Source organism: Thalassophryne amazonica, chromosome 15, assembly GCF_902500255.1.
Source record: "Thalassophryne amazonica chromosome 15, fThaAma1.1, whole genome shotgun sequence".
NCBI classification, from domain to species: domain Eukaryota; kingdom Metazoa; phylum Chordata; class Actinopteri; order Batrachoidiformes; family Batrachoididae; genus Thalassophryne; species Thalassophryne amazonica.
This window is the reverse complement of record NC_047117.1, coordinates 10,136,416-10,208,504: the sequence shown is the minus strand read 5'-3', so window position 1 is coordinate 10,208,504 and position 72,089 is coordinate 10,136,416. Positions and strand designations below refer to the sequence as shown.

The following is a 72,089-nucleotide window of genomic DNA, read 5'->3' as shown; positions in this document are numbered from 1 at the left end:
AAAGAAGACAAATTCAGCAAAGATACAGTCCGTTACTGAAGTCAGGGATGATTCAGGGATTGACATTTTGATGCATTTATTATGTAGAGCGATGAAAAAAAGAGGAGGAACAGATGGAAAGGATGAGCACTGAGGTGATTTTTCTTTATTTGTCCAGGAATGACAACAGTAAACATCATTGGGTGAGAGTTTCCTGAAGGAATCCTGATCTCTGTGGAAGGCAAGCTGTCACCTGACGGCTGGACAAAGAAGAGGTCAAAGAGGTTGTGAGTCAAAGGTCAGAAGAGGAGTCAAATGTTGAAGCAGTAGAAAGACGGGCGATTCACCTCAGATCATTTTTTTTTTTGTCTCCGTCACATTTGAGGGAGCAGATCAGCTGCTTTTGTCTTTTGTGGAAAACATTGTGGTGATTGATGCAGTAGCAACTTTCACTTGAGGTTCCTTCTGTTGTATTACATATATTTTTTTGATTTCAATAATAAAACAAAGTAACAAGTAACACTGCATCCAGTTTTAGCTTTTCATTGTCGTAACACAAGATCAGTAATGTAAACGTGCCTAAATGGTCGACTCAGGTCAACAAGTCATTGTACAGTGACAAGTTTAGAAATTTTTCCTCCATACACAACCACAACAGATTTGGAAATGTTCATTTATCTGTATGTGTCTAAAGAATATTGTCTGTAAAATATGACATAATTATAATTATCTTATAAATTATTATAAATAATATGATTTGTGTTACAAAAATACTGATTGGATGTCCAATTACCTCTGGACTCTGACAATGGAAAGCCTGTACATAATTGCTATAATGTCAAAATGGCTCAAGTAATATTGTTGCTAAACTGCTGAAATAAAGTTCCAATAGTATAAGCACATCTTGATTATTTTAGAGGCAGAATCTGTGTAATTGTCCAAATACTTATGGTCCTTACTATCTATCTCTGATCAGAATGTTTTAATTGTGTTCAAATAAACTCAAGCTTGTTCTTAAACAAGCAAACTAGTCTAGGTGCTAGCTAGCCAAGAGAGGTGGAATGACCAGTTAGCCTAGCTAGCTAGCTTGGATGTGACTGCATTCTTCATTGGTTGTTTGGATCAACAATTTCAGTTAAATATATCATAGAGCAGATGAACACACTGATATTTGAGAAGTGAAATGAAGTTCATAGGATTTACAGAAAGTGTGCAATAATTATTTAAACAAAATTAGGCAGGTGCATAAATTTGGGCACCCTTGTCATTTTATTGATTTGAATACATTTAACACTAATTATTGGAACAAAAAATTTGTTTGGTAAGCTCAATGACCCTTGACCTCCTTACACAGGTGAATCCAACCATGAGAAAGGGCATTTAAGGTGACCATTTGCAAATGTTTCTCCTTTTTGCATCTCTTCTAATGAGTGGCAACATGGGAGCCTCTAAACAACTCTCAAATGACCTGAAAACAAAGATTGTTCAACATCATGGTTTAGGGGAAGGATACAAAAAGCTATCTCAGAGATTTCAGATGTCAGTTTCCACTGTGAGGAACATAGTGAGGAAATGGAAGACCTCAGGTGCAGTAGTTAAGGCCCGAAGTGGCAGGTCAAGAAAAATCTCAGATAAGGTGAAGCGAAGGATGGTGAGACCAGTCATAGTCAACCCATAGACCTGCTACAAAGACCTACAACATGATCTTGCTGCAGATGGTGTCTCTGTGCATCATTCAACTGTACAGCGCACTTTTCACAAGGAGATGCTGTAATGCAGAGGAAGCCTTTTCTGCATACATGCCACAAACAGAGTCACTTGAGGTATGCTAAAAGCACATTTGGACATGCCAGCTTCATTTTGGAATAAGGTGCTGTGGACTGATGAAACTAAAATTGAGTTATTTGGACATAACAAGGGGCGGGAAAAGAACACAGCATTCCAAGAAAAACACTTGCTACCTACAGTACAAATTGGAGGTGGTTCCATCATGCTGTGGGGCTGTGTGGCCAGTGCAGGTACTGGGAGTCTTGTTAAAGTTGAGGGTCTCATGGATTCCAGTCAATATCAGCAGATTCTTGAGAACAATGTTCAAGAATCAGAGGCAAAGTTGAAGTTGCGCCAGGACTGGATCTTTCAACAAGACCACGACCCTAAACACTCCTCAAAATCTACTAAGGCATTCATGCAGATGAACAAGTACAACGTTCTGGAATGGCCATCTCAGTCCCCAGACCTGAATATTACTGAAAATCTGTGGTGTGATTTTAAGCGGGCTGTCCATGCTCGGAAACCAACAAACCTGACTGAACTGAAGATGTTTTGTAAAGAAGAATGGTCCAAAATACCTTCAACCATAATCCAGACTCTCATGGGAAGCTATAGGAAGCATTTAGAGGCTGTTATTTCTGAAAAAGGAGGATCTACTAAATATTTGTATTTTTTCTGTTCAGGTGCCCACATTTATGCACTTGCCTAATTTTGTTTAAATAATTATTGCACACTTTCTGTAAATCCTATAAACTTAATTTCACTTCTCAAATATCAGTGTGTTCATCTGCTATATGATATATTTAATTGAAATTGCTGATCCAAACAACCAATGATTTATAAAGGAAAATCATGGAAATCATCACGGTGCCCAAACTTTTACATACTACTGTATATTAATGATGCAACATTGCTGATTTGAACAGTAACGCAAGTAATTTACGTTGTTCATTAATGGACACAGGCTCTGAAAAGGATCCAAACCTTTAGTGAAGTCTTTTGTGGTTCACACTCAGTGGAGGGATAATGATGGTTTATGGGTTATAAAGTGGCATTCATTCTGTCTGTTTGACGGGTCACTGCATGATTTTACACTAAAGTTAAACTTCTCTATTCAGACTTGAATTATCACATTGATTTAATGTCTTAGATGATGATGTCTTTAAAATGCTTCCAAAATGAACAAAACTGCTGCTTGAGCTGAAGGACAGTGATCATTTCCTTGTGTAGTACTTTTGAGTGTTTCCTTTTACTTTTAAATATTATTTATTAATTACTTTCTTTAGTTAACACATAAATGAATTAATAGTCAGCCATCATTTGAAAGCTATGCGTGTGTAGCAAGACGAAGTCCAGATTGAAAAGATATTCCTGTTGGCTTGGCAAGCGGAGGATTCTGCTTTGGCTAACCTGGTAGAGTCTTGGTCTCAAGTGCGAGTAATCTAGTGTTTGAATCCCACCACTGCAATAAAGGTAGGTCATCTGGTCAAACATACTAACAGTTTAAGGTTTATTGAAGTTTTTTTAAAGTATAGTCCCAAATTTGAAGTGTGCTTAACAAGATGTACCTCAAGGAATGTCATAGACCATTTTTTTTTTTTGCAATTTTTCTAATGATTCAATAGTCACTAAAGCAAACATTTGCTTGTACACAGATAACTCCTCAATTTATCTAGCTAAATCAAATTTTACTTTACAAGTGACTGTAGTTCAGTCAGCAAAGTGAATTGTTTGTTCAGGAAAGGATCAGAGGTTTAATGTCAGATTATGGTGGTATATTGAAGTGTTCTTGATTTAGAAGCTATAATCTTTGGTCTCATTTACGCCACACTTTCAATGCATACAAATGTAGAGAAAATGTCAAAAAAAGAATTTTCATCAAGCTGGTTTACCTGTAATTATTTTTGCATGAGAACATGGGCTTTTTTGATAGCCACCTCACTGAGTTTGATCTGCTTGAGGTTTCTTCCTGTTATAAGCTAATTTTGCCTTGTCGGTGTTCTTGATCATGAGCTGGGTAAGGTCTGGAACTTTTTCTTTATGTATAACACTTTGATATGACTTCTGTTGTGACTCCACAGAATTGGACTGTTTTATGTATTTCATAGAAAAAGTGCACAATAAGAAAATTGCACCAAGATGTCCTTGTAGTGTAGCTTAGACTGTAATTACACAAACCACACAGCCAGTTTTCATTACACGAGTTAGGGGATGGATACATGAACATTTCTATCAATCATAAAACAAATCCAGACAGCACGGTTCTGTGTGGTATATTTGCCTGGAGTAACTAAAACTGTGTCCGGTTCAATCATTTCTGGACCTGACTATATGAAAGAGATGGTGAGCTTAGAGCTCTATTACTCTTCTTGATCTCAGAAAGAGGTTGGCTGTTTGTGAGACTTTCTGCGGATAAATGTCATCTTTCATGTTCACAGGTCACGCTTGCTTTCGACTTTATCATCACGATGGCGCGTAATGGCTTTGTGGTAAACGAGAGCGCAATCACTGAGGGATTAACGAGGTAGAACATGCCAGACTGACATAAAAATAACTTTCCCCAAACAGCTACATGTGACATCACAATTAATCTCCTCCTGCAGAATAGGTTAGTGGAAAGACACAGCTATGTTCTGTGGCTTAATGCTGTGTAATATTATCACGTGGCATCAGCCAGGCTCATACTCTCCAACAATGCAACTCCCTCCACCAGCAGGCTCATCAAAGAGAAGCAAAGCCCCTTTTGCACCCTGTTTATTTCCCCGCTGCTTTTCTTTTTGTATCTCTACAAATTCTCAGCAGCAGACTTTTCTATTGAGCCTGGTCAAAGACAAAAGGCAGAACTACAGGGGATGGAGACGAAGACGACAATGAAAGAAGGGGGTTTGTTGGGTAGACAAATAGAGTTGGATCCAGCGAAGCATTGCTATATCCAACTCTATGGGTAGCCAGCAGCATGATGAGTCTTTTTGTTGCACCATTTGTGTGTGACTTTAAGAAGCTGTGCTGAAGTCAGACAGAGAAACAGAGTAGGATTTTTAGAGGTGAGTGAGTTTTAGTGACATGGGTTTGCGATTGTCCTGGATCAAGAAGATCCAGGCCTTCAGTGACTTCCTGGACAACGGCATCAGAGGTGTATCTGTTTGTGGTGAAAGTGTTGAACTTGCAGAAAGAGTCACTTGTCTTGGCAGTGGTGTTCACATCTACAGCTGGTTCTTAGCCTTGAGACTGAGAGGCTGTGGGGAAGAACGTATGGAGTCATGAGGTCTCTGGACAGAGAGGTGTTTGGCAACAGGGACATATTTGCAGGACAACAAAGGTCCAAGTCTTTAACTGTATGGTAATGAGACTTTGATGCTAACCAGTACCTAAGGCAATGACTAGATGTCTGTGGTACTAGGTCTGTTCAGTGGATCCTTGGGTACCACTGGAATGACAGTCAAACATTCAGTTACTTGGGAAGACTCGGATAAGGAGTATCATTTGCATGGTGAGGAGGTGTCAGCTATGATATTCTGGCCATGTGGCGCATTTCTCTGGGCAGCATCCATCACATACGTAGGTGCCTCAGCATTGAGGACCCCAAGGACTGGAGAAGGCCAAGGGGATGTCCATGTTTCTCTTGGCTGCAGCAGGTACATCACTGACAGGTGGGAATAGACCTGCTGTGTGCCTGGGTTGTTGCCACACAGCACATGCTCCCAGACCTAAAGTGGAGTTTTGAGCCAAGTTTGATCACAATCAAGCAGTTGTTTCCCCTCACCTATAGCACTGTAGGAAGTAATGTCTAGTTTGTGCTTTGAGTGGAAACAAACTCAATGTCAAAATCTTGTGTGTATTTGAACATGAGCATGAAGAAGAAAAACTACTAAAAATGGGAAGCAACACATCATGAAGTTTGCGTGGATGGTTCCCAAGCAAGACTCAGGGCAGTACTGCAGGATGGTGGATTGAGAATCAGGACCTGCTCCCAGACATAACAGCATACAATAGATTGGTGAAACGTGGTATAGTGTTTATTTTAACTTCAGCTGATCCTAATCTATGCAGAAAATTTAGAGTCGCTCCATCCAGTAGGGGGAAAGTGCCACTATTTGTACTTAAATAACTTAAGATTTTCTTTGGACCACCAGGCTGCCAGGTAGTCAACTGAAGAATTACACAGCAGTCAAAATGTCATATTAATCATATTGAAAACTATACCACATGAATTTGTCTGATAATAAAGATTCCAAAAAGGGATAGTTTGGACTATCTACAACTGAATGTTTTGGTGGCAGCCATATTGAAAATGTCACCTGGAGCCATTGGTCAGCAGTCTTTAAAGATACTAAGCTGAAATTTGATACAAGGGTTGCTAGTAGGTAGCTCCAAAACACATTCATTCATTCATCTTCTACCGCGTAGTCCAATTAAGGGTCGCGGGGGTGCTGGAGCCCATCCCAGCAGTCATAGGGCATGAGGTGGGGGACACCCAGGACAGGACACCAGTCTGTCGCAGTCCAAAACACATATGACATGTTTTTATATATATTATTTTGACCTTGATACAATCTTTGGAGTTGGCCCATGCCCACTTTTCTAGCTGAAACTGTGACGTCTTGTCATCCAGGGGAGCTACAGTCCATGTGGCATCATTTTCCAGTTTGAGCCTAACTTGAAAAAATTATTAGTTGGCCAAGTATCTTTATATATATATATATATATATATATATATATATATATATATATACTTTGAGAAATGTCTTTGAAGTTACAAGCAAAGGTCAAAATTTGGGCCCAATATTTACAGGGATACTTATAATGGGTGTGTAGGCACTGGTTGATAATGCTATGACTACTATGAACAGTCATCTTTTTTTCTATTTTGAAACAGTTTGTGAATAAATGCAGCATTTCTTTTAAAAGAAGTCTGCTCTGGGTGCATTTCTCACCCTGAACTGAATACTACTGCTTTGTCCCATGACTGCGAAGAAGAAAATAACTCATTTTAAAAGCTGAAAGGCCTTTCTGCAATTTTATTAGCAACACAGCACTACATTTATTAACAATCAGTGTTCACCAAAGCAGTCCTTTGTCTCTTCAGCACTCTGCACGTGACGATGCCCCATTGTTTCAGAAACGTTCTGTATTGCTTGTCCACATGAAGGTGGAGTTTTCAGATTTATCCACTCCAGGAGCTGTTTTTCCAAAGAATAGTCTTCCGGTTCTGTGTGAACAAAACACCAATATGATACAAACTCTTGCAGATACACCTAAACCCATCTCCATGTGGATGGGGCATTAGTTTCTGTTCTGACTTGGTTCAGTTCCATTTTACTTCCACCTATTTGGAAGTAAGATGGAACACTTACTTTGTGGTTCATGTGATGCATGCCCTTTTTTAAGTGTTTCTACATCTTTGTGCAGTTCCGACAGATTCCAGCAAGAAAATGTTACGTATTTTATTGTGTGCCCTTTCTTGTGCATTTTGCACAGACCCACACAATTCTGCATCGATACCAAGCAGACAGTTGTTCAAACAGTCTGACTCAAAGTGACTTCACCTGACTGGATTCTGAGCACAGCAAAAATATTTTTACCTGCTGTTGTAAATCCAGTCAGCTTTTTAACATTTTAAGCTTTCTGGAACTGCAGCGCTTAACTGTGGGAACTGTAAGTGTTCCAGCTGTGTTTGGAACGGCCTTGTGGGTACGAGGCTTCAGGGTTGGCATAGAAATACAAAACCATCACAAGGTCTCTGAATGTGGAACAGTTTCCTAAACCAGCAGAGATGCTGTCTGCTGAGGGATAAAACAAGCACTCATTGTTCCAAAACTGTGTGTGTGTGTGTGTGTGTGTGTGTGTGTGTGTGTGTGTGTGTGTGTGTGTGTGTGTGTGTGTGTGTGTGTGTGTGTGTGTGTGTGTGTGTGTGTGTGTGTGTGTGTGTGTGTGTGTGCGCGTGCACACGCGGGCATAAGAGCAGCAGCTTTATAACTTCTCAACAAAATCTTTTTCGCCCCATGTACTTATTTTTTTTAACATTGATTCACTACTTTCATCATTCCCTGCTTTTGTTGTGCAAGTCTTGTTTAGAGCACTTAAAAACTGAGGGTGTACGGCTGTTCTTAATACAGTTTTGTCTGGTTTTAATGCTCAGTTAAATTTGTGTTTGTTTATTGTGGTATTTTGCCTAATTTATTCCAGTGTAATTTAATTAGAAAGTCCTTGAAACAAGCAGATTATCTTTGAAACATGTTCCCTAAAAAGATGTCAGTCTGATCTCTTTATGCTTTTGAATTACTTTTTTTTTAATTTTGCTGATCAAACTTATTCTTAACATGAAGGATGTACCACAGTAATAGAATTGTCATGTTCTTAAAAGCCTGTGCTCTGTGCCATTGTTCAAGAGTGGAGCAGTGACATCAGTTACTTGTGTTCTGCAGCACTGTTTGGTTTTAATATTAACATGGAGAAGCTCTGATCCAACATCACCACTACTGGTATCTTGTACCACTACTGGTGGTATCTGTTCTGGAAACCATCTTGTTCACCGGCAATATTTCCTGTATGTTCGTTTTGTGAATTGTTTTGTAATTTGCGTTGGTAGCATGGCCCAAGCAGAGGGTCACCCCTTTTGAGTCTGGTCTGCTTGAGGTTTCTTCCTCAGAGTGAGTTTTTTCTTACCACTGCCGCCTGTGTGCTTGCTCTGGTGATTGGTAAGGTTAGATCTTACTTGTGTGAAGCACCTTGAGGCAACCTTGTGATCTGGCACTATATAAATGAAAATAAATTGAAATCAATTGAAATTACTGGATGTGCACGCTCTTGCATTGGCCTCTGTGTTGATGAAGCTCTGTTTGTATTTTAGAAAAATATACTGAGTGTCTGATCAGATTGTCCTCAACTTGGCAGGTACAGTGGTGGTTCTATGGATGGGAAGAGATTATTTATTTTGAGGATCAGTGAAAAATCAAAGTCAAATTTCTGTGTGTTTTAAATGTTGGAACTTGACCATGTAAAATCCTCATGTATCATTTTCAAATGTGGGAGTTGCATTAGCGTTAGGTCTTGGCACTTTATTATTTATTTTTTTTAAAGAAGGACCATTTATTATGTCCACCAAGGATGTCATAAAATCATTGATGTTAATTTGTCTGTTAGCAGGATTAAGTCAAAACATACTGCAAAGAATTTTGACAAAATTTTCACCACAGATAGATATTAGGCCTGTTGTGAAAATGTAGTGACACGGACCCACAACAGGGGGCGCAAATGAACGGTCAATAGATGAGCCAAAAATGAACAATTTAATGTTGTGAAGGTGCACAACGAACATACAGACAATCTCAGAATATGATTACAGTCAATCCACAAAGGTGACGTGTGGGCAGGCTCGAGGATAGAAGACGTCTGTCCTGAGAAGAGCCGGAACCTCACGATTTCCGCCGCCACCGAACCTGGTGAATACTGGAGCCGCCAAGTCCCGAATTCCCAGGTGATCACCGTCCCCGACTGTCGGATCTGGTACTGCTGGCGAGAGCAAAGACAGTCAAGTGTGGGTGTGTGTACACCCCGTAACAACAACGGTGGGAATGCCACCTCCACCTCTCACTCAATATGTTGCAGAGTACCGCAGTGATTCCTCAGGGGAAAAGAGTGCCGTCCTGCACTCACTCAGCCTCCACAGAAAGAGGGACCGGTACTCCTGCAAACACTCACAATATACAGATAATAGATAAACACAAATGGCTGAGGATATTACCTCCAACGAAGTACGATATCTCGGCAACAAGGTGGAGATGACGTCTGGTCTTTATGGAGTGAGATGATGTTGAGTAGATGGGTGACAGCTGTCAAGAGATAATGAGTGACAGCTGTCACCCCCGGCTGTGTCCGTGGCGGCAGCGCCCTCTCGTGCCTGAAGCCCGCACTTCAGGCAGGGCGCCCACTGGTGGTGGGCCAGCAGTACCTCCTCTTCTGGCGGCCCACACAACAAGGCCAAGGAAGAACCCATTATATTTTGGAGGTGATCCGGATCCAGTTTCTGGATCAAGTTTCACTTTATATAGGCTTTGAAGGATTATGTCAAAACTACTTCACGGATTCTCACAAAATTTTCACAACAGATAGATATTAGGGTGACAACAAGTGTTTTGGTTTGGGAATAACAGCTTGTGAAGACCAGATGTTTGATTTCTTCAGGAGGCTGGACTGAGCTAACTGGAGTTTGTTTGTTTGAAGGAGTCTATGTGCAGATCTACAACCCCTGGCAAAAATTATGGAATCACCGGCCTCGGAGGATGTTCATTCAGTTGTTTAATTTTGTAGAAAAAAAAGCAGATCACAGACATGACACAAAACTAAAGTCATTTCTAATGGCAACTTTCTGGCTTTAAGAAACACTATAAGAAATCAGGAAAAAAAAATTGTGGCAGTCAGTAACAGTTACTTTTTTAGACCAAGCAGAGGGAAAAAAATATGGACTCACTCAATTCTGAGGAATAAATTATGGAATCACCCTGTAAATTTTCATCCACAAAACTAACACCTGCATCAAATCAGATCTGCTCATTAGTCTGCATCTAAAAAGGAGTGATCACACCTTGGAGAGCTGTTGCACCAAGTGGACTGACATGAATCATGGATCCAACACGAGAGATGTCAATTGAAACAAAGGAGAGGATTATCAAACTCTTAAAAGAGGGTAACTCATCACGCAATGTTGCAAAAGATGTTGGTTGTTCACAGTCAGCTGTGTCTAAACTCTGGACCAAATACAAACAACATGGGAAGGTTGTTAAAGGCAAACATACTGGTAGACCAAGGAAGACATCAAAGCGTCAAGACAGAAAACTTAAAGCAATATGTCTCAAAATCGAAAATGCACAACAAAACAAATGAGGAATGAATGGGAGGAAACTGGAGTCAACATCTGTGACTGAACTGTAAGAAACCGCCTAAAGGAAATGGGATTTACATACAGAAAAGCTAAACAAAAGCCATCATTAACACCTAAACAGAAAAAAACAAGGTTACAATGGGCTAAGGAAAAGCAATCGTGGACTGTGGATGACTGGATGAAAGTCATATTCAGTAATGAATCTCGAATCTGCATTGGGCAAGGTGATGATGCTGGAACTTTTGTTTGGTGCCGTTCCAATGAGATTTATAAAGATGACTGCCTGAAGAGAACATGTAAATTTCCACAGTCATTGATGATATGGGCTGCATGTCAGGTAAAGGCACTGGGGAGATGGCTGTCATTACATCATCAATAAATGCACAAGTTTACGTTGATATTTTGGACACTTTTCTTATCCCATCAATTGAAAGGATGTTTGGGGATGATGAAATCATTTTTCAAGATGATAGTGCATCTTACCATAGAGCAAAAACTGTGAAAACATTCCTTGCAAAAAGACACATAGGGTCAATGTCATGGCCTGCAAATAGTCCGGATCTTAATCCAATTGAAAATCTTTGGTGGAAGTTGAAGAAAATGGTCCATGACAAGGCTCCAACCTGCAAAGCTGATCTGGCAACAGCAATCAGAGAAAGTTGGAGCCAGATTGATGAAGAGTACTGATTGTCACTCATTAAGTCCATGCCTCAGAGACTGCAAGCTGTTATAAAAGCCAGAGGTGGTGCAACAAAATACTAGTGATGTGTTGGAGCATTCTTTTGTTTTTCATGATTCCATAATTTTTTCCTCAGAATTGAGTGATTCCATATTTTTTCCCTCTGCTTGGTCTAAAAAAGTAACCGTTACTGACTGCCACAATTTTTTCTCCTGATTTCTTATAGTGTTTCTTAAAGCCAGAAAGTTGCAGTTTGAAATGACTTTAGTTTTGTGTCATGTCTGTGATCTGCTTTTTTTCTACAAAATTAAACAACTGAATGAACATCCTCCGAGGCTGGTGATTCCATATTTTTTGCCAGGGGTTGTAACAGTCTCCAGCAGAACGTCGGGATTCGTTACTAAACATGGCGTTGCGTTTTGTGAAAGGGTGAAACATGGACTTTGTTACCACGCTCACGACACTGAGCTGCTGACGAGCGATTCTTGTTTTCTTATGAGGTCACCATCACCATCTCCTCAATACCCCCCCCCCCCCCCACACACACACACACACACAGACACACCATGAGCTGAGGTCACCTTTGAAAACATTTATCTTCCTCTTCACTGAGACGATCTTCATTTCCCTGAGTTTGGAATAACAGCAGCTCACTGAAATCACCCGTTAGTCATTAATTCAACTCTTCTTCAACTCTGCTTCAGCAGCATTTAAATGTTTCTTTCCTGCAATTATTAAATATGATCCTGGAATGTAACTGTTCCTTTGCTTGTGCTCCAACTGTTTACTAAGTCTAATGAAACTGAGCTTGAGTTTTTGTATAGTTTTGTCATAGGTCGAATTAACACCAGCATGTGAGGTCATACAGTTGGATCATTTGGACACAGCAAATGATCCAAATGATTACTTTTCTTGAAGTAATCATTTGGATCATCTTCTGGTTATCTATATTAGCCAAGTGGCCTGTGTGTGTGCATGTGTGTGTGTGTGTGCGTGTGTGGCTTCAATCACAAAGAAACTGTGGAGAGTTGACATTTGCCGTTTGGTATGTTTATGTATTTTGGGTCAAGGATGAACGTCGCCTAAACAGAACATTGTTAGCATTAATATTTTTGGAGAAACACACGGACAGAAACTGTCAGACTTTACACACACACACGGACAGAAATTGACAGAAATTTAACTCATCTGCACACGACGCATGTCTCCCTCCCTCCATCCCTATTACCCCCCCCCCCCCCCCCGTCTCTCCACTCCCCTCACCCTGGCTTCCTCCTTGCCACCTCGAAGGCAGTGCGGTTTTTACTGCTGCAGCCTTCAACCTCCAAGCTGGGCGGTGCGGGCCCCTCCTGCTGCGGCCTTCACCCACTTTGCCTCAATTCAGATGACGGACTGCTTCAAGTTCAGTGGACATAAACAATGTCAAATGTATATGTGTTGTCTTAAATTTTGATGTGTGGCATTATTATGGGAAACAAGTAACAATTGTGGATTAATTGCTGTATCTTGTCTGAGGTAATTGGAGTGTAAACATAACTGCCCTTTTTTGGGATCAATAAAGTTGTCTGAAGTGAAGTGAAACTACAGGTAACAACACTGAACAATGGACATTGATAATTATATTCTGGACTCACACGCCAATCCATCAGGGGGCGGTAAATCATCTATATATTAAAAGCATGCGTGATTTTATTTGGTAAGCTCAGCGTAAGTACATAATATAATTGTAAATACGTTAAAATAAGTGGACAAGAACCTAAACAATTTATAAATTAAGGTGGTACATTAACATTTAAAAATTATGTAATTAACAGGATATAAAAGGGTTGAGTTCTTCCAAAAGCTGAGGTCTAAGGTTCTAAAAACATTCTGGACTCAAACATCATTCCAGCTCATTATAGAAACATAATTTATTAGCACCCTTAAAAATTGTCAGCTACCTATTTTATAAACACTACCCAATCTAGAGCCTGTGGATCCCCACGGGCAAGACGCTGGTTAACACTTAAACGGCTTTGATGTAGTTATTTAAAGTGAAGTTTTCTTGAAATAAATAGTAAGTTTATCATCTCTCTGGCCTGATTTTCACTGCTTCTGTGTCGACATCAATCATCCATCATCTCTGAGGATACAGGAAAAGTCGACCCGACACGAACTCTGACCCAGTTGTGAACTGGGCCGAGGGCTGAACCAAACCCAGGCTGAGTTTTTAACCTGCCTGAGTTCTCCCCTCACCGTCTCTGATGCTCCATTCAGATGATTTTCACACACCAATAGAAATTTGAGCCATTTGCCAGTTTGCTGATCCAATAAAGAGGAAAAAAAAAATGCTCAAGTTTTTTTTTTTAAGCTGCCAGTTTTGTATGTTTAATAGTGTACGTGTCTAAAAATTGGGCAGCGCAGTGGTTTAGTGGTTAGCACTATTATCTCATAGCCAGAAGGTTGTGGACTCGCTTCCATATATATATATATATATATATATATATATATATATATATATATATATATATATATATATATATTTGCATAAGTTATGATAACCACAAAGATGCAACAAAACAACTTCCAACTTTTTACATTTCATAGAATCTGCTATTAATAATACAAAAAGTAAATCAGTCCTTAAACCTTCTAGATTATTGAAAACAAAACTCTTTTCTCAGCTCTGATGATTTCTTGTCACAAATTTAAAATAGTTTCATTTTAAAATTGCTTCTTTCAACTATATTTTTGTGATTTCATGCTGTGTAACATTTTACTTATACAGTGTATTTTAAGCATGAAGGGTCTACATTAAGCATGAAGCATCAACTAGGGTCTACACCATCGTCTCTCGAGATGGACTGATGCAGAGAGAGGAGTATTTTAAGGATTTCGCTTTTTGATCTCTTGAAGATTTTAAGGGATTATGCAATCATCACAATAGCCAATCAAGAATGTGGAGCAGGATTATGCCGCTATGTTCCATTGTATTTTGCTTTCAATCAATTTTCTATATGATTTAACGGTATATTACAGATATTTTAGTGGATTTTGGTTTTTAACATCAGGTTGTACTTTACAGTGCATTTGGAAGGTATTGCTTCACTTTTTCACATTTTATGTTACAGCCTTACTCCAAAATGGAGTAAATTATCCCCCCCCCCCCCAAAAAAAGATTCTACTCACAACACCCCATAATGACAACATGAAAGGTATTTGTTTTTTGTGGAAATGTCTGCAAGTTTATTAAAACTAAGAAATCACGTGTACGTAAGTATTCACACTCTTTGTTCAACACTTTGTTGATGCACCTTTGGCAGCAATTACAGCCTCAAGTCTTCATGAATATGATGCCACAAGCTTGGTGCACCTATCTTTGGGGCAGTTTGGTCCATTCCTCTTTGCAGCACCTCTCAAGCTCCATCAGGTTGGATGGGGAGCGTCAGTGCACAGCCATTTTCAGATCTCTCCAGATTCAGGTCTGGGCTCTGGCTGGGCCACTCAAGGACATTCACAGAGTTGTTCTGAAGCCACTCCTTTGATATGTTGGCTGTGTGCTTCGGGTCATTGTCCTGCTGAAAGATGAACCGTCACCCCAGTCTGAGGTCAAGAGCGCTCTGGAGCAGGTTTTCATCCAGGATGTCTCTGTACATTGCTGCATTCATCTTTCCCTCAATCCTGACTAGTCTCCCAGTTCCTGTCACTGAAAAACATCCCCACAGCATGATGCTGCCACCACCATGCTTCACTGTAGGGATGGTGCCTGGTTTCCTCCAAACATGACGTCTGGCATTCACGCCAAAGAATTCAATCTTTGTCTCATCAGACCACAGAATTTTGTTTCTCTGATCTGAGAGTCCTTCAGGTGCTTTTTGGCAAACTCCAGGTGGACTGCCATGTGCCTTTTACTAAGGAGGGGCTTTGGTCAGCATGACCATGGGGTTCTTGGTCACCTCCTAAGTAAGGCCCTTTGCCACCGATTACTCAGTTTAGACAGGCGGCCAGCTCTAGGAAGAGTCCTGGTGGATCAGAACTTTTTCCATTTATGGATGATGGAGGCCACTGTGCTCATTGAGATCTTCAAAGCAGCAGAAATGTTTCTATACCCTTCCCCAGATTTGTGCCTCCAGCCAATCCTCTCGGAGGTCTACAGACAATTCCTTTGACTTCATGCTTGGTTTGTGCTCTGACTGTCAACTGTGTGACCTTATATGTAGACAGGTGTGTGTCTTTCCAAATCATGTCCAATCAACTGAATTTACCCTAGGTAGACTCTAATTAAGCTGTAGAAACATCTCAAGGATGATCAGTGGAAACAGGATGCACCTGAGCTCAATTTTGAGCTTCATGGCAAAGGCTGTGAATACTTATGTACATGTGATTTCTTAGATTTGCTTTAAAAAGCTCAGCTTTTTTCACGTTATGGTGTATTGTGAATTTTGATGGGGTGAAATTAATTTCATCCATTCTGGAATAAGGCTGTATCAATAAATATGGAAAATGTGAAGTGCTGTGAATACTTTCTGGATACATCGTACATCTTCCTTTTTTATAAAAATGCTAAAGCATGTCAGACTCATTGGTTGCCATGACTGTTTAAAAGAAATGTATATCTGTGGCTCATGGGCCAACAGTTGCAGATCACTGCATTAAAGAAATGAACTTAACGTATCGTTAAATTTATGATGATGTAATGCAGAAGTGACACTGATTTTAATAACTTCAGATCAAAATTAAGAATTTTACACGTTTAACCCCAACCCTAACACATCCAAATGGAGCCTTTTATTAAAGGCCTTAAACATGGTTTTAGGGGTGTGGCTTATGTTAGAGGGTGTACCGCACCAGGAGTAATGGTCCCACTTTAATTTGTATAATCTTGTTAAATGAAGTTTTAAATCTTTCATTCAAGCTGAAAGCACTTTATGATGCTTTTTTTTACTGATCACCACCAACACTTTAATATTGTTTATTGGTGTCAGTAAGATGGCAAACCTTTACAAACTTCATGGAGATAAAACGACATAAATGGAAACAGATGTTGATATAAAATGAAAGTTTTATATATTAAAAAAACAAACAAACAAGAAAGGCGACGTGTGCATTTCTGGTACAGTCTAATCCCTGTCAGTGTGGGTAGAAAAGATTCCACGCAGTTCATAATCCAAGTTGCTGAGCGGTTTCTCTGATGGCAATGAAACCAGTTTTTTTAGGATCTCAGCCATCAAACGCTTTAACAGTTTGTCACTTTGTTCAACCTGTAGCTTCTGTTCTTGTGAACATTAACGGTCCACTTGGGTGACGTATCCTCTGGTCACTCTGTGCAAGACTCAAACCAAAGTGATGTTTTCTACTTTGAAGCTGCATCCTTCAACACTCCCAAAGCACCATGGTGGAGGTCATCCAGAGGGAAGGAACCAGTCTTTTCTTCCACTCTTCTGCTCAACTGACCCCCATTCCTCACCTGATGCCTGTTGGGAGAAAACACAAGTTGAGGTCAGGACAGAAACCTGATGTTCAGTTTAAAATCAACCATCAAAGTTTAAAGAGGGTGTGTGGGTCAGAAGGTCCTGTACATCTGGTGGTGGGACAAGCAGGTCAATGCTGTTGGACTTCAGTTTGTCCAGATCCTTGAGTCTATCTGTCAAAGGAAGGTTGGAGGTCATGTGATCACCTGGTTTACCTAGACATTACCTCTAAAAGGTGTACAGCCAAGTGTTTGGTATCTGAGGTAGAGGTGCGGTGGAGATGAGGGCAGAACTAAGACCTACTTGGCATCTGTTGGCACGCTGATTGATTTTGCAATCTTGTTTCTCACCTTGCATGTAGGACTCCACTGCCTTCAGCACCATCGTGCCGAGTTTGATGGACTTCCAACATCCAGTGCAACGTGCCACACACACATTCCCTGGTATTGGTTTGAGCTTTTGAATCTTTCTTGGAAAAACCAGTTAAATTTTCACGTCGTTGCATTATGTCGAGCTGGTTGAAAGTACCTGCTCTATTTTTTATTTTTTTTTACATTTGGGGAGCAAATAAAAAACCTGTCTCTTTGGTGGAGTTGATGATTAAATTGAACAGGTCTAATTAGGCTCATTTTCACTGTTCTCAACATCTGACAACACAGTTTTTCTGTCTCACGCATCAGTATAGATGGATGATATTATACATGGCCCATCATGCATTGCGTGCTCTTTGCACATGCGTAGTATCCTATCATGTTTGTGACTTGGCATAATATGACTCCAACATGCCTGACAATGTCCTGGGCTCCTTTTTGGCCATTGAGTAACATTTTTGTCATTTTCAAAGATATTCTATTGTTACACACACTTATATAATAAATCTTGGGTATGTTCTCCACACGATGCAGGAGAGCACCAAAACTAATGTGAAGTGCACTGATGAACGCTGGCAGACTGTGGCGCCACAATACGTAATTATTTTAAACAGCAGCATGGTCTCTGCATCCGTCCGCTCACCGTTGTTGGCCTTCGGCCTAATTTGGTGTTTTTTGGTGCAAACACAGTCCATGTGATCCTCCAGTTTCACCTCCACCTCCGTCAGTTTGGCCCGCCGCCGTATGTACTCCACCTTCGCCACCTAGAGAGAGATGTGGATGATGACTGAGCAAAGGTTTGGAAGAATTAACTGAAGTAAACTTGATCACTGACGTGAACAACCATTTATGTCACTGTGCCGCCCATAAAGGGGTGGAGCATGAAAATCACCAGGATGATGTGGTTGGAATGAAGCCCAAAGACGCCCATATTATGAAGTTACCAAAGTTAACTTTGGGTAACGGATCACCCGAACATGGACGACTAACTCTTGGGTGCGAGTAATATACTACAACTGACACATTGCCTCAGTAACCTTAGCGGATATTGAGAGCTTGATGTTAGCTATATATTGACTGAGCTAATTAGTGCGAACTGTGCTCAGTGGAAATACTGGAGCACAGACTTCTTAAACAGTCTTCTTGTACAGTCGATCTCACATGAAGCCATATTATGTCCGATTTAATAAAATGCGCAGAAAGGGCAAACGCTCGAGTCCACAGCAGCTGGCGGCTGCACTTGGCACATTAACTGTCACTCAAACCAACCACGAATTAACACCTTAACCCCTTAAGCCCTAGAGCCTATTTCACCAAAATCACATACCCACACATTATGATTTATTTCTCAGCTTGTACAAGGTCAAAAATGCAAAAGTTTGGATCAGCTAAAAAAACAGGTCCTAGGGGATGTTGTGATACAAAAAATTTGAAAGTAAATAATACTTGGTAGGAGTAAATGAGGGTTTTTTTCCCCAAAAAATTAATTCTGATTTATGTCTTTATTTGCTTGGCGTTTCAGCTGTGGTTAGTTGATATGTGATTAAAGTGGATACCTTTGTAGAGACTTTGCTTGATATTTTGATATATAATAATTGTATGCTGGTGTCAGCATTGGTTAGTTATGAGTGTTCAAATGTTCCAAAACAGGGCAAGTCCCCAAATTAGGGGACTCTAGGTTGCTGCATTATAATAAATTTTAAAGTCACCCCCTTATCCACTTAATTGTCATGAACATCAAAACTAGCCTAGAGATAGTGATTTGTTGTTGTTTTCCTTTTGTAACAGCTGTAAACATGTTTGTTTATGTTGTAAAATTTTTTAACATGGGTTTTCATGGCAGTCGGCATCAAGTAACAATTCATGGAATTGCAAGTGTGGGGACCATCAGAGATTACTATTTGGTCTCAATCCTAAAAATTAACAACTGCCTGATTGGCACACAACCGCTGACCTCACAGGAAGTGAGCGCTAACAAATCAGTGCAAAGATGTACAGGGTTTTTCTTTCTTTCTTTCTCTGTGGCTGGTAGACGAGAACTAGATCTCAGCTTCAAGGACCAGATTGTGTGTAAAGGTGCTGACAACACCTGGACCCGTTCCAGCCCACCTGGAACGGGTCCAGGTGGGCTTTTAATTTTTAATTCACGTGTAATGTATGACATGATCGCGGAGATGTTACTTAAGAAATACCGGATTAGTCAGCTACCTGTGAGCTTCCAGTTAAAATGTTTAATCCAGCAGGGTGTGTTTCTTTATAAAGCCCCCCTGTCCACACACACACACATACACCTTTGCTGCATGTCTTGCACTGAAACTGTTGTGGGTTCGAGTCCACCCTTGAGCCAGTCTGCGTTAAGCGTTATGAATATGGGAGTTTGGGGTTGACGGGGTTTAAACTCATGTGTAGCGCCTTGGATTGATTTTATGTTAGTGTACTTAAAGATTGTTGTGAACTGGTGCTGTATGAATTGATTTTCTATCCACTAGCATACGTCAGAAGGTCACTGATGGCTTCCAAATTTGACAGGAAGTACTGAAACCATAAAGCTTGGATCTTTGATTATGCTAATATCTAATATCTCTGCAACAGAACAAATGTATCCTGTCCACTGAACTCACTCTTCCCAGGTGTCTCCTGAGCTCAAAGACCAAGGACACAGAGACATGAATGTTTCTGCAAGTTTGCCATCAAAAGTGTATCATGTGGTGAAAGTGTGAGTCCAGGAGGTCGTTGATCTTGGTCTTGATCCAGGACTATCACAAGCTCACATTCCTCACTCAGCTTCTCTGCAGTCGAGGTATCAGTTGATTCCTCAAAGATCAAAGCATCGTCCTTGAGCTAGTAAAGCTCAGAAAAACTTTCCTCATTAATAAAGGCACATAAGCCGCTGGTTTCCGTGAACCTCCAACACTGTCGTTTGAGCCAGAACACACCCCTGAGGGCCCCTTCACACATAGTCCAAATAAACTTCAACTCAGGGTGACTCACAGCGAAACAACTCGTACGATTGAACCACGCAAACATCACGCCGATGAGCAGGCATGCACAATGCCACTCTGATGGTTCGTGCATGTGGGAACACACTGCAAGGAGCTGCATGATGTGGCAGCTGCTGTGAAGAAAAAATTTTAAAAATACATCCAGCGACGGTTTTATGCATGCGGGAACACAGCAGTTTTTCACAGCAGCTGCGCGATGTGGCTGCTGAAAATAACAAAAAAAATAAAAAGTACATGCCACCCACAGGACTCAAACCCACGCCTTCCAAAAGCTCTGATTGCCAGTCAGAAACTTTACCACTGAGCTACCATCCTGTGAAAGCAGCAGCAAACTGCCTGATATGAGAAAGGAGATGGACATATTTAAAATAAAATAAACCCACACACCATAAAAAACACCACATTTATCAAGTGGGCAATACAAATATGATCCATCTGTTCCTCTGTAGATGACCCATGGTCACGGATGTACAGTCATGAAATGATATGAATGATGAAGCAGTTTGCTCTGTCCACATCTACTGGTCCAGTGTGTCCAGCTGGTTGTGCGCGTGTATTCTGCCCGACACGCTTGTCTGGTGGATGACGCGCTACAGCACTGACACCGCGTCATGTTGAACAGAGCTAACGTGGGTGACGTGATGGTCAGATCACCCGCTGTGTGTTCTGATCTGACGGTCCGTTTCAACCTGGATGCAGCCTGTCAATGTCCACTCCGTCCATGCACTTGCTCTTTGCAGCCCGTCGCAATATATGTTTTTATTTATGTCCATATAAGGACAGCAAGCAGACCTACGTGTGTCACAGTGGACAGTTGTTAATCCATGTCTGTCCAACTGTTCAGCTGGGATGTCCAGATCGACAGCTCCCCACAGCTGCTTCTTTCGGTGGCCCCACCTCCTGTCAGTTCAGCGCACACACCAGGGTGTCAGTATGTTGCTTTTGCAAAGCCACACTCGTGGGGAACTTAGACAAATTTCACATCCAGCGGGACAATGATTGTCTGCCGACTGTTTTCATGATGATAGTACAACTGGTCACACATGCTGCGAGAGGGTTCGATGGTCTCGCACAGCGCACACTCTGTCTTTCAGCCGCTGGTGTGCACAAATAGTTGTAGCAACAGGTGTACAATGCATTAGAGGCAGCTACAAAATTACATACGATTTGCATACGATTCCTGCTTCATGTGCACTTTATGCGCAATTCAACCAAATTCACACTATGTGTAACGGGGACCTGAGGAACACCAATTTTCAAAAAGAAAAAAAATTGTCCCATTTTTTAAACCATTAGTCTTACTTTTGTGTACCTGTGTGAATTAACATGCATGTTAGACACTTCCAACTTCCAATTTAAATCTATGTTTGCACATTTCGGAATCAGAAAGATATTTAGTGTCATATGAATATACATTGAAATTAATTAAGGCTTCTCTCAATATATGGAAAACTTTGAAAAAGAAATGTAATAAAGACTTCTGCACAGCGCAGACTGTGTGCATATGTGGGCTGGCTCCAACTTTGCAGAAATTAAACAGAAGCTCCTGAACAAACCCGCTGTTGTTATGTTCTAGTTTTTGTTGCTGTATCCCGGATTGGTGGCGCCAAAAGACAAACAGAAGTTTTGTTGTGATATAGTGTTTACAATGGCTGTGCCAACAAGGTCAGATCTGGGAACTCGCGCTCACTATCGCAGCGTCTGCAGCCTCGCAGAAGGAATCCTTTTATAAACAAGTCACATGGGTGGCTCCTTAGTCTGGTCCAGTTTCTGGAGTTGAGCTGTTATGGACCTAAAGTTGCTCATCATCTATTTCCTAACAGTCCACGCAGTCTTCCACCTGGCTCAAAAAATTGCACAGTGCAAACGTCTGCTGCTGTACATTTTCATTTCCTGTAAATTGCAACAGAATTGGTGCACTGCCATCATTGGGCAGCAGAATGCATTTGCACTATAGGCAACCGGAACCCTGGTCTGAAGTACAGTGCATGGCATTTATATGGTGCATTATTCTGATTCATTGGGTTTAACCATCAGATTCCCTTCCTGATGTAACAGACATAAAGAAATGCAACTTGGGGATTAAGGACCTTGTCCAAGAGACCTTAGTGGGTTTTTATTTATCTGATCTGACAGGGGTTCTAACAAAGGATCCTCTGGTCACAAGCCCACCTTTCTAGCCATATGTTGCCCATGACTGAAGTGGTTTGGACTCGAACCATTGTTCCATTTCACTTTGTCAGAGATGACCTCCTTTCGTTAAACCAAAAATGGTTTATTTTGTCAGAGCATCTTTATGAAATATTTCAGTTTCTTTCAACAGTGTGAAAACTGAAATTAAACTGGGAGGTCTGAAAGTGGTCTAAATCCTCTCACCGTCAGCACCGACTCAATTACCAAAGTACCGAACATGTAAAGGCTTCGTTGTGATGTGACAATCGGTTGTAAAAGTGTGTGAGTTCTTCTCCCCATCGTGGCTACATTTCTGGCTCCACAATTTGCTCATTAAAATGTTTTTAATCACACGTTTGGACCTCTACAAGCACATTTTGGTGTTGTGCGTTCCGTGTGACCCTTGTTTTAGGGGGGTTATTACCTTGACCGTGCGGTGGTGTTTGCGGGTTGCCTGGCACCTCATGTTGCTGGTGTTGCAGCAGCCCGTGCACCGTTTCACTTCCACGCACGCCGGCCAGATGATGAAGTTGGCTGAGGTGGGATCCACCTGGCTCCTCAGGATCTCATGAATCACCGTCCGCACTTTACATACTGCTGGCACGGCTTCTTCCACCACTAGAGGCGAACAAAATAGAGGGGATCGTTCAGAAATGTGGCAGTTTGCAGCTTGCAATAACTAGTAATCTAACTTGGTTACTCTTCAGATTGCATAATCAGCAAAGAAACTAATAATTACTTTTCTGAGTACTCAGTCATAAATATAACCAAGTTAGATTACTAGTTACTTTATTAGTTGCGTTCAGCAGCTGCCAACAAGTTGTCCACAGCTGCTAATGCAGTAACTATATAAAGTAAGTGTAAAATGTAACTGTATAAAGTAACTATTCAAAGTTACTTTGGCAAAACTGACCTCAACCTCCACTTTAGTTCATGAAAGTGTGTCCAGGTTTTACTAAAGTAAAAACGATGAGGTTGTTTGTACTATATACGGAGGACAGCTGAATTTTGGGGAAAATCTGTTTACAGTTATGCTACATTTTTTAAGTATTCACATAGAAAAACATCTTGACTTTTATGAAAGTCTTTATTGAAGGTTTAATCTGTTTACAGTTATGCTACATTTTTTAAGTATTCACATAGAAAAACATCTTGACTTTTATGAAGGTCTTTATTGAAGGTTTAACCTGTTTACAGTTATGCTACATTTTTTAAGTATTCACATAGAAAAACATCTTGACTTTTATGAAGGTCTTTATTGAAGGTTTAACCTGTTTACAGTTATGCTACATTTTTTAAGTATTCACATAGAAAATGTCTTGACTTTTATAAAAGTCTTTATTGAAGGTTTAATCTGTTTACAGTTATGCTACATTTTTTAAGTATTCACATAGAAAAACATCTTGACTTTTATGAAGGTCTTTATTGAAGGTTTAACCTGTTTAAAGTTATGCTACATTTTTTAAGTATTCACATTGAAAATGTCTTGGCTTTTATGAAAGTCTTTATTGAAAGTTTAACCTGTTTACAGTTATGCTACATTTTTTAAGTATTCACATAGAAAATGTCTTGGCTTTTATGAAAGTCTTTATTGAAAATTTAATCTGTTTAAAGTTATGCTACATTTTTTAAGTATTCACATAGAAAAACATCTTGGCTTTTATGAAAGTCTTTATTGTAGGTTTAATCTGTTTACAGTTATGCTACATTTTTTAAGTATTCACATAGAAAAACATCTTGACTTTTATGAAAGTCTTTATTGAAGGTTTAATCTGTTTACAGTAATGCTACATTTTTTAAGTATTCACATAGAAAAACATCTTGACTTTTATGAAGGTCTTTATTGAAGGTTTAACCTGTTTAAAGTTATGCTACATTTTTTAAGTATTCACATTGAAAATGTCTTGGCTTTTATGAAAGTCTTTATTGAAAGTTTAACCTGTTTACAGTTATGCTACATTTTTTAAGTATTCACATAGAAAATGTCTTGGCTTTTATGAAAGTCTTTATTGAAAATTTAATCTGTTTAAAGTTATGCTACATTTTTTAAGTATTCACATAGAAAAACATCTTGGCTTTTATGAAAGTCTTTATTGAAGGTTTAATCTGTTTACAGTTATGCTACATTTTTTAAGTATTCACATAGAAAATGTCTTGGCTTTTATGAAAGTCTTTATTGAAAATTTAATCTGTTTAAAGTTATGCTACATTTTTTAAGTATTCACATAGAAAAACATCTTGGCTTTTATGAAAGTCTTTATTGTAGGTTTAATCTGTTTACAGTTATGCTACATTTTTTAAGTATTCACATAGAAAAACATCTTGACTTTTATGAAAGTCTTTATTGAAGGTTTAATCTGTTTACAGTAATGCTACATTTTTTAAGTATTCACATAGAAAAACATCTTGACTTTTATGAAGGTCTTTATTGAAGGTTTAACCTGTTTAAAGTTATGCTACATTTTTTAAGTATTCACATTGAAAATGTCTTGGCTTTTATGAAAGTCTTTATTGAAAGTTTAACCTGTTTACAGTTATGCTACATTTTTTAAGTATTCACATAGAAAATGTCTTGGCTTTTATGAAAGTCTTTATTGAAAATTTAATCTGTTTAAAGTTATGCTACATTTTTTAAGTATTCACATAGAAAAACATCTTGGCTTTTATGAAAGTCTTTATTGAAGGTTTAATCTGTTTACAGTTATGCTACATTTTTTAAGTATTCACATAGAAAATGTCTTGGCTTTTATGAAAGTCTTTATTGAAAGTTTAATCTGTTTAAAGTTATGCTACATTTTTTAAGTATTCACATAGAAAAACATCTTGGCTTTTATGAAAGTCTTTATTGTAGGTTTAATCTGTTTACAGTTATGCTACATTTTTTAAGTATTCACATAGAAACACATCTTGACTTTTATGAAAGTCTTTATTGAAGGTTTAATCTGTTTACAGTTATGCTACATTTTTTAAGTATTCACATAGAAAAACATCTTGACTTTTATGAAAGTCTTTATTGAAGGTTTAATCTGTTTACAGTTATGCTACATTTTTTAAGTATTCACATAGAAAAACATCTTGACTTTTATGAAGGTCTTTATTGAAGGTTTAACCTGTTTACAGTTATGCTACATTTTTTAAGTATTCACATAGAAAAACATCTTGACTTTTATGAAGGTCTTTATTGAAGGTTTAACCTGTTTACAGTTATGCTACATTTTTTAAGTATTCACATAGAAAATGTCTTGACTTTTATAAAAGTCTTTATTGAAGGTTTAATCTGTTTACAGTTATGCTACATTTTTTAAGTATTCACATAGAAAAACATCTTGACTTTTATGAAGGTCTTTATTGAAGGTTTAACCTGTTTAAAGTTATGCTACATTTTTTAAGTATTCACATTGAAAATGTCTTGGCTTTTATGAAAGTCTTTATTGAAAGTTTAACCTGTTTACAGTTATGCTACATTTTTTAAGTATTCACATAGAAAATGTCTTGGCTTTTATGAAAGTCTTTATTGAAAATTTAATCTGTTTAAAGTTATGCTACATTTTTTAAGTATTCACATAGAAAAACATCTTGGCTTTTATGAAAGTCTTTATTGTAGGTTTAATCTGTTTACAGTTATGCTACATTTTTAAAGTATTCACATAGAAAAACATCTTGACTTTTATGAAAGTCTTTATTGAAGGTTTAATCTGTTTACAGTAATGCTACATTTTTTAAGTATTCACATAGAAAAACATCTTGACTTTTATGAAGGTCTTTATTGAAGGTTTAACCTGTTTAAAGTTATGCTACATTTTTTAAGTATTCACATTGAAAATGTCTTGGCTTTTATGAAAGTCTTTATTGAAAGTTTAACCTGTTTACAGTTATGCTACATTTTTTAAGTATTCACATAGAAAATGTCTTGGCTTTTATGAAAGTCTTTATTGAAAATTTAATCTGTTTAAAGTTATGCTACATTTTTTAAGTATTCACATAGAAAAACATCTTGGCTTTTATGAAAGTCTTTATTGAAGGTTTAATCTGTTTACAGTTATGCTACATTTTTTAAGTATTCACATAGAAAATGTCTTGGCTTTTATGAAAGTCTTTATTGAAAATTTAATCTGTTTAAAGTTATGCTACATTTTTTAAGTATTCACATAGAAAAACATCTTGGCTTTTATGAAAGTCTTTATTGTAGGTTTAATCTGTTTACAGTTATGCTACATTTTTTAAGTATTCACATAGAAAAACATCTTGACTTTTATGAAAGTCTTTATTGAAGGTTTAATCTGTTTACAGTAATGCTACATTTTTTAAGTATTCACATAGAAAAACATCTTGACTTTTATGAAGGTCTTTATTGAAGGTTTAACCTGTTTAAAGTTATGCTACATTTTTTAAGTATTCACATTGAAAATGTCTTGGCTTTTATGAAAGTCTTTATTGAAAGTTTAACCTGTTTACAGTTATGCTACATTTTTTAAGTATTCACATAGAAAATGTCTTGGCTTTTATGAAAGTCTTTATTGAAAATTTAATCTGTTTAAAGTTATGCTACATTTTTTAAGTATTCACATAGAAAAACATCTTGGCTTTTATGAAAGTCTTTATTGAAGGTTTAATCTGTTTACAGTTATGCTACATTTTTTAAGTATTCACATAGAAAATGTCTTGGCTTTTATGAAAGTCTTTATTGAAAGTTTAATCTGTTTAAAGTTATGCTACATTTTTTAAGTATTCACATAGAAAAACATCTTGGCTTTTATGAAAGTCTTTATTGTAGGTTTAATCTGTTTACAGTTATGCTACATTTTTTAAGTATTCACATAGAAACACATCTTGACTTTTATGAAAGTCTTTATTGAAGGTTTAATCTGTTTACAGTTATGCTACATTTTTTAAGTATTCACATAGAAAAACATCTTGACTTTTATGAAAGTCTTTATTGAAGGTTTAATCTGTTTACAGTTATGCTACATTTTTTAAGTATTCACATAGAAAAACATCTTGGCTTTTATGAAAGTCTTTATTGAAGGTTTAATCTGTTTTCAGTTGTTCAATTTTTTCTTTTTCTTTTTTTTGTCATCAATACGTTTTTCTGAAGCTGCTTAACCAGGACAACATTCCATGTAAAGAAATTATGAGTAACTGAAATTTTATATTTGCACCTTTTTTTGGCCTGTGTGAGACACTGAGACACAATTCTACTGTTTTTGTTTGGAGTGTGAACATGTTAATTCTGGGTTTGGGGTCACATGCAAACAGAAAATGTCCAGATTTGAATCTGCTGTCTGGGATGTTGGAGGATGGACAGACTTATGAATTCTGTCAGGTCTTCAGCAACCTCACAGGCTTTTATTTTGAAATACAGGCTCTTATTGTGGAAATGTGGCATAAACAGGTTTGTAGTTTTCAAAAATGACTGATTTCTCAAAAAAAAAAAAAATATTGGTCCAATCACCTTGCTCATTTCACAGCTTGAATCCTCATGAAAAAAATACGTTTGTCGAAGAACGAAAGTCAGCTCTTTCTGGATTTCAATTGATGCTCCGGACACAGAGGCCACTCCCCTTTTATTATATGAGGACAGACATTGTAAAATCATGAATAATCTAGACAGGCACTCAGAGTACACACTTCTACCAGGACTTTATTTCCCCCTTTTTCTTTAACTAAATTCCAATCCTTAATCCACAGTACCCCCCCACAACTCCCAATCAGGATCAGTATTGGATGTGGACTGAAGTATCCCCATGGATATACAGTGATTTGGATTCTGAACATTCACTTTTGATCCCGACCGCTCATCTCTGACCCTGACCTTTTGACCCTGTACCCAGGATGCTTGTGATATTAACTTTTTTATATACTTTTACACCTTTTTTTAATGTGAAATTTTCATCCTTGTCTCATCTTTATGCTTTGTAACGTGCAACATTTGCAGTTAGCGCAGCAGCACTGTCACTGTGCTTTAATCAAAGTCAAGATCCAGCCCTCGATCTTGATTCTCACCCACATTTAATGGGTTCTTCTTTACAACGTGCTCTGCTCATCCACCGCGTTTTTATTAGTTTTTATGTAATCCCGCCATCAGACTGTGGAGATCTCACCCTCGGAGACGACTGTAAAGGTTGTGTGTTCTTACCCGTGCTCCTCCTGTGTCTGCTGGGCGTCTGTGCTGTCTTGAGGTCGCGGTCGCTGTGAGAGACGTCCTTGTGGTAGCCATGTTTGGTCTTTTCGATCGCCTCATTCTCTGCGTGGAGACAAAACAAACACATGTTGTGCTGTTAATTACATGATGTTCAGATTGTCAGAGAACACCAGATTTCAGAGTAAAAATCAACGCAACGGTCCTCTTAAATCTGATTTTACTGCAGCAGATAACTGCAAAATTACTTTAAAAAAAAACAGAGTGTCCACTTGGCTGTTCAATAGGCAGTCAGGTAGAGAATTACACAGGGGTCAAAATTTAAAAATGCTCCAGTCATACTGAAAACAATAACACATTATTTGTCTGATCACAAAGATTCCAAAAAGGTATAGTTTGGACTATTTGTGACTGATTTCTGTGGAGTTGCTGTGGCGACCCCAAGTGCAAACAAGGGAGCAGCCGAAGGGACTTACTATGGCGTAAAAATAGCAAAAATGGTGACAAAGGTCAGTTTCACTCCAGTTTTGATAAAAAGTGATGCAAATTATTGGTTGAGCTAAAAGGATTAATAAATTGAATAATTTTGACTGTGTTGAATGTTTGAGGCCACAGTAAAGGTCAAACAAGGTCAAGGTCTATTGGATTCAAAGGCATTTAACATGTGTTACCCTGTAATATGATAACTAAGCATGACAGATGGTGCAAACTATTCCATTTAATACTCTATTTGCTCAACCAACAATTTGCATCACTTTTTACCAAGATTGAAGCAACTTTAACTTTTCACCCTTGTACAAACTGAAATCGACGTTCTCGCCATTTTTGTTATGTTTTGCCCCATAACTCCATAGAATAAAGTCATAGATAGTCCAAACTATACCTTTTTGAAACCTGTATGATCAGACAAATGATGTGGAATACCTTTTCAATATGATTGGAGCATTTTAAAATTGTGACCCCTACCTACACCTACTGAAAATTCAAGTGGACACTTTGCTTTTTCAAGAGTAACTGAGTAGTATTTGTGCCGAACTTGGTGCTTGCATCACCATGTGAAGGATTTCTTTGTAAATATTATTGTCTGCTGCACTATTAACAGAGTTGGCACGCAACGACAACTCAACACGGATCTGGTTCTTCTACACAAGACGACGCAACTTGCCTCATGAGCCCTGTGAAATATGTACTGGCTTTATATTTATATATATATGAAACCACCAGGACCACAAACAGGTGCAAAATTCAAATCGGTACTGTTCAAAGAGGTCAAAAAAGTGTGCATGACAGCTGAGAAGGCCGATTACAGGGCTTTAAACTGACATGTTGTCTGCACGTGATTTGCTTTAATTTTGAATAATGCCAGTGAATCCCAAACCAGTTACCGTTCCATACAGGATGATCTCGCATCGCGTGTGCAGTAAAGCATTCAGCTGGTTTTCCACAAAGTCCTCAGGGTGAAAGCTTCAGCAGATTTTCTTCTGACATGCAGGAATTTGAGCATGAATTATGCAGCGCGGCAGCTTGGCAGCGCGCCCTGCCCTCAACCTGATAAAGAGCCGCATGACAACGGCATAATAAAGTGAGACACTTGACCCCCGCCAGGCCGGGGAGCCGTCACACTTAACATTTACATTTGAATGATGCCAGGATTAATGGTGGCTCAGTGCAGGCAGAGAAATGTTTTGGTGTGTGTGTGTGTGTGTGTGTGTGTGTGTGTGTGTGTGTGTGTGTGTGTGTGTGTGTGTGTGTGTGTGTGTGTGTGTGTGTGTGTGTGTGTGTGTGTGTGTGTGTGTGTGTGTGTGTGTGTGTTTCAGAGGGAAATGTTAAGTGGAAATTTTAAGTGACTGTACAAAAAGCCTGTTTTAGAACCACAATTATTTCCTCCTTTCTGACTTGTTAATTTGATCCATTACTGCTACAATCACTCAAATCAGCATCGATATGGGCGCCGCTTCAAGGTGAAGTATTACTTTTACTTATTTTGACTTATTTCTGCCTTTGTTTCATGGCAGCTACCGGGGAGTGACGAGAGACGGGCCGACGTGTAAAACAAACCCACATTGTGACGACGTGCTGCCTTTGATCTCCGGAACACCGCGACAGCATTCTTTGTCTTTTGTTGTCTCCTCGCTGTTCTTTGTCAAATAATCAAATAATGACGGTTGAGGGTGAAAATGTAACCTCAAACCATTTTTCAGAAAGAATGAGTTGGAGCAGAAAGCATTAAATGGCGTATTCAGAGGAGTATAAATTGGTTTGACAGAGGTATGCGCTCTGACGGCCTTTCCACTCTTCTAGATTTTTTTTTTTTTTTTTAAATCCCAGCCGTTTTGGGCAGTAGGCAGCCTCAGTGAGAGTACAATGTTAACACGCGACTGTGCCACCCGGGACACCAAGCCATCATCACAAAGCACGGCCGACTTTTAGCAAATCGAACCCACAGTAGTCGAGAAAATGGGAAACCCCCCCCAGCACATTCTGGAGCAGCAAATCACAACACATACATTAGATTTATTAAAAGAGCATGACGACCTGTTTGAAACAATACAAACAATGACTGAATTATTGGTCATTCTGTAAGTTTGACTGTGTGGTCGTGTAAATTAACTGGAAATGTCTAAGATACATAAACTGGCTGTATGGATGGATCAGGACCACAAAGTGGTTTGAGGCACTCAACAAAAATATAAACGCAACACTTTTGGTTTTGCTCCCATTTTGTATGAGATGAACTCAAAGATCTAAAACTTTTTCCACATACACAATATCACCATTTCCCTCAAATATTGTTCACAAACCAGTCTAAATCTGTGACAGTGAGCACTTCTCCTTTGCTGAGATAATCCATCCCACCTCACAGGTGTGCCATACCAAGATGCTGATTAGACACCATGATTAGTGCACAGGTGTGCCTTAGACTGCCCACAATAAAAGGCCACTCTGAAAGGTGCAGTTTTGTTTTATTGGTGGGGGATACCAGTCAGTATCTGGTGTGACCACCATTTGCCTCATGCAGTGCAACACATCTCCTTCGCATAGAGCTGATCAGGTTGTCAATTGTAGCCTGTGGAATGTTGGTCCACTCCTCTTCAATGGCTGTGCGAAGTTGCTGGATATTGGCAGGAACTGGTACACGCTGTCGTATACGCCGGTCCAGAGCATCCCAAACATGCTCAATGGGTGACATGTCCGGTGAGTATGCCGGCCATGCAAGAACTGGGACATTTTCAGCTTCCAAGAATTGTGTACAGATCCTTGCAACATGGGGCCGTGCATTATCCTGCTGCAACATGAGGTGATGTTCTTGGATGTATGGCACAACAATGGGCCTCAGGATCTCATCACGGTATCTCTGTGCATTCAAAATGCCATCAATAAAATGCACCTGTGTTCTTCATCCATAACAGACGTCTGCCCATACCATAACCCCACCGCCACCATGGGCCACTCGATCCACAACATTGACATCAGAAAACCGCTCACCCACACAACGCCACACACGCTGTCTGCCATCTGTCCTGACCAGTGTGAACCAGGATTCATCCGTGAAGAGAACACCTTTCCAACGTGCCAAACGCCAGCGAATGTGAGCACTTGTCCACTCAAGTCGGTTACAACGACGAACTGGAGTCAAGTCGAGACCCCGATGAGGACGACGAGCATGCAGATGAGCTTCCCTGAGACGTTTCTGACAGTTTGTGCAGAAATTCTTTGGTTATGCAAACCGATTGTTTCAGCAGCTGTCCGAGTGGCTGGTCTCAGACGATCTTGGAGGTGAACATGCTGGATGTGGAGGTCCTGGGCTGGTGTGGTTACACGTGGTCTGCGGTTGTGAGGCTGGTTGGATGTACTGCCAGATTCTCTGAAACACCTTTGGAGACGGCTTATGGTAGAGAAATGAACATTCAATACACGAGCAACAGCTCTGGTTGACATTCCTGCTGTCAGCATGCCAATTGCACGCTCCCTCAAATCTTGCGACATCTGTGGCATTGGGCTGTGTGATAAAACTGCACCTTTCAGGGTGGCCTTTTATTGTGGGCAGTCTAAGGCACACCTGTGCACTAATCATGGTGTCTAAACAGCATCTTGATATGGCACACCTGTGAGGTGGGATGGATCATCTCAGCAAAGGAGAAGTGCTCACTATCACAGATTTAGGCTGGATTGTGAACAATATTTGAGGGAATTGGTGATATTGTGTATGTGGAAAAAGTTTTAGATCTTTGAGTTCATCTCATACAAAATGGGAGCAAAACCAAAAGTGTTGCGTTTATATTTTTGTTGAGTATATATATATATATATATATGTGTGTGTGTGTGTGTGTGTGTGTGTGTGTGTGTGTGTGTGTGTGTGTGTGTGTGTGTGTGTGTGTGTGTGTGTGTGTGTGTGTGTGTGTGTGTGTGTGTGTGTGTGAGAGTAGAGTAGAGTAAAAAATTGCGGAATTGGAAACTAGTGTTGGTGGAGGTTTGCACTCTACGAGTGTGGTGCTTATTTATGGAATGTGTGTATCCCAGTCGAGACTCCGATCAGAAACCCTACTAGTAGAATCTCCAATCGCAGATTCTACTGGCAGAATCCCAGTAGAGACTCCGATCGAAACCCTACTAGTAGAATCTCCAATTGTAGATTCTACTGGCAGAATCCCAGTAGAGACTCCGATCGGAAACCCTACTAGTAGAGTCTCCAATCGCAGATTCTACTTGCAGAATCTCAGTAGAGACTCCAGTCGAAAACCTTGCTAGTGGAGTCTCCGATCACAGAGTCTACTGGCAGAATCCCAGTGGAGACACCGATCAGAAACCCTAGAGACTCCGATCGGAAACCCTACTAGTAGAGTCTCCAATTGCAGATTCTACTGGCAGAATCCCAGTAGAGACTCCGATTGAAACCCTACTAGTAGAATCTCCAATCGCAGATTCTACTGGCAGAATCCCAGTAGAGACTCCGATCGAAACCCTACTAGTAGAATCTCCAGTCGCAGATTCTACTGGCAGAATCCCAGTAGAGACACCGATCGGAAACCCTAGAGACTCAAATGGAAAACCCTACCCTAGGTTTTGAATAATCAGGTCCCATCTTATCTTAGGGACCTCATAGTACCATATCACTCCAATAGAGTGCTTCGCTCTCAGACTGCAGGCTTACTTGTAGTTCCTAGGGTTTGTAAGAGTAGAATGGGAGGCAGAGCCTTCAGCTTTCAGGCTCCTCTCCTCTGGAACCAGCTCCCAATTCAGATTAGGGAGACAGACACCCTCTCTACTTTCAAGATTAGGCTTAAAACTTTCCTTTTTGCTAAAGCTTATAGTTAGGGCTGGATCAGGTGACCCTGAACCATCCCTTAGTTATGTTGCTATAGACTTAGACTGCTGGGGGGTTCCCATGATGCACTGAGTGTTTCTTTCTCTTTTTGCTCTGTATGCACCGCTCTGCATTTAATCAGTAGTGATTGATCTCTGCTCCCCTCCACAGCATGTCTTTTTCCTGGTTCTCTCCCTCAGCCCCAACCAGTCCCAGCAGAAGACTGCCCCTCCCTGAGCCTGGTTCTGCTGGAGGTTTCTTCCCGTTAAAAGGGAGTTTTTCCTTCCCACTGTCGCCAAGTGCTTGCTCACAGGGGGTCGTTTTGACCGTTGGGGTTTTTCCATAATTATTGTATGGCTTTGCCTTACAATATAAAGCACCTTGGGGCAACTGTTTGTTGTGATTTGGCGCTATATAAAGAAAATTGATTTGATTTGATTTGATTTGATTTGATTCGATTTACTAGTAGAGTCTCCAATCGCAGACTCTACTGACAGAGTCCAGGTAGAGACTCCGATCAGAGACTCTACTGGTAGGGTTTCCAATCGGGGTCTCTACTGGTAGAATCTCCGATTTTACCAAATCGCAGACTCTACTTTGACATATATATATATATATATATATAGACACACACACACATTCCAAAGACAAGCACAGTACTCATAGAGCGCAAATCTCCACCAAAATCCTGTTAGAAGTGGCTTTTTATAAGCTAAAATAGAATGCAAAATATAGATCAAAAGAGCTTTTCAATGTTAAAATCAAATATCCGCTAAATAATCAGTACAGATCAGATGCGGATCAAACTTTTAGTCTATTCATTGAGATTGTCAGTTTGCACCTCATTGTCACAAATGAGTGTGACTGAGCCACTTTTGACTGAGATATAATGCAAAATGTGCATCAAATGGACTTTTCGATGGTAAGTCTCTTTGTCTGATCTCTAGTTTGCACTCTGGGTCGCCATAGCAAATCTGAGGTGGATCTGCATGTTGAATTAGCACAAGCTTTAGGCCGGATCCCCTTCCTGATGCAGCTCCCCATTACATGGAGGAATGTGACAGGAGTGGGGTTTGAACTGGGAACCTTCTGTACTGAAACAAAGTGCACTAACCACTTGGCCACCACACCTGCCTTCAAATGGCCATAAAATCCATAATGTGGATCAGATGCAGATAAAATTTTGTCAGGTGATGGTGAAATATGAGAGTGTTGGGGCATGTTTGATTAAGATTGGATTTTTAAGATTGTATATGTACGTATGCTGGATTTATCATTATGCTGAAGAGCCCTTTAAATTGTGAAGACAGTATTTATGGTTATGCTGACCCTCCTCTTTGAAATGTACAAGGGTCAGTTTTAAGCTTGATCTAGAAAAAGTAGAGTGTATTCACAATCATTTGCATTCTGAAAACCAACATTTCTTATGTTAAGTTTGGACTCACTGGGTGCAATGTTGAGAAATGTTTTTGATGTTTTTGTTTTTGATTCCTCACTTGTAAGTCACTTTGGATAAAAACTTCAGCTCATCAGGAATGTAACTTTCCCATTACAGGTGTGCTCACTACCTGGCTGACAGATGTTTGGTTGCTGGTGGTGGGGGAAGCCTGTGAAACCAGTTCATACTAATCTTCAAGGGTCTCCTGATGAAGACACAAGAAGATATGACAAAGTCTATAAACTTGCCATTTAAATAAAGGACCTGTCAGGAGAACCAAAAACATCCAGTTGGCACCTTCAGTCTCTGGATTCAGTCTGGCAATCAGGTGCCTCTGTGTTAAGGACCCCAGCAGCTGGACAGGGGACGGAGACCAGTTGCCTTTCTGGATGGTTGCCATCCAGGATTTAGGGAGGTTCTGCAGTGTGGTGAATGCAGCCGTGTGCATACACCCAGACCTTTACCTCGGACAGCTGCCAGGCTGGTTTCAAGTGATGTTTTGTCTGTCACGGTTTGCAGCCTGGAAGAACATCGAAAAGTGCACGTGGTGTCAAATCTGGGCCGTCGTGGAAAACAAACATCACAGCGGCTGAGCCACACCTCCCAGCTTTTTCGTAACAGAATATTTTGCATCTGTGAAGTGTTACCTTTTGCATACTTTGTGAAATAGTGTTTGATTAATGGGTGTATTACAGTGTGAGTGGCTGAAGGTCACAGCAGTACGGCAGAGTTGGAGTGCAGAAAGCAGCTGATTGGTAAAGGGCTGGACGGGGTCAACACGTGTTGGTATTCCCACCTGGACACACGGCTTCAGTCTCAGGTCTGTCACACTGAGCAGCAACCTCAGCTCTCAGTGGAGCATCTGAGATGACCTCGTTAAAGAGGAGAGGTCCATGAACACTTGTTCAGACTGTCAGTAAAAATCCAATTTATGCATGTCTGATTCCATGCTGCAAGTCTGAACAGTCAAGTCACATGAAATCAGTTTTTTTTTTCCCTTCCTCTTCCCCAAATCACATTTGGGAAATTAATTGTGGTCCGAACACTCAGACTGGATTCCGGGTGTGGTTTGTGACATCTGTACTGCCTCACAGGCAGCACGGTGGCTTAGTGGTTAGTACAGTTGCTTCACAGCAACAAGGTCATGGGATCGCTTCCTGTCTGAAACCTTTCTGTGTGGTAGTTTGCATGTTCTCCCCTTGTTTGCGTGGGTTCCCTCCAGGTGTTCCAGCTCACTCCCATATCCAAAGACATGCAGGGTTAGGTGGATTGGAAACTTTATAATTGTCTGTAGGTGTGTGAATGTGTTTCTGTCTACAAGTGGCCCTGTGCTAGACTGACGTCCTGTCCAGGGTGTACCCTGCCTCATGCCCTATGACTGCTGGAAAAGGATCCAGCCACCCGACCTGCCCCATAGTAAGCAGGTAGAGTGGATGGATGGATGTACTGCATCATGGCTGAAACACTGATGTGCACATCACATGTGCAGGTGTATTTGGATTTGTTTTTTTTGTTTTTTTTTAACTTTTCTTTAAAATGTACATTCAGTTTGGACTTGTGTGTGCATGCGTGCGTGCATGCATGCATTTCTAATGGCTCATTTGACTGATTGGACAATCACCTGATAGCACATCTGGTGTCCTGCACTCTAAGTAAACGTAAAGATTTCAATGCACTGTCACATTTTTAAAATTCATATCCTGTGAGTCAAAGCTCTGTGTGGGTTTAGATACAGTGTTCAGACACCAGGCGGCACCCATATGACTGTTCTTGTGTGTGTGTGAGACTTTCATTACTATAGCAACCGATGTGGATAAGACTGCTAATGAGGATTGCAACATGGACACACAGACTAGATCTGGTTACTTCCTACAACCCCTGGCAATAATTATGGAATCACCGGCCTTGGAGGATGTTCATTCAGTTGTTTAATTTTGTAGAAAAAAAGCAGATCACAGACATGACACAAAACTAAAGTAATTTCTAATGGCAACTTCCTGGCTTTAAGAAACACTATAAGAAATCAGGAAAAAAAATTGTGGCAGTCAGTAATGGTTACTTTTTTAGACCAAGCAGAGGGAAAAATATGGACTCACTCAATTCTGAGGAATAAATTATGGAATCACCCTGTAAATTTTCATCCCCAAAACTAACACCTGCATCAAATCAGATCTGCTCATTAGTCTGCATCTAAAAAGGAGTGATCACACCTTGGAGAGCTGTTGCACCAAGTGGACTGACATGAATCATGGCTCCAACATGAGAGATGTCAATTGAAACAAAGGAGAGGATTATCAAACTCTTAAAAGAGGATAAATCATCACGCAATGTTGCAAAATATGTTGGTTGTTCACAGTCAGCTGTGTCTAAACTCTGGACCAAATACAAACAACATGGGAAGGTTGTTAAAGGCAAACATACTGGTAGACCAAGGAAGACATCAAAGCGTCAAGACAGAAAACTTAAAGCAATATGTCTCAAAAATCGAAAATGCACAACAAAACAAATGAGGAACGAATGGGAGGAAACTGGAGTCGTCTGTGACCGAACTGTAAGAAACCACCTAAAGGAAATGGGATTTACATACAGAAAAGCTAAACGAAAGCCATCATTAACACCTAAACAGAAAAAAAACAACGTTAGAATGGGCTAAGGAAAAGCAATCGTGGACTGTGGATGACTGGATGAAAGTCATATTCAGTGATGAATCTCGAATCTGCATTGGGCAAGGTGATGATGCTGGAACTTTTGTTTGGTGCCGTTCCAATGAGATTTATAAAGATGACTGCCTGAAGAGAACATATAAATTTCCACAGTCATTGATGATATGGGGCTGCATGTCAGGTAAAGGCACTGGGGAGATGGCTGTCATTACATCATCAATAAATGCACAAGTTTACGTTGATATTTTGGACACTTTTCTTATCCCATCAATTGAAAAGGATGTTTGGGGATGATGAAATCATTTTTCAAGATGATAATGTATCTTGCCATAGAGCAAAAACTGTGAAAACATTCCTTGCAAAAAGACACATAGGGTCAATGTCATGGCCTGCAAATAATCCGGATCTTAATCCAATTGAAAATCTTTGGTGGAAGTTGAAGAAAATGGTCCATGACAAGGCTCCAACCTGCAAAGCTGATCTGGCAACAGCAATCAGAGAAAGTTGGAGCCAGATTGATGAAGAGTACTGTTTGTCACTCATTAAGTCCATGCCTCAGAGACTGCAAGCTGTTATAAAAGCCAGAGGTGGTGCAACAAAATACTAGTGATGTGTTGGAGCGTTCTTTTGTTTTTCATGATTCCATAATTTTTTCCTCAGAATTGAGTGAGTCCATATTTTTTCCCTCTGCTTGGTCTAAAAAAGTAACCATTACTGACTGCCACAATTTTTTTTTCCTGATTTCTTATAGTGATTCTTAAAGCCAGAAAGTTGCCATTTGAAATGACTTTAGTTTTGTGTCATGTCTGTCATCTGTTTTTTTTCTACAAAATTAAACAACTGAATGAACATCCTCCGAGGCCGGTGATTCCATAATTTTTGCCAGGGGTTGTATGTGGAATGTCAATCAGTGAGATCAGATCTGAATCAGATATGCAACAAATCCTACATACAGAAGAGGGGTTGCATACAACTGCTCACTGGAAGAACATTGAACTTAAATCTGCTCAGTTCTTACCCTTTTTGAGCAAAATTATAGCAACAAAATTCACCATTGTATACTGTGCAAAACCCAAGCTTTTCACTGTTAATTTCCAGAACCTGTGCTTCATTTAGTTTGAACCCATGCTGAGTCTTTGTGTTTGACCTCGCTCTTGTCATCACAACCCTCCCAGTCTTGGCCATAGGCGTAGGTTAACTTAGGCATAGGTTGGCCACTTAGCTCATCCATGTATTCCTCAGGTATCACAATTCTATCAATTTTTGTAATCTCTTGACCAATGCATCCAAAACCACAAGCTGCTGGCAGAAAACTGTGCTGACAACAAAAGTGGTTGTCATATGCAACAAAAGGCAAATATGAATATGCTGAGTGCACATTATGATGAGCATTTTGACTAAAACTTGGATAATATTTGGATTTCTAAAGCCAAAAGCTGGGGACTCAATTTAGACAAAATGGCATATTGGGCATTTTGCACTTAAACTATATATTATAAATAAATCTGCAAGTTGGGGCACTTAAAACTTCTTTTATGGGGAGGAAATGTGAGGCGTGGCTGTGTAAATAGACCAGACATTGTCATTCTGTCTTGCACTGTCCAAGCTTTAGTGGACTGGAAGTCTCTAATCTGTGTCACTTCCTGTCTGTGTTCACTGATTAATGAATAGGATTTCAGTTCGTACTGCAGCAAGAACAGGCAGCCAGGGTGTGAAATAAATAAATATATATCATTCTTTTTGTTTGCCTCATTCCTACCAGCCACTTCTGACATTCCTAGGCATTGGACAAGCCTGAGCATTGAACCTGAAAAATACAGTGAGTGACTGAGATGAGTCCACCTGTCCCCCACCCCAATTTAACATGATAACTCAATAAATACTATTGTTTTCAAGTTAAAAAAGGCACATAAAGAGCATAAATTTGGGTAAATTTGATGCATCGAATCAATACAGACGGCAAGCTCTTTTTGTTTTCTTTTGCTTATGAAATAACATCTGTCTGCTACCTGCTGGACATATCTGGTCTTGTTGCAAGAATGATGGAAATTAGGAGCGAGTGTGGCTAACGCTGCATACAGGACATGTTCAAAGCCTGTAGTGGCCACCGAGGGTATCACCTCGTGTCTGTATACGCTCAAAAAATCAACTGGTGAAATCAACCAATATATTGGTTCAAATTAACCTGTTCTCTGCACTGATGTGTCCAATCGAGTTTTGGTTCAAAACAACCAGTCCAGGTTAACACAGGACTCCATGTGCTTATTGTTCCATTTAGTCTCAAATATCCTTAAATTTGGCCTAGTCAAAGTCAGACACTGCGAAGTCCATTGTTTCCCAAAATTAGAAAAATCACAACACTGGAGCCACTGGACCAGCAGACTGGCAGGGTAGAACATGAATGAGCTGGTAACAGGCTGACCAAATGTATCTGAAAAAGACCAATACTGGACCAACCAAATGTAAAAGTGTAGAAGGCTTAAGAACAGTGAATATTGATAGCAGAAATATTACCATGCCATCCAAACTAATATTACTATTCTTAACCAAAATTGGGGGAACTGCTACCCTGTCACCCCACAGAGCTTCTCCCTGCCAATGGGTCAAACATATGAATGGTTTGTGCCACCTGACTGATAACATGCAGGTATAACATAACCAGTATATAGTTATAAGATCAACATACAATGGAACTTACTCATTGGCATGTACTGCTGGTGATGGCAGCAGATGTCCAGGATGATGGTCGGGGAGGTGGATAATCTGGTTGTCCCCATTCAGGAATAACAGTGGATTATCGGTGAATGCCACTTATGTAAAATGGTCAGCTTTAGTGATGATCCTCAGCTCTCAACATCTCTTAATAAACTCACTTCACCTTTTCTTAATCATATCCTTCAAGATATTTAATTGACATTCCAGGAAATATAGAGTGAGAAAACAAATGACGCTAATGCATGCTAATATTTTAAGTTGCAAAACAAAGATTGTGCCAAGAACATCCTAATACCATCCACACAACCACAAAAATGATGACAAATGGTTTGAGTCTAACTCAGTTCGTAATACTCAGTTCAGACTTTTCACAATTAATTAATTATTTTGTAACATGTTATACTTTTTTTTCTTCTTAGATAATGCTACAAAATGGTTATTTTGATGGATTCTTTGAACGAGAAAATATCACTTCACTCAGTTTGATCTTGCTCGCTTAAGAACGCAGGCTATAACAGAATATGTATTTTATGACAACAATCTTCAAAATTCAATATGACCACCATGTAGGTCTTGATGCACATGATGTTGACTTTCAATTCTGGTGATTCCAAAAATACAGAGATTTCCTAGTCTACCAAAATTATGTGAGAAAACGGCATGAGGGAAAATACGACATGCAGACAAAAGCTGCAGTAGGGACTAAACGTTTGTTAGATATATCTGTGGGTTTATATACTACTTTGTTTTGGTAATAAATAATCACCTTACTTAAAGGATCATATATTTTTTACTATGAGTCTGTTATCTGCTTAAATGTGCATGTGGAACTAGATTTAATCAATCAATCAATCAATTTTTTATATAGCGCCAAATCACAACAAACAGTTGCCCCAAGGCGCTTTATATTGTAAGGCAAAGCCATACAATAATTATGTAAAACCCCAACGGTCAAAACGACCCCCTGTGAGCAAGCACTTGGCTACAGTGGGAAGGAAAAACTCCCTTTTAACAGGAAGAAACCTCCAGCAGAACCAGGCTCAGGGAGGGGCAGTCTTCTGCTGGGACTGGTTGGGGCTGAGGGAGAGAACCAGGGAAAAAGACATGCTGTGGAGGGGAGCAGAGATCAATCACTAACGATTAAATGCAGAGTGGTGCATACAGAGCAAAAAGAGAAAGAAACAGTGCATCATGGGAACCCCCCAGCAGTCTACGTCTATAGCAGCATAACTATGGGATGGTTCAGGGTCACCTGATCCAGCCCTAACTATAAGCTTTAGCAAAAAAGGAAAGTTTTAAGCCTAATCTTAAAAGTAGAGAGGGTGTCTGTCTCCCTGATCTGAATTGGGAGCTGGTTCCACAGGAGAGGAGCCTGAAAGCTGAAAGGCTCTGCCTCCATTCTACTCTTACAAACCCTAGGAACTACAAGTAAGCCTGCAGTCTGAGAGCGAAGCGCTCTATTGGGTGATATGGTACTATGAGGTCCTAAGATAGATGGGACCTGATTATTCAAAACCTTATAAGTAAGAAGAAGAATTTTAAATTCTATTTAACTGGTTTTAGCACTTAGAACAAAGAGTCACCTTAGGTTTTGCCCTTGCATGGATTTGGGCAGGGGTCCGGACATCCCTCTATGCCCATGGGAGACCAATAAGGTTAGGATTTTCAAAATAAGATCTGCCTTTTGTCATGCCCGTTTTCTAAAACTGTTTCAGTTTCTTTGTTCTGGGTTCTGAACGAATAAATCTCCTGCAAGAGAGAAGTTTTTCAGAATCCAGGATGGCTTTTCACTGTGATTGTTCCTGCATAACTCCGACAATCTATGTGACATCGTCACGCCTCAGCACTGCAGAGACTCGGAATAAAATTTTCTCTATTCAGTATTCTTAGTTTGATACATTAAATCATGCTAAATGCCTGAACTGAAAGTTCTGTCACAAAGCTCGTATATCATTATACTTTTGTAGTTTTGTGGAGTCACAGAAAGACTCTTGCAATGTCTCTCTGTCTGTAAATGACTGCTCTGCATTTTGAAGATCATTTCAATGAAACTTGGTGTATAAACATTGGGCTGTCCTCTCAGAATGCAAGTAATGTCAAGGTTAAAGGTCAAATCCGAGGTTACAGTCTGAAATGCATCAGGGACCATATATCAGAAACTACACACTGAAATGTGGTTTTCTCCATAGACGTCCGCTCTGCTATATTGTAACGAACCATGATGATGTCAAGTGAAGCTGAAAAATTAGCTGTCAGCAGCAAAACACTGCAACAGTCAATGTCTTGTTCAATAAAATATGTCTACCTGCATATGGCACACACTACACATCTGGTCATCGTTCCACCAGATATCAATGGAGTCGTATCGTGAGTATTTTGAGATACTGAACCATTTTCTAAAAAACAGTATTTCATTTGAACCCAATGGCCTTCACGAAATAACTTTTGAAACACCAGAGTTTCAAAAAGCCTTGTTTCAGTCTGTGTAGATCATCTTGAGATGAGATCTAAATCCAAAATCCACCTGCTTTTCTAAAGAATTTAGATAGGAATTAATTTGGTAGGGGGCACTGTCTGCTAAATGTCAAAATAGTTGTGCTAAAAATGTAGAAACAGAGCTATTTTTGGAAGCTGGTATTTCATTGGGTGTTTGAGTTTGGAGAAAGCCTTGTTTTCAGTCTATATCAGGATTAAAAGTGAAATCCACCCCCTGTGACTAAGACTTTGCTATGATGGATTGCCAGTGAATCTTCCAAAAATGCCCCATTACTTATCAGCACGTATTATTATTATTTTAATCATCTTTATTGATACAGGTTTCAGTCTCTCCAGAAGCTGGAAAAACTGTCAGGTTCTGCGATAATGAAGCGCTTTACCTACGGAGTCAATCTCTAGCAGCCGCTGGAGGTCGCTGATGTTGCGGATCTCGCTGCGGGAGAGTCGCTCCAAAAGCTCCTGGGGGAGATGAGACTCCTGTGGGAACAGAAGTTAACTGTCTGTAGCAAAACTTACCGAGAAAATTCAGTGCCAACTCTTAAAGTTTTTTTTAAGTCTTAGCGTGCCAAATGAAATTGTGCGTAATTACGCACCAGGTGAGGCTTGAATCGCTCGTGTGTCACATCTTTATCGGTCAAGTATTGTAATTCAGACTCCTTAAAGTTGATCGTGTGTAAGATGTGACTGTAGAAAAAGTGATCCACAGCGGATTTACCTCAGTGGCGCTGCGTAACAGGCACAGACAGCCGGCCAGGAGATGGTACACGGCTGCTCTCATCTCCTCTCGAATACGTTGCGTCGACACCAGGACGCGACTGAAGTCCAACGCAGGAGCCCGTGTGTCGCTCCCTGGTCGGGGGAGCTCAGAACCATCCCTCAGGCGGAGTGGAGCTGAAGTGAACCAGAAGCGCGTAAAAGTCAGAATACAGTCCTGATGGAAACCAAACCTGCTTTGCTCGTGCGCTCAGTGCAAAAGCAGATAATCCAGTAAAACACTGCTGAACAACTCCTCCACATCAAAAGACCCCCAAAACTGAATTATGGCAAAGAACAATATCCTTCATTCTGTCCACCAAAAAATATAAATAAATAAATAAAAAACAGGATCGTGCGTCTTAAAACATCTTGGTCAAATAAACAGTTTAAAATAAAACTTCATGAAATAACTCGTAAAAAGAAAACAAATGTGCTTTAATGCTTTTGGAAGTTCTGTGAATGAAGTTCAGCGTTCAGGCGCGGAATATAGAGGCGCGCGTCCACGAGGATTAAACAGGGAGCGCGCCTCGAGGAACGCACGTGTATTTTACTTAAAAAAACGAATCCAGGTTAATCTTAAAACTAAACAGTAGTTAGCAACAGAAAATAAATGTTTATCGTGTTTTTTGTTGTTTATTTGGATTTGTTCTTATTGTGTTTGGATTTTCATTTGTCTCGATGTTTTACTGTGACCACTTTAAAATTTTGACTGAAATTGCTATATTATTATTATTAAATAAAAATTCTGAATGGGTACTTGGAGCACATACCTCTGTCAAGATCTGTCACAAAAATACTTAAACAAAAAATTTAGTCATTGTTGACCCTTTTGCTGTATTAATTTCTATTCCACTGGATTGGTTCTAAATATTTTCTATTTCCATTTGTCAGCAATTCATTGTCAAACTGAATTATAATAAATAACTAATAAACAAAAATAAATAAAATAAAAATTTTGTGAAAGTTTCCTGGAACCACTTTACAATTAAATTACGATTACAATTATCTACTTTGGTTAAAATTACAGATTACATGAAAAAAATTAATGTTTGTAATCAAGTACGATTACAGATTGTGATTAATTACCCCATGTCCAAAGTATTGGAACACTTGGTATTTCCCACATTTTCATTTGTTTATGTCATTTCAAATGCCAAAAAAAATATGAAAATTTATAAAATTGTCTTCCTCAAATTCAAAGCAAATTGCTACTACTTGATATAAATTAATTAAAAATCTAAAAGTCAAGGTGATGGGTTGCATAAGTAAGTAATGGAACACTTTGCTATAATACTTGTAAATAATTAGTTTTATTGCCAGTTTTCTTCAGACAAATCAGGGGATGGATACATGAACATTTCCAAGTCACTGAATATGTCTTGACTTTATTTACATCAGTTATGAAGAAATGCAAACAGTAAGACACTCTCTGGTAAATCTGTGTGGAGTAGACAGTTCTCAAAAACTGAGTGACTGTGCAAGAAGAAGAAGAGTGAGGAAAGCCACCAAGACACCCAGACAACCCAGAAGAAGTTATAGGCTTCTGTGGCTCTGATTGAAGAAATTGTGCATGGTTTTGCATTTTCTATCCCCGGTTATACAGCTTCATGATGAAGTGGTACAGAGGAGGATTTTCTTTCATCTAAACATCAAATCTAGACTAGCCGGGTGCATGTCAGTCTTCGTGCCCCTCCCTGGAGGAATTTCATTAATCTAAAAACAACTTGGTGGGAAAATCCACACTTTTTGTCATATCACAGTGCACCGTAGGCGTTTACAAATTGGCCAATTTTCAATTATGACTCAGGAATTCTCGCACGTCTTCACTGAGGGTTTGGAAGTGATGGAACTGCATAAAGATGTTTTCTTTGTGGACGTGCAGTATGTGGTTGTGAGCGCAGCACTGGTCAATGTGGCAGCTTTCCTGCTCTCATAATTACTAGACAAGATGTCTTCCTTTTTTTAGCCAGTGAATGCAGTGAAATTCTGTAGGATTCACTCCAAAATGCAATGATTTCTATAAATAATTGGCCAATCTGACTGAGGTTTAACGTCAACAGTGATGCTGTTGCAGTTGGAAATTACTCCATTTAAATTTTTAACATTTAACTTTAGATTTGTTTGGACTTTCAAGCTTCACCTCTCCAGTAAAGTCGATAATCAATTCAGTTTCAAACGTTTATCCACCCTGACAATGACTGTGACCCTCCAGTAATCAGAGACCAGTGATGTAGATGCTGTGGGTGGGGTCTGACCCAAAGCTCACCCAATTTAAAGCCATTCATCTTGAGAGAGGCGAACAGCACCACAGCAGAACGCCGCCGCTGTCTCCTTCACTCTGTCAGCCTTGAATGACTGCAGCGCATCCGACACAAAGAACCGGAATGATGGAGATGATGGAGAGGAAATGGGTCAGAACAGACTCTGAGCATGAATCTTGTGCTGTGATGCTGCCAAACTGACACATTCCACTCATTCTGGACTCTTCTTTTTATTCCATTGCTGTTGTCAGTTTTCAAACCGCTCGAACTCCTTGCTGTCAGGAGCTGAAGAGCATAACGACTGTGCAGGAAAGTGACGCTTCCATCTCATTCATATCTATATACACATTTAAAAAAGATGTCAGGGTGCTGCCATACAAGGCGCCCACTACACACCAGGAGCAACTAGGGGATGAAGGACCTTGCCCAAGGGCCCTTAGTGATTTTCCGGTCAGGCTGGGATTTGAACCGAGGATCCTCTGGTCTGAATCCCAACACTTAACCACTAGACCAGAGGTGCCCAAATTCGGTCCTCAAGATCTACCTTCCTGACACTCTTAGTTGTCTCCCTGTTCCAACACACCTGAATCCAATGAAAGACTCGTTAGCAGGCATTTAAGGATCCTTTCATTGGATTCAAGTGTGTTGGAACAGGGAGACAACTAAGAGTGTCAGGAAGGTAGATCTCAAGGACTGGACTTGGGCACCTCTGCACCAGACCATCACCTCCCCTCCACTAGACCATCATCTCCCTGTGTCCTTGGAACCAGTGTGAAGTTTGCACCAGATCTGATGTTCGAATGTGGCTTCAAAACAAGAGCGCCCCCTGTCTGCACAAATCCAATTTTTCACATTATGTGGATCACAATTTATGAAACGACAATTTTTAAATTGTCTAAACTTTCCCAATAGCTCACAATGCTACTTTTAACACCAATAACCCATATTAGAAATTGAATTCTGAGGACATGCAACGACAAACATGGTGAGAAACCTTTTCCGCTTGTTTAACAGCATGTTTCCAAGCCAGAATGGAACATGTACCATGGTGAGAAAAGTTTGGGAACAACTTCCCAGTGTTATATTCGGAAGCTCTGTGAACCAAACGTGGCACTGTTGGTCCTAAATGGAACATTCTCGTGGACATATCTCCTTATCAGAGTCCTGAGCCCAAACACGCCAGCCTGGTCCCGTCTGAGTACTTCCTGCTCCAGTCACATGTGGAATCCTTTAGGACGCCTTGAAGCAGGAATTGTGTGCAAACCGTGTAATGTCGTCCCTGCCTCTAATGCCTCGTACACCTGTTGCTATAACTACAACCCCTGGCAAAAATTATGGAATCACTGGCCTCGGAGGATGTTCATTCAGTTGTTTAATTTTGTAGAAAAAAAGCAGATCACAGACATGACACAAAACTAAAGTCATTTCAAATGGCAACTTTCTGGCTTTAAGAAACACTATAAGAAATCAAGAAAAAAAAGATTGTGGTAGTCAGTAACGGTTACTTTTTTAGACCAAGCAGAGGAAAAAAAATATGGACTCACTCAATTCTGAGGAATAAATTATGGAATCACCCTGTAAATTTTCATCCCCAAAACTAACACCTGCATCAAATCACATCTGCTTGTTAGTCTGCATCTAAAAAGGAGTGATCACACCTTGGAGAGCTGTTGCACCAAGTGGACTGACATGAATCATGGCTACAACACGAGAGATGTCAGTTGAAACAAAGGAGAGGATTATCAAACTCTTAAAAGAGGGTAAATCATCACGCAATGTTGCAAAAGATGTTGGTTGTTCACAGTCAGCTGTGTCTAAACTCTGGACCAAATACAAACAACATGGGAAGGTTGTTAAAGGCAAACATACTGGTAGACCAAGGAAGACATCAAAGCGTCAAGACAGAAAACCTAAAGCAATATGTCTCAAAAATCGAAAATGCACAACAAAACAAATGAGGAACGAATGGGAGGAAACTGGAGTCAACGTCTGTGACCGAACTGTAAGAAACCGCCTAAAGGAAATGGGATTTACATACAGAAAAGCTAAACGAAAGCCATCATTAACACCTAAACAGAAAAAAACAAGGTTACAATGGGCTAAGGAAAAGCAATCGTGGACTGTGGATGACTGGATGAAAGTCATATTCAGTGATGAATCTCGAATCTGCATTGGGCAAGGTGATGATCCTGGAACTTTTGTTTGGTGCCATTCCAATGAGATTTATAAAGATGACTGCCTGAAGACAACATGTAAATTTCCACAGTCATTGATGATATGGGGCTGCATGTCATGTAAAGGCACTGGGGAGATGGCTGTCATTACATCATCAATAAATGCACAAGTTTACGTTGATATTTTGGACACTTTTCTGATGTTTAAGGATGATGAAATCATTTTTCAAGAAGATAATGCATCTTGCCATAGAGCAAAAACTGTGAAACATTCCTTGCAAAAAGACACATAGGGTCAATTTCATGACATAGGGTTAATGTCAACGAGCAGATGTGATTTGATGCAGGTGTTAGTTTTGAGGATGGAAATTTACAGGGTGATTCCATAATTTATTCCTCAGAATTGAGTGAGTCCATATTTTTTTTCCTCTGCTTGGTCTAAAAAAAGTAACCGTTACTGACTGCCACAATCTTTTTTTCTTGATTTCTTATAGTGTTTCTTAAAGCCAGAAAGTTGCCATTTGAAATGACTTTAGTTTTGTGTCATGTCTGTGATCTGCTTTTTTTTCTACAAAATTAAACAACTGAATGAACATCCTCTGAGGCCGGTGATTCCATAATTTTTGCCAGGGGTTGTATTTGCGCACACAAGCGCCTGAAAGACAGAGTGTGCGCTGTGCAAACCCATCGCACCTTCGCGGCAAGTGTCGGCCAAATTCCAGGTGACATGCATGAACACCTAACACCACTCGCATGGCACTTAGAAAAAAGTGTGGCCCATCGCACTCTTGGCACAACAACAGACTGTCACTGTCGTACTGCTGTGAAATTTGTCTAAGTTCCCCACAAGTGTGACTTTGCAAACACACTCTGACACGTGGGTGTGTGCACTCCACTCACAGGAGGCGTGGCTTCCAACAGAAGCAGCTGTGGTGATCTGTCATTCTGGACATTCCAGCAACACACCTAATGTGTTTGGACAGTTATGGACTAACAACTGTCCACTGTGAGGCGCGTGTGTCTGATTGCTGTATTTACATGGACATAAATAAAAACATACAAGGTCTGTCAATAAAGTATCGTACCTTTTTATTTTTTTCAAAAACTATATGGATTTAATTCATATGTTTTTACGTCAGACATGCTTGAACCCTCATGCGCATGCGTGAGTTTTTCCACGCCTGTCGGTGACGTCATTTGCCTGTGAGCACGTTGGGACGTGTCTATCTCAGCTTTCAGTGCTTACCAGTCGAGTGAGTATAAGAGAAATTGTGGAGAGCTGGACATGTCCAACTTGTCCTCTAACACTCCGAAACAGAGGTGTTCCTTTGTCTCGCTTCATCAGCGAATCGGTCGTGACGCACGAAGCCTCCGTACAGCTTTCCATGACAAAATCTCTTGTTAAAAGTGAAATCTGCGGGAAAATGGCTGATGTCCAGCTCTTATGATAACCAGAGAAAGAGCACACGACGGTCTCGTATCCACAGAGCCATCAGCTTAAAAATGATCCAGTGGTTTGTGCCTCGTCGTCGCAGCTCGGAGCGAGGTGCGCCGACCGTCCTTAAAGCGGTCCTGAAAGCTGTAGTAAAAGTCCTTATTCTCTGTGAAGCCCGTAAAATTTTCACCGAAAGCCAGATAAATTTTTCGAATGGTTTCCAGGTGCCAGTCTCTAACAGCTTCTGAAAAAATTCTGATGGAAAAAAAGTCCTTTTCATTCCACCATTTCCAGACAATGAAAATCCGACGAGGGGGCGGGACCACTCCTTCCCAAGGCGTGCTCACAGGCGAATGACGTCACCGACAGGCGTGGAAAAACTCACGCATGCGCACGAGGGTTCAAGCATGTCTAACGTAAAAACATATGAATGAAATCCATATAGTTTTTGAAAAAAATAAAAAGGTACGATACTTTATTGACAGACCTCGTATATCACCGTGGTGGTAACAAGTTGCAGCCAGCGAGCGCATGCACGGAGTGGACACTCACACCGGGTTCATGCATGCCTGCCCATTGGCGCGATGTTTCGTGTGTGATGATCCAAACTTTGCAGTATGTGTGAAGGGGCCCTTAGAGATGGTGAGTTTCAGCAGACAAAAAAAAAAAGATGAAACAAACTGTGAAAAAGGAACAAGGACTCAGGACAGTTTGAGGGCACCGAGTCACTCCTAATAACGTTAAAATGTTCTTTCGCTGCAACTGGCGAAACTGAAAATGGTGCAAGTTTTATATTTTGCATCACGAGTTACACAACATCATGGTGGAGAAAAGCAGAGAAGAGTTTTCTTAAAGACTTGAAAGTTCAGCTACAGTTTGCTGGAAGGTGCACAAGTGACTTGAGCTTCAATCTGATCTGTTTTCTTGGATGAAAGTCCTTATGTCTGCCACTCCATGTCGACTGGCAACAGACCAAATTCCCCATGTCTCCAATCACATCTGAGGAAAAATCAGAGGTGTCTTGGTGGCTCCCCATCATTTTGGTGTGATTTTTATTTCATTCATATGATTTGTACATTTGTTTTCAGTTTGAGTTTGAAGAACAATCGTAGAAATTTTAATATAGAGAAGCACAATTACGTCAGAGAGGTGTGACCACGTGTTGCCACATCACCACACTGCTGTACTGCTCCAATCCTGGATAGCAACCACCCAGGCAGACACCCGGCCCATCCCCACCTTTTTAAAAGCATCCATGTACCCCTGCCAGGTGAAGCGTGGGCATTTCCTTGGTCTTCTCCAACTGCTGGGGTCCTCAACACTCACACCTACCTGTTGGATCAGGTCCAGAGAACTACACGCCATGGCCAATATATTGTTCCCTCACAATTTAGGTGATTCTCCTCAACTGAGACTCCCAAAGCAACCATTCAGTTTACAGTCATTCCAGTGGCACAAGACATCTATTGTTTGCCTTTGGCCACTGATTAGTCTACACGTCTCACAATCCTATCAGACCCGAAGCACCTAAAAACCTGCACCTTCACTCTCCTGCAATGAGGTCTCCATCACCAAACACCTCTGACCTCATGACTCCAGGAGCTCCAACCAGGCGACTCTCAATCTGAAAGACTGAGGACTCAGAGACATGTCTGTCACTGAGAAGAGAATGTTTGTACAAGTTCAACACTTGATTTCCACCTACAGAATATTAAGAATTCATCAAGCAGCCTGATTAACAAACAGCAGCACCAGCCTGCTGCTTTGGATCTGCAACAGTGACAAAACCATCACAATGATGAGAACAATCCCAGACAGATCTCCAATATCCTGCAGGTTATGTGATTCCCCTCTGTGAGGAAACAGGTTTTTGCTTTTTGGGGGTTTTTTTTTTTTGAACGTGTGTGTGTGTGTGGTCCATAAACTGTACACATAGATGTGCTTTTCTGGTCCATCAGGCGTGGTGATGAAATACTCCGTGGCCTTGTCACTTCTTCCCTTCCTCCAATTCTTTTGCCGCTCCCTTTGATTCTTGCCAAATTGTTGTGTGCTGATAAAGTGTTTCTCCACAAAACTGTTACCACACAGCTGGTGCACAACACAAAACACTTAACTTGCAGAGCAGAAAGCCAGACAGCTGACAGCAGTTGGGGAAATACGAGTGAGTGTGAAAACGGGGGCTGCTGAGCAGTTTGAGCAGTGGAACATTTGATTCAACAGATCGTCCACCCCGATTGTTCGTTGTTTCAGTTGGGAGACTTTAATCGCCTCTGCAGAAACAATTTGGAGGCACTGAACAAGTTAATTGTTTTTATTCCACTGATGAATCATCAGGAAGCTCTGGCGAACCTCTGTGTGTGTGTGTGTGTGTGTGTGTGTGTGTGTGTGTGTGTGTGTGTGTGTGTGTGTGTGTGTGTGTGTGTGTGTGTGTGTGTGTGTGTGTGTGTGTGTGTGTGTGTGTGTGAGTGAGTACATGAACTACATTAACCTGCGGTGATGTAAAATACCGGTGCACAACTGAAATTACTTTTGTAATTTTGAAGATATTACTTTGAAGTGAATCAAATCACAAGCAAAATGTTGGACTTTTACTCATCCAATCAGCGGCGGCCCCTGGGTGAGGCTTGATGGGGCTGTAGTCCCACCATAACCTCTCCAGAAAATTTATATTAGCTTTTCAAAACTTTGCTTTTGGCCTCAGTTTGTCATCACTACGATTTTGACTAATCCGGTCTACTGGTGCCTCTAATGACGATTGCAGCTATGAGATATTGTTCATGCACTTAGACAAACGCATAAAGTTCACAATTTCAATTTATTTCATTTATATAGTGCCAAATCACAATAAACTTGCGCTTCACACAAGTAAGGTCTCACCTTACCCACCCCGAGAGCAAGCACACACATTCAAAAAAATGGCTCATTGGATGAACTCAATTCAATTATGTCCAGGATTTCCATCTAACAAATACAACTAGCCTCAACTCAATAAAGCACATCCATGCAAGATCATTTAATTTAGTTGAGACTACATATATTTATTAGATGGAAATCCAATCCAATGAGTCAGTTTTCAACATTGGTAAGGAAAAACTCCCTCTGATTTGAGGAAGAAACCTCAAGCAGACCAGACTCAAAGCAGTGACCCGCTGCTTGGGCCATGCTACCGACACAGTTGACAATACGATTGTATAGGAAATTTTGAGAGTCCATGCATGAGTTCACACCACTCATAACTCGAGATGCTTTTCTTTTTTGTTTGTTTGTTTGTTTTGACATCATTCTATTTACTTTGCTATGACATGATTATAATGTCTGACAAGTACATGCAGTGTACAGAGGATGTGATGGATCCTGCATAATCTTTTTAGCCAACCTAGTCAGATCTCAAAGAGACCGGAAGCCAATGAAGGGACGCCAAAGTAGGTGTAATGTGGTCAAACCTTCTGCTTCGTGTCAAAAGTCTGGCAGCAGCATTTTGAACCAGTTGGAGACCCCTAATGCTGGACTGCGTTAAACCAGAAAACAGAGCATTGCAATAGTCCAATGTGGAAGAGATGAATGCATGTTTCAGAGTCTCAGCATCAGCGATAGATAGGATGGGATGAATCTTCCCTGTATTTCACAGATGGAAGAAAGCAGTCCTCGTAATATCTCTAGAGGTCAAAAGACAACGTAGGATCAAAAATTACCCCAAGGTTACTCACTTTGTCTGTATGACGTATATATAAGACACGAACCTAAGCTAAGCAATAGCTGGTCAAATTGATGCTAATGTTTTGCTGAACCAAGAAGCATTTTTCAATCTTATCAGAGTTTAAAAGTAGAAAGTTACTAGACATCCAACTTCTCAGTGCTGCAAGGCAGTCTTCTAAAGATTTTATGTGGACAAGATTACCAGCAGTACATATACAGTTGAGTATCAAATAAGGCAATCCCAAAATGCCGCAGTATATGCCCAAGGGGCGCTACATACAGGAAGAAAAGCAGAGGGCCTAAGGCAGATCCCTGTGGAACCCCAAACTTCATCTCACTAAGAGTAGAAGTAGTGTTACTCTACAAAACACAGTGAGAATGACTGGACAGATATGACATCAACCACATAAGGGCATTCTCAACATTTTTTCATTTGATACATGTTGGTCTTTGAAGCAAAGGTATTGGTAGTAGAGTGGATAACATAGCTTTCTTCCAAGCAGCTGACCTGAGTTTGATTCCCAGCCAATGCAAATGCTACTTCATGCTTTTATTCTCAACATTTTTCATTTTGTATATGCAGTTTTTTGAAGCAAAGGCATTGGTAATGTAGTAATTAACATAGCTGCCTTCCAAGCAGTTGACCTGGGTTCAATTCCCAGCCAATGCATATGCTTATTCTCAACATTATTTCATTGACCTGGGTTCAATTCCCGTGCTTCATGCTTTTATTCTCAACATTTTTTTTCATTTGATACATGTTGGCCTTTGAAGCAAAGGCATTGGTAGTAGAGTGGTAGCCGCCTTCCAAACAGTTGTCCTGGGTTCAGTTCCCAGCCAATGCAGGTGCAACTTCATGCTTTTATTTTCAACATTTTTTCATTGGCCTGGGTTTGAGTCCCATCCAACACATTAACTACTTCAATGCTTTTAATCTTAACATTTTTTAATTTGATACATGTTGTCTTTGAAGCAAAGGCATTGGTAGTAGAGTAGTTAACATAGCTGCCTTCCAAGCAGTTGACCTGGCTTCAATTCCCAGCTGATGCATATGCGACTTCGTGCTTTTATTCTCAACATTATTTCATCGAACTGGCTTCAATTCCCATCCAATGCATATGCGAATTCATGCTTTTATTCTCAACATTTTTTCATTTGACACATGTTGGTCTTTGAAGCAAAGGCAATGGTAGCAGAGTGGTTAACATAACTGTCTTAGCATTATTATTTTAAGTCCAATTTTCACAAGGCTGTCTTGTGACGAAAATTCGGTATACTATTCGCAAGGCAGTGCCCTGGTGGTGAAATTGGGAACTACAGTTGTAAACAGAACAGTCAATGCTGATCTCTGTATCCACATTGAAATAGTCTTTAAACTCTTATTTCTTGACTGATTTTGCTTATTTATTATTCAAATCATATGTATTCAAGGGTGCTCATCTATTTTGTTGTTGTTTTGTGTGTGAATGGTATCCTTTATCATGAAAAATGACCTGCAAATACACACATATAAGGTCTGTTGTAGCACTGCAGAAGCTGTCAGCTCTGACTAACGCAGCAAAACACGATGTATTCAAAGCTACTCTATGATTCTGTTTGTGTCTTTAAAGTAAAAATGTCCATAAACAAACGACATGTTGTGCAGTACTTGAATTCAGGTCACATCAACCAGCTCTGTGTTTGAATCTGTTGCTGATATAATTGATGATGACTTCTCATACATCTGTACATACTTGCAGGTTTAGTGCGCCATCCATCCGTCTTCTATACCCACTAGATCCAGCGGTCACCGGAGGGGTTGGAGCCTATCCCAGCAGTCATAGAGGGTGATCCAGGGTGCATGTTGTCTGTATGTCGCAGGGCCAAATAGACAAACACTTTCACACCCGCACACACACCTACAGACAATTTTAAAGTTTCCAGTCCACCTAACCTGCATGTCTTTGGCTGTGGGAAGAAGCCAAAGCACTCGGAGGGAACCCACGCAGACATGAGGAGAACATGCTTACTCTACACAGAAAGGCTACAGGTGGGAACTTTATTGCTGTGAGGCTATAGGGCTAACCACTAAGCCACCATGCTGCCGCCACCAGGGTCTTTCCTTGCAATAAGCAGATCAAAAAATATCCATCCGCTGACTTGTGTATCCCTAATATTGTACGGCAGCAATGTATCACAAGTTTTGGATACTGAACTCAATTTTACAACTCAACTCAACGTGTAAAGTTGAGTTCAACATCCAAAACTTGTAAGAGCTCTTTATGTTAAAGAGAGGTAGCAAGTGGACATAACTAAATGAGGCTGCAATGTTTTAGAGCGTACAAGGTAGCAGTGAACCTGGCTACAAAAAATGAAACGTGCCCACTACCACACATTGAAGAGGTTCTGGCAGCATTGTGTGGTGGGAAGATATTCTCCAAAAAATCGACCTGGCAGCCGCTTATCAACAAGTCCTGGATGAGGAGTCAAAAAAGTATACTGTGAACACTCATAAAGGACTATTTGTATACAGTTGGCTTTGATTTGGCATTAATTCTGCTGTCAGTATTTTCCAAAGGATCATGGAAAACCTGATGAAAGGCCTCAACGTTACCGCCGTACACATTTAGTCACGTCCCTCATGATGCAAAGCAAGGCTGGAGTGTTGCTCTTATGTATAAATCTAGATTTAGCTTATTAGCTGTTGGTGGTCACAAATATAACTCGTTTGAGCATCTGATTCCCCACTCTGCCCATGATGCTACATATTGCCAAAGTCAGAAGAAGAAAAATCACCTGTATTTTGTCACTGTATATAGGCCTCCTGGCCCATACTCTGAATTCTTAGATGAATTTGGTGAGTTCATCTCTAACTTGTCAACTAGTGCAGATAACATTCTGATTATTGGTGACTTTAACATTCATATAAATAATCCTTCTGATCCCCTGTGCAAATCATTTATGGAAATTGTGAATGCATTAGGATTTCAGCAATGCATTCAGGACTGGACAAACATTAGTGGAAATACCCTGGATTTGGTTCTCGCATGTAGTATTGCTGTCACGAATATTGACATCATGCCTCTTGTATCGGTGGTCTCTGACCACTCACTTATTAGGTTTACAGTTTCACTCTCCTGTTTAGTGGAACAACAACCTTATTTATCATTACGGTGATGCATCAACTCCTCAACTATGACTGAACTCGAAGCTAAACTACCTGATATCTTAGTTTCACATTTGGTAAATGCCTGATCAGTAGACAGTCACGTGGATAGTTTAAACTCAGCGTTCAAAACTACACTTGACATGATTGCGCCATCTTTGTTAAAACCACGCTCCACCCAAAACACAATCACCTTGGTTCAATGATTACTTGCGTGACCTCAAGCAAAAGGCTAGAGGTCTAGAACGGAAATGACATAGTTCAAAATTTGAAGTATTCCGTGTTGCGTGGCGTGATGCTATCTCAGACTATAAGCATGCCCTACTGGCTACAAAGCGGACCTTTTACTCTGATTTGATCAACAAAAACAAGCATAACTCAAAGTTCTTGTTCAACACGGTGGCAACCCATACATGGACAACCACCTGTAAGTCGCTCTCCTTTTGCAGCACAAGATTTCCTGGATTACTTTGAAGAAAAAATAGAAGAGAGTAGGTTAAACAAAATCTCAGCATGCCTTAACCCAGCCACTACACCCTGCTATTGTGGTGTGTGCCGTTAGTGAGGTATTACCTAGATTTACAGAATTTGATCGTATCTCACTAGGTGTGCTGACAAAACTCATAATGTCTACTAAAAGCACAACCTGTTTATTTGATCCTATACCAACAAAACTGTTTAAGGACCTGTGGCCCACTCTTGGGCTGACTGTGCTGGAAATGATTAATCTCTCATTAACCTCTGGATCTGTTCCTAAATGTTTCAAATCTGCAGTGATTAAACCATTTCTTAAGAAATCTAATCTTGACCCCAGTGTATTGAAAAACTATAGGCCAATATCAAATCTATTATTTTTCTCTAAAATTCTGGAAAAAGTGGTGTCACAGCAGTTCATGTACTATCTTACTGAGAATAATCTTTCTGAGCCACTGCTGTCTGCTTTTAGAAAATATCATTCCACAGAGACGGCTCTCACTAAAGTGATGAATGATCTTTCGCTTGCAATGGATTCAGACACCACTACGGTTCTGTTGCTGTTAGATCTCAGTGCTGCATTTGATACCGTGTATCATAATATTCTACTCGATAGGCTGGAGAATCATTTTTGGATTACTGGGAGTGCCCTTGCATGGTTGATGTCATACCTCACTAGTTGTTCTGTGTTTTGTACAATAACACTACATCTAACCTTAGTGACATGAAATTTGGGATTCCACAGGGATCCATCTTAGGCCCCCTGCTTTTCTCTCTTTATATAGCACCCCTTGGGCACATATTACGGCGTTTTGGGATTACCTTTCACTGCTATGCTGAAGATACTCAGTTATACATGCTGATAATGGCTGGTAATCTCATCCACACAAAATCTTTAGAAGATTGCCTTGCATCAGGGAGAAGCTGGATGTCTAGCAACTTCCTGCTTTTAAACTCTGATAAGACTGAAATGATGGTTCTTGGTCCAGTGAGACATCTGCATCAATTTGACCAGTTAACGCTTAGCTTAGGCTCGTGTGTCATACATCACACTGACAAAGTGAGGAACCTTGGGGTATTTTTTGATCCTACGTTGTCCTTTGACCTCCACATTCGAAGCATTATGAGGACTGCTTTCTTCCACCTGCGAAATATAGCGAAGATTCATCCCATCCTGTCTATGGTTGATGCTGAGACTCTGATCCATGCGTTTATCTCTTCTAGATTGGACTACTGCAATGTTCTATTTTCTGGTTTATCGCAATTGGTACAAAATGCTGCTGCCAGACTTTTGACACAAAGCAGAAAGTTCGACCACATTACACCCATTTTGGCATCTCTTCACTGGCTTCCTGTCCCTGTGAGATCAGATTTTAAGGTTCTGCTACTAGCCTATAACATTGTTCAGACTGGCACCTTTCTACTTAGCTGACCTAATTAAACCCTACATTGTGTCTCTAGGGTGAATTAAAAGTTTGTGGGTCATAGAGCTTTCTCTTATCGTGCCCTTGTTCTGAGGAATGATCTCTCTGCATCAATAAAATTCTGATTCTGTAGAGACTTTCAAGTCCAGACTTAAGACACACTTATTTTCCCTTTCGTATGGATAGCATACTGGCATAGTATGTTACTATTCTTTTTACTCTTTTAATTAATTTTATTAGGAAATGGAGCAGACCGCTGCTTCAACTTGATCTAAATTCTGGGGCTAGTTTTTGTTGCTTAATGCTGACAAATTACACTGTATTTGTTGCTTTTCTGATGCCTGAGTCTATTTTTTTTTTCTTTTCTCTCTGTTTGAGGTGCGGCTCCAGAGATGGGTGTGGTATCTGTTACGGAAACCAACCTGTCCAGTGCAATGGCAAGTTTGTTTTGTGAATTGTTTTGTAATTTATGTCAGTAGTATGGCCAAAGCAGAGGGTCACCCCTGTGAGTCTGGTCTGCTTGAGGTTTCTTCCTCAGAGGGAGTTTTTCCTAACCACTGTTGCCTGTGTGCTTCCTCTGAGGGTTAGAAGGTTAGACCTTACTTGTGTGAAGCGCCTTGAGGCAACTTTGTAGTGATTTGGCGCTATATAAGTGAAACTGAGAAAACGTTGTGGTCTACTTGGATGATCTACTTGTGATAAAGCCGAGCATCTGATGAACCTGGACAGAGTTCTACAGCAGCTACAAGAAAATGGCCTGAGAGTGAAAAAGTCAAAGTGGGACTTTGGAAAAACACAAATTGAGTATCTCGTTGTTATGTTGTCCCAAGAGATCTGACAGACAAAGTGTTTAAACGTGTGCATCGCCTTGTTATTCAAGTACACCACAACGTACGTTTATAAAAATGTCCAATTATGACCTCTACAAATGGAGGGACTGTGTATAAAAGGGCCTGAAATTCCTTAATTTTGAATATGATACTTTTGTTAAATTCTTTGAATTATAGATGAAGGTTTTTACTTCAAAAACATCTTGTCATTTCAGTTCCAACAAGGTGATGGACAAGCAGAATTATAGTGGGTCAGTGTCCAAATACTCATGCACACAACAACAAATTACACATTTGAATCTGACAACACAAATTCGTCTTCATCAAAATAGATTGAACATACATATTACAATAATCTCTTTATATATTTCTAGTTTTTTTGTTTGTTTGTTTGTTTGTTTTTTTTAACCATGAAAGACAGTGAGCGGAGCACACACATGAACTTAAACCCTAAATGTGAACATGTGAATGAATGAATGAATGAATTTATTTGGCACACAAATCAACAATAACAAAAGCTCATAACAAAACTAGAAGCACTCGGAGAGCGCAACCCTCAGCCAAGGCCATAGGGTCACTGGCGTCTCATGGAATACCCTTTTGGCAAAGAGACATTCCACGTCGTTTCATGCATCTACCGTCATGTTTCAGATTCAGTGGTTAAACCCTTAGATCTTCAGCAAATGTATTTATAAAGAGAAACTGCATGAAGTACACATTTTTTTTGTTTTCTAATAAGTTTAATCAATGAGGAGAAACAAATGCTAAATTATTGTTGTGTCGTAATTTAATTTTTCGTCAGCCTTTGTCTTCATGAAGTTAGATGCAAAAATGTTGAAATTGGCCCTATCCTGCAATGATAAAGAATACTTAAAAAATTACTGGATCTGGATCGTGTTCTGGATCATTACCAAAATTTAATGACTTCTAAGTTAGGCCAAGATACACCCCTGGTAAAAATTTCATTGAAATCCGTTGAGGATTTTTTTGAGTAATCCTGCTAACAAACCAACCAACCAACCAACCAACAAACAAATGGACGCAACCGAAAACATAACCTCCTTGATGTAGGTAACAACTCAATAACAAACGCGTGTGACCAAAAGGGTGAGGGCAGAAGCAAAGCTTCTAAATATCCACCACTTATATGATAAAGACAAGAAATTTATATATATACATGCATACTTACCTACGTATACACACATACACACACGCATGAGGACAAATACCTAAAAAGCTAATAACTGCAAGACAAACGTTCAGAACTGACAAGCAGGAAAATGACGAGCTCTTTTTTTCTCAAAGAAAAAAATTGAGTTTTATTTCATGGCTGTTCAGTGGTCTTCAGGTGAAGGTGGTGGAGTAATGGTGACTACCATTCCAGAGTGTCCCAGTGGTACACATGCCAGGGTCTTTCTTGGCCTTTTGCCGCCTATATGGGTGATATACTGGTTGCAGAACTCCATAACTCTGTCCACCACCTACAGAGGACAGACACCTCAGTTAGGACAAAGCACACAACTGAAAGACTTTGCTTATAGATGAAGGTCACATGTTATGAAGGCAATATTGCTGATCTGTCATCACAAACCTGGTCATTATTTCTATACACACAATCGGCCAAATGTTGAAAGCTATGCGGTTGAACTTTGTAATACTCAGACAGGTGGATTGCCTGATAAATCTCATCCAGCTTGTCCAGGAACATCACTTCCTTTTCACTGCTGTCATCTGGCCAGTACTTCAGCAGCTGGTCCACAACCTGTTGTGATGGTAAAACCAGACAATATCCACATTAATAAACCATATGTAGAATAAACAGGCGGCATCTTTTCAGGCTTCGAAATATCTATCTGTAATGCTTCTGAGGTGTGTTAAAGTCCTTTCTGCTGGGCACATAGGGGGTGGATTAAGTCACCTAAACAGTCAGGGGCGTGTTGTGGGCGCAACATAAAATCAGCCAATCAGAGTTGCGCCTGTCATTGTCCCGTAGAAGTGCTTACAGTATTACTAATGAGAGGGTGAACTCAGAAGTGATGCAGATGAAGGAAAACAAATTGGGTCGGACATCTTCAGTTATCAAGATAACTGGATATTTGTGATTTTATACACATCATATGTCAATAGCAAAATTTTCTGCAGTAATTTATTATACGTACCACTGTTGTGACAGTCTTGTCCTTCTTCAAAAACTGCATAATACAGTAGAAAATCTGCAAGGCACATGAGGATAAGTAATTTAAATTTGCATACAAACATTAAGGTAAAGCTTCAGTGAAGTAGAGATGGCGAAATGACAGAGAGGCTCGAACAAGAAGACATAAAAAACAGTTCCAGATACAATCAACTGAATAGAATCTGCAGGCATAAAATGTAATGTGATCAAAGCAGGATTTGGCAACAATTATAAATAGGAGATGATTCTCTTTCTGAATTCTACATGGCTTCATGATGAGTTCAACAGAATTTCCTGTACACATTACCTGTTGATCAACCCGTTCACATTTCTAACCGTATTTCTAACCGACACACCCACCGAGGATCAAACTCTGGTTATTGGCGACTCTGTTTTGAGAAATGTGAAGTTAGCGACACCAGCAACCATAGTCAATTGTCTTCCGGGGGCCAGAGCAGGTGACATTGAAGGAAATTTGAAACTGCTGGCTAAGGCTAAGCGTAAATTTGGTAAGATTGTAATTCATGTCGGCAGTAATGACACCCGGTTACGCCAATCGGAGGTCACTAAAATTAACATTGAATTGGTGTGTAACTTTGCAAAAACAATGTCGGACTCTGTAGTTTTCTCTGGGCCCCTCCCCAATCGGACCGGGAGTGACATGTTTAGCCGCATGTTCTCCCTGAATTGCTGGCTGTCTGAGTGGTGTCCAAAAAATGAGGTGGGCTTCATAGATAATTGGCAAAGCTTCTGGGGAAAACCTGGTCTTGTTAGGAGAGACGGCATCCATCCCACTTTGGATGGAGCAGCTCTCATTTCTAGAATCTGGCCAATTTTATTAAATCCTCCAAACCGTGACTATCCAGGGTTGGGACCAGGAAGCAGAGTTGTAGTCTTACACACCTCTCTGCAGCTTCTCTCCCCCTGCCATCCCCTCATTACCCCATCCCCGTAGAGACAGTGCCTGCTCCCAGACCACCAATAACCAGCAAAAATCTATTTAAGCATAAAAATTCAAAAAGAAAAAAATAATATAGCACCTTCAACTGCACCACAGACTAAAACAGTTAAATGTGGTTTATTAAACATTAGGTCTCTCTCTTCTAAGTCCCTGTTAGTAAATGATATAATAATTGATCAACATATTGATTTATTCTGCCTTACAGAAACCTGGTTACAGCAGGATGAATATGTTAGTTTAAATGAGTCAACACCCCCGAGTCACACTAACTGCCAGAACGCTCGTAGCACGGGCCGAGGCGGAGGATTAGCAGCAATCTTCCATTCCAGCTTATTAATTAATCAAAAACCCAGACAGAGCTTTAATTCATTTGAAAGCTTGACTCTTAGTCTTGTCCATCCAAATTGGAAGTCCCAAAAACCAGTTTTATTTGTTATTATCTATCGTCCACCTGGTCGTTACTGTGAGTTTCTCTGTGAATTTTCAGACCTTTTGTCTGACTTAGTGCTTAGCTCAGATAAGATAATTATAGTGGGTGATTTTAACATCCACACAGATGCTGAGAATGACAGCCTCAACACTGCATTTAATCTATTATTAGACTCGATTGGCTTTGCTCAAAATGTAAATGAGTCCACCTACCACTTTAATCATATCTTAGATTTTGTTCTGACTTATGGTATGGAAATTGAAGACTTAACAGTATTCCCTCAAAACTCCCTTCTGTCTGATCATTTCTTAATAACATTTACATTTACTCTGATGGACTACCCAGCAGTGGGGAATAAGTTTCATTACACTAGAAGTCTTTCAGAAAGCGCTGTAACTAGGTTTAAGGATATGATTCCTTCTTTATGTTCTCTAATGCCATATACCAACACAGTGCAGAGTAGCTACCTAAACTCTGTAAGTGAGATAGAGTATCTCGTCAATAGTTTTACATCCTCATTGAAGACAACTTTGGATGCTGTAGCTCCTCTGAAAAAGAGAGCTTTAAATCAGAAGTGCCTGACTCCGTGGTATAACTCACAAACTCGCAGCTTAAAGCAGATAACCCGTAAGTTGGAGAGGAAATGGTGTCTCACTAATTTAGAAGATCTTCACTTAGCCTGGAAAAAGAGTCTGTTGCTCTATAAAAAAAGCCCTCCATAAAGCTAGGACATCTTACTATTCATCACTAATTGAAGAAAATAAGAACAACCCCAGGTTTCTTTTCAGCACTGTAGCCAGGCTGACAAAGAGTCAGAGCTCTATTGAGCCGAGTATTCCTTTAACTTTAACTAGTAATGACTTCATGACTTTCTTTGCTAATAAAATTTTAACTATTAGAGAAAAAATTAGTCATAACCATCCCAAAGACGTATCGTTATCTTTGGCTGCTTTCAGTGATGCCGGTATTTGGTTTGACTCTTTCTCTCCGATTGTTCTGTCTGAGTTATTTTCATTAGTTACTTCCTCCAAACCATCAACATGTCTATTAGACCCCATTCCTACCAGGCTGCTCAAGGAAGCCCTATCATTATTTAATGCTTCGATCTTAAATATGATCAATCTATCTTTGTTAGTTGGCTATGTACCACAGGCTTTTAAGGTGGCAGTAATTAAACCATTACTTAAAAAGCCATCACTTGACCCAGCTATCTTAGCTAATTATAGGCCAATCTCCAACCTTCCTTTTCTCTCAAAAATTCTTGAAAGGGTAGTTGTAAAACAGCTAACTGATCATCTGCAGAGGACTGGTCTTTTTGAAGAGTTTCAGTCAGGTTTTAGAATTCATCATAGTACAGAAACAGCATTAGTGAAGGTTACAAATGATCTTCTTATGGCCTCAGACAGTGGACTCATCTCTGTGCTTGTTCTGTTAGACCTCAGTGCTGCTTTTGATACTGTTGACCATAAAATTTTATTACAGAGATTAGAGCATGACATAGGTATTAAAGGCACTGCGCTGCGGTGGTTTGAATCATATTTATCTAATAGATTACAATTTGTTCATGTAAATGGGGAATCTTCTTCACAGACTAAGGTTAATTATGGAGTTCCACAAGGTTCTGTGCTAGGACCAATTTTATTCACTTTATACATGTTTCCCTTAGGCAGTATTATTAGACGGCATTGCTTAAATTTTCATTGTTACGCAGATGATACCCAGCTTTATCTATCCATGAAGCCAGAGGACACACACCAATTAGCTAAACTGCAGGATTGTCTTACAGACATAAAGACATGGATGACCTCTAATTTTCTGCTTTTAAACTCAGATAAAACTGAAGTTATTGTACTTGGCCCCACAAATCTTAGAAACATGGTGTCTAACCAGATCCTTACTCTGGATGGCATTACCCTGACCTCTAGTAATACTGTGAGAAATCTTGGAGTCATTTTTGATCAGGATATGTCATTCAATGCGCATATTAAACAAATATGTAGGACTTCTTTTTTGCATTTGCGCAATATCTCTAAAATTAGAAAGGTCTTGTCTCAGAGTGATGCTGAAAAACTAATTCATGCATTTATTTCCTCTAGGCTGGACTACTGTAATTCATTATTATCAGGTTGTCCTAAAAGTTCCCTGAAAAGCCTTCAGTTAATTCAAAATACTGCAGCTAGAGTGCTAACAGGGACTAGAAGGAGAGAGCATATCTCACCCATATTGGCCTCTCTTCATTGGCTTCCTGTTACTTATAAGGTTTTGAATAATCAGGTCCCATCTTATCTTAGGGACCTCATAGTACCATATCACCCCAATAGAGCGCTTCGCTCTCAGACTGCAGGTTTACTTGTAGTTCCTATGGTTTGTAAGAGTAGAATGGGAGGCAGAGCCTTCAGCTTTCGGGCTCCTCTCCTGTGGAACCAGCTCCCAATTCAGATCAGGGAGACAGACACCCTCTCTACTTTTAAGATTAGGCTTAAAACTTTCCTTTTTGCTAAAGCTTATAGTTAGGGCTGGATCAGGTGACCCTGAACCATCCCTTAGTTATGCTGCTATAGATTTAGACTGCTGGGGGGTTCCCATGATGCACTGAGTGTTTCTTTCTCTTTTTGCTCTGTATGCACCACTCTGCATTTAATCATTAGTGATTGATCTCTGCTCCCCTCCACAGCATGTCTTTTTCCTGGTTCTCTCCCTCAGCCCCAACCAGTCCCAGCAGAAGACTGCCCCTCCCTGAGCCTGGTTCTGCTGGAGGTTTCTTCCTGTTAAAAGGGAGTTTTTCCTTCCCATTGTTGCCAAGTGCTTGCTTACAGGGGGTCGTTTTGACCGTTGGGGCTTTTCCGTAATTATTGTATGGCCTTGCCTTACAATATAAGGCGCCTTGGGGCAACTGTTTGTTGTGATTTGGCGCTATATAAATAAAATTGATTTGATTTAATGGTAGGCACTGAGCAATACCTGTTGACACAGCAACATTTCCAAGAGTTCAAACTTCAAGTTTTCATTGGAGGGCGGGCCAAATTCTTTGATTAGGCTGTAGAATGTACAAATATAAACTCATAAGTGCATCTGAAAAATACTTGTTAAGTATGAATAAATGGCTGAGAAGTAAATAAATAGCTATTATCTCAGCGGTGATCAGCTATTACAACGGTCTCCAAACTATTCCAGAAAGGGCTAAGAGGGTGCAGGGGTTTTTTTTGCAGCCACTGACTTCAGCAGGTGATTTCACTGATGAACTCATCCCACCTGCTCCAAGTGATGTTAATCAGTGAAATCACCTGCTGAAGTCAGTGGCTGCAAAAAAAAACCCTGCACCCTCTTAGCCCTTTCTGGAATAGTTTGGACACCACTGAGCTACTAGCTTCATTTGTTCCTCTGTGTGTCAATCAAAGTTGACATAAGAGCAGAAAGATCACAAAGACATGACAGCTCAGTTTCTAAAAACAACACTTCATACCTTCCAAGCAGTTCCAGGACGTTAGCTGCACCTGGCCGCTTTCGAATTTTATCCCTTTCAACAAAAAGAAAAACATTCATTATTGAACATGTACCAATGAGACAAACAGGGATGGGTATCGTTAAGATTATAATGATGCACAGAGGTAATGCACATGAGTGAAATGTGGTTTGTATACAGTAGTGTTCAGAATAATAGTAGTGCTATGTGACTAAAAAGATTAATCCAGGTTTTGAGTATATTTCTTATTGTTACATGGGAAACAAGGTACCAGTAGATTCAGTAGATTCTCACAAATTCAACAAGACCAAGCATTCATGATATGCACACTCTTAAGGCTATGAAATTGGGTTATTAGTAAAAAAAAAAAGTAGAAAAGGGGGTGTTCACAATAATAGTAGCATCTGCTGTTGACGCTACAAACTCAAAACTATTATGTTCAAACTGTTTTTTTTTTAGCAATCCTGTGAATCACTAAACTAGTATTTAGTTGTATAACCACAGTTTTTCATGATTTCTTCACATCTGCGAGGCATTAATTTTGTTGGTTTGGAAACAAGATTTTGCTCGGTTACTAGTGTGCTTGGGGTCATTGTCTTGTTGAAACACCCATTTCAAGGGCATGTCCTCTTCAGCATAAGGCAACATGACCTCTTCAAGTATTTTGACATATCCAAACTGATCCATGATACCTGGTATGCGATATATAGGCCCAACACCATAGTAGGAGAAACATGCCCATATCATGATGCTTGCTCCACCATGCTTCACTGTCTTCACTGTGAACTGTGGCTTGAATTCAGAGTTTGGGGGTCGTCTCACAAACTGTCTGTGGCCCTTGGACCCAAAAAGAACAATTTTACTCTCATCAGTCCACAAAATATTCCTCCATTTCTCTTTAGGCCAGTTGATGTGTTCTTTGGCAAATTGTAACCTCTACTGCACATGTCTTTTATTTAACAGAGGGACTTTGCGGGGGATTCTTGCAAATAAATTAGCTTCACACAGGCATCTTCTAACTGTCACAGCACTTACAGGTAACTCCAGACTGTCTTTGATCATCCTGGAGCTGATCAATAGGTGAGCCTTTGCCATTTTGGTTATTCCTCTATCCATTTTGATGGTTGTTTTCCGTTTTCTTCCATGCGTCTGTTTTTTTTTTTTTTTTTCCATTTTAAAGCATTGGAGATCACTGTAGATGAACAGCCTATAATTTTTTTGCACCTGCGTATGTTTTCCCCTCTTCAATCAACTTTTTAATCAAACTACGCTGTTCTTCTGAACAGTGTCTTGAACGTCCCATTTTACTCAGGCTTTCAAAGAGAAAAGCATGTTCAACAGGTGCTGGCTTCATCCTTAAATAGGGGACACCTGATTCACACCTGTTTGTTCCACAAAATTGATAAACTCACTGACTGGATGCCACACTACTATTATTGGGAACACCCCCTTTTCTACTTTTTTTTTACTAATAGCCCAATTTCATAGCCTTAAGAGTGTGCATATCATGAATGCTTGGTCTTGTTGGATTTGTGAGAATCTACTGAATCTACTGGTACCTTGTTTCCCAAGTAACAATAAGAAATATACTCAAAACCTGGATTAATCTTTTTAGTCACATAGCACTACTATTATTCTGAACACTATTATAAATGCAGTCTGTTTGTAAGGCTGCAATGATGCAGACTTGATGCTGGACATAACATGATAACATGATAAGTATGGTGCTGAGGGGGCTGTAGTGCCCCCTATTGGTGAGAACCTGAAGCTGCAATAAATTTGTAAAAATCTCAAAAACAATTTTTTTTCACAGGATCATTATGGGATATTGTGTGTAGAATTTTGAGGGAAAAAAATAAATTTCACCCATTTTGGAATAAGGCTACAACATAAAAAGGTGGAAAAAGTGCAGCGCTGTGAATATTTCTGGGTGCACGGTAGGTCAGAGTAGGTCCATTGAATTTAACAGAAAATAGCAGGGAAACATATAACTTATGACTTTCTCTCAGGATGCCCAACTTGGACTGACATCCACCCTCACTGCTCCAACACCCAGTCTGCATTGATCCAGGCTTACAAACCACATTTCTCTCAGCTGCAGCACCTTAGTCACTGAAAAGAATCTGATCACATCTGAACACACGGTTGTTAAAAACCAGGTGTTGTAACGTGTCCCAAGAGACAAATCATTCATGTTCTCTTTACAGCTTGATTGAAAAATGAGCACTACAGCAGGAGAACCTCACTAACCTGATGAGATAAGTGATACATCTGAAGATTAGGTGTCTCATTTGTACTAAATTTCAAAGATCTTCTTCAACACCCATTTGGTGATCTTTCTCTCCATGGGATCCTTACTACATAAGAGCACCACTATTAGCTGTGAAAGAAAACAAGGCTCAGTTTAGGTCAGGTCATCTCTCAGCAGTGCTTCTGTTACTGCATCTCTTCTGACAAAGAACAGTTTTTCCACACAAAGATAACAAGAAGTTGCTATAACATGTAGTTCTTACATCAATGACAAAATCCTCGTCAATGGTTTTCTCCCCAGTGATCGGCTTAAACTCAGGATTTCCTAAAAACTCAACTAAGCACTGGCACAGCTGCAAGAGAAACACACAAAGATAAAGGAATGAATTCTGGGAATTAAAACTATGCAACATGATGCAGCTCACGCGGCGTTCCAGACGTAAGACAGTGAAGCAGCACGATCAAACACGCAGGTCACATCAGAACTGTTTGCAGCTCTCAGGAAGAAGATACTTGTTCAATTTGTATGAAGTTACTCTGTCACAATCTCAAATAGTACAGGAATCATCCTTTTTGTCTTTACACTATATCCATGACTGAAGCATTCTGAATTTGTTTGGGAGTGGAGAGAAACACAGATCCACTTTTACATTTATAACAAAATTATTTCACAGAAGCCAAAAACTACCGGGGTCAAAATTATTACCCCATTAAGAACTGACCTTTTTGTTGAACTACTGTTGTGCAATGATGTGATTTAACTTAGTAAAGCACAAAGCTTGTAAAATCAAGTTAAAGCTGAGGGTTATCTTCCAAAGTTTCCACGATATATAAAAACGTCCGTATGGGTTTGAGCTGTCATTTGAGAAAGCGTCAAAAGAAATCAGTTTAGACTTGAGAAAAAGAATTGTTGATGCTCACAGAGCAGGAGAAGGACATACAAAGATTTCACAGCATTTCCAAGTGTCAAGAAGTGGAGCAAGAAGTCTCATCAAGAAATTCAAAGAGATCCACACAGTACAGAACAAGTCTGGCAAAGGTAGGAAGTGTAAGATTTCCAAGACTCTGGAAAGAAAACTAGTGAGAAATGTGTCTAAACACCTCAGAACAACTGGCAAGACCTAACCCTTCCAACACGACAACGTCCCAAAACATACAGCACTCCTGTTGAAGAACTGCCTTCAGAAGACCAAAGCGAAAGTTACTGACTGGTCTTCACAAAGTCCTGACTCAAATGAATCCCACTGAAAATCTGTGGGGTGAACTGAAAACCAAAGAGGTCCATGCCGGAGGACCATCAAGTCTGGAGGAGCTTGAGAGATTCCCCAAAGAAGAATGGGCTGGGATTCCTCAGGAGACATGTCTGGGATTTGTTAAAAATTACAATAAATGAATGCAGAGCAAAAAAAGACACAAAATTGACTATTAGCCTCAGGGGGATAATAATTTTGACCCTGGTAGTTTTTGGTTTGTGTGAAATCATTTTGTTTCTGTGTGCAAAGTAATAAGCATCCAAAATAAAACTAGGATATTTTGATGTGCTGTGTTTAAAATTCCTCGTTCAGTTAAAAAAAAAAAAAAAAAAAACACTTGGGAAAATTTAGAAGAAAATGTTAAATTTGATAGTGAGGTTAACAAATTTGTCCACATCTGTATCTGCTGCCAGAAAAACAAAATATTAAAAGAGAAACAGGGCTTCCAGCCTGAGTGTAAAAGTGCCAATATTCACATGCCGGTTTCACCCTCAGCTTGAACATCAGTTTAACTCATGCGTTTATCATCACCCTCAGGTGTACTGTCCTCCTTTTCACTCAGCACCTTCTTCTCCTCTTCCTTCTGTTCGATGTCTGTCTCTGGGACGGAGCCCAAATCACTAACCTTGATGGGACGCTGCGGAGTCTGTAAGCTGAGGTTCTCCTCCTTTGAGACGTTCAACCTCACATCTAAGGAGCCAGAGAAGGAACGTGAGGCAGATGAATAGGAGACAAGGGGAGAAAAGAGTCAAAGGGCAGAAGAAAAGACAGTGGTGAAGAAATATGTCAGGATTTTTGGATACATTTTGACAAAAACAGCTGAAAGCCTCTGGCAGTGTTTGATGTCACATTTGTTGTTTTCCTCACAGGGAGGAGCTGCAGTCTTACTCCTGACTATCCAGAGAGCGAGTTATTAGAGCAAATGAAACTGCGACCTTTGGTGACCCCCTTGGAGAAGAGATGGGGGGGTACTGCTTACCTGAGAGAAATGGGATTGTGAGCTCCATTGTTTTTGGTTTGGGTTCCTCTTGGACGTCCATGTTCTTCAGCTCTGCCCCATCTGTGGTCTTAACAGTTTCTGCATCAGCATGCTACATGGAGAGAAAAAATAAAGGAAGAAATGGCCACAGGTGAAACCATGTTCCCTTAAATTTTTCACTGACTGATCAATAACTCTTCTGGGTGAAGCAGCTCTGAATTTAAAACTGCGATTTTCTTTTCTTTTTCTTTTCAAACTAGTTCGACAGCAAAATCAAAATGATCAAACCAACCAGGACGCAGCAGCGTCACAAGAGTTCCTAATGGCTATTTGAAAAAGCTTAACTGAAATCATGTGGTTCCATCATCTGTACAAAATATAAGTCACCGGGGAGGGCGGCATTTTATCAGCTGAGTGCAAGACAAATGATAATAATGCAAATAAGAGGGTCAGCTGCATGGTGACGTCAGGTGCATGGTGAATTCAGTGAACCTTCTAAAAAATGACACCGCATGTGAAAAGGATCGGTGTAGACACAACCAGAAATTTGTTGTATCAATATAAACAATATAGTAAGCATAAAAAATTATATATACATAAAATGTATACATATATACATTTCATGTATCAATATATTTGTGGGGAAAAACACTGTATTTGATATATGAAGAAATGGACGGGGAACCTTTCACATAATTTGAATAAACTGTGAAGGTGAACTTACCACGGTCTGTTCATGATGCACTGTTCCAGCAACAGGTGAGAGAGCTTTACTGCAAGGACGAAACACAAAGCCAAGATCAATTAATGCTCTTTGACATGAGAACCATGTGAGAAAATAAATAAATTGCACTTTATTCTCTCTTTTTTTCCCATCATACCATTCTTTCTTGCTGCTCTTACAGGATGCCGGCGCATCCCGGCCGTATTGTGCAGGTTTAAATTTTCCACTGCACACAGCAACATAATGTCCACCGTTCTTCAGTTCCTTTGGATCTTTGATGGGATGGCCATCAACCGTGTAAAGTCTGGGAATTCAAAGACAAGACACTGTCAAATGTGCACACTACAGCGCAGCCAAATCTAATTCCTACTGCATTTTGCAAGTATTTAAAATGATTAATTATGATTCTGTTTCATTAATGAGCAAGAGAACTATGTGTGTATGTGTTCTTCATTTGCAGGTTCTCAAGTCTCATGCATTGACTGTGATATGATACATGTGTATTTCAACCAGCTCACACGCCACACATTGTGTTTCTCATGCTGGGAAATAAGGAATCGGAGGTTACATGTGGTTTATTTGGCGAATATAATAACCT

At 40.0% G+C, this 72,089-nt stretch overlaps 2 protein-coding genes, 1 long non-coding RNA gene and 1 other non-coding gene across 11 annotated transcripts in view; 2 read left to right on the top strand and 2 right to left on the bottom strand.

Moving 5' to 3' along the window:
- Positions 1-16,231: 16,231 nt before the first annotated feature.
- On the bottom strand, positions 16,232-43,906 carry LOC117526979 (platelet-derived growth factor subunit A-like). Its single transcript, XM_034189108.1, has 6 exons — positions 43,776-43,906; positions 43,441-43,537; positions 28,441-28,548; positions 22,729-22,922; positions 17,774-17,894; positions 16,232-16,762 (listed from the first exon to the last, which is right to left on the bottom strand). Exons 1-6 carry the CDS (start codon positions 43,836-43,838, stop codon positions 16,752-16,754), a joined length of 594 nt encoding a protein of 197 aa, XP_034044999.1. The 5' UTR covers positions 43,839-43,906; the 3' UTR covers positions 16,232-16,751.
- LOC117526981 lies at positions 23,625-42,362 on the top strand. The gene is made up of 3 exons (XR_004565405.1): positions 23,625-23,638; positions 31,686-31,691; positions 42,280-42,362. It is a non-coding gene; the product is annotated as an uncharacterized LOC117526981 (long non-coding RNA).
- A 10,074-nt stretch (positions 43,907-53,980) lies between the features above and the next one.
- On the top strand, positions 53,981-54,052 carry trnag-ucc. Its single transcript has one exon. It is a non-coding gene; the product is annotated as a tRNA-Gly (tRNA).
- Positions 54,053-60,938: 6,886 nt separating this feature from the next.
- The window catches only part of LOC117525982 (doublecortin domain-containing protein 2C-like), a 12,779-nt gene continuing 1,628 nt past the window's right edge, over positions 60,939-72,089 (bottom strand). For 7 of the 8 annotated variants that reach the window (XM_034187963.1, XM_034187966.1, XM_034187961.1 and 4 more), the window contains 9 exons: positions 71,649-71,795; positions 71,492-71,540; positions 70,768-70,879; positions 70,414-70,478; positions 68,799-68,888; positions 68,536-68,665; positions 66,286-66,339; positions 61,415-61,468; positions 60,939-61,017 (listed from right to left, as the gene is read on the bottom strand). In XM_034187963.1, the coding sequence (XP_034043854.1) occupies positions 68,582-68,665; positions 68,799-68,888; positions 70,414-70,478; positions 70,768-70,879; positions 71,492-71,540; positions 71,649-71,795 (547 nt within the window). In that variant the 3' untranslated portion in view covers positions 60,939-61,017; positions 61,415-61,468; positions 66,286-66,339; positions 68,536-68,581. Of the gene's footprint in view, positions 61,018-61,414; positions 61,469-65,802; positions 65,860-66,285; positions 66,340-68,535; positions 68,666-68,798; positions 68,889-70,413; positions 70,479-70,767; positions 70,880-71,491; positions 71,541-71,648; positions 71,796-72,089 lie in introns of those variants that run through there. The other variant, XM_034187962.1, reaches the window with a different exon arrangement.

Coding starts and splice junctions, on each gene's coding strand:
- LOC117526979 (XM_034189108.1), bottom strand. CDS start 43,838: ATGAGAGCAGCCGTGTACCATCTCCTGGCCGGCTGTCTGTGCCTGTTA. Junction 28,549..43,440: donor GCTAGAGATTGACTCCGTAG/GTAAAGCGCTTC, acceptor GTCTCCACGCAG/AGAATGAGGCGATCGAAAAG. Junction 17,895..22,728: donor AACACCACCGCACGGTCAAG/GTAATAACCCCC, acceptor ATCTCTCTCTAG/GTGGCGAAGGTGGAGTACAT.